At 37.7% G+C, this 72,089-nt stretch overlaps 1 protein-coding gene across 3 annotated transcripts; it reads right to left on the reverse strand.

Moving 5' to 3' along the window:
- Window positions 1-13,945: 13,945 nt before the first annotated feature.
- On the reverse strand, window positions 13,946-55,143 carry CEP78 (centrosomal protein 78). 3 transcript variants are annotated; one of them, XM_069105537.1, is made up of 17 exons: window positions 54,989-55,143; window positions 53,475-53,760; window positions 49,904-50,079; window positions 49,742-49,814; window positions 48,851-48,954; window positions 47,824-47,998; window positions 40,499-40,612; window positions 38,931-38,995; window positions 38,526-38,634; window positions 35,447-35,464; window positions 33,278-33,413; window positions 29,994-30,039; window positions 28,881-29,012; window positions 21,076-21,153; window positions 19,422-19,588; window positions 18,738-18,906; window positions 13,946-15,977 (listed from the first exon to the last, which is right to left on the reverse strand). In XM_069105537.1, exons 2-17 carry the CDS (start codon window positions 53,725-53,727, stop codon window positions 15,432-15,434), a joined length of 2,361 nt encoding a protein of 786 aa, XP_068961638.1. In that variant the 5' UTR covers window positions 53,728-53,760; window positions 54,989-55,143; the 3' UTR covers window positions 13,946-15,431. The 3 variants fall into 3 exon arrangements, with proteins under 3 accessions (XP_068961638.1, XP_068961647.1, XP_068961655.1); XM_069105546.1 differs by lacking the exon at window positions 54,989-55,143 and adding an exon at window positions 54,782-54,918; XM_069105554.1 differs by lacking the exon at window positions 35,447-35,464.
- Between the last annotated feature and the right edge of the window lie 16,946 nt (window positions 55,144-72,089).

Below are 72,089 nucleotides of genomic sequence, written 5' to 3' on the forward strand. Positions count from 1 at the left end.
TCCAACTAAGAGAAGTCATCCCACGGTCTATTTAACAATAAAAATTTGGGGGTGGGGGAGAACACAAAAGAAAAATGGAAGATTGCTAAAAATTATTATAATAAATTGTTTTCTCTGTCAAAAATGGTGGAACTATCACACTTGGCCCTTAAAATCATAGTACCAGATGTGCTTATAGAGAATGTGGGGAGCAGCCTGATTGCACCAATACAAAGGAAATTCATAACTGAAATGACACAATTGTGATGATGTTGAGGGACTAATAGAAGGTACCTAAAGGAGAGAAAGATTCCAAGGACATGGGAAAAATCTCAGACCCTATTAATACCAAAAATGGGTGACCAAAATAACATCAATTACTATATTACTATTATTGTTATATATTATCAACGATATTGTATTATTAGACTATTGTTTTATTAAATTAATTAAAACTAAATTTAAGTTATGGTATTAAATAAAATATACTATTATACATAATAATAAAATGTTATGTTATTAACTATGTAATTTAAAAGATGCCTAAAAGGACATCAGTGACTGCTGACTTATATGCCTACTCTCTCATCTGCACCAATACCTTATGAAAATAATCTATACATGGATTAAGGGCATTCTCATTAAGGGTTTTGGAAGGGAGCAAGCAGGCTTTCAAAAGTACCTTACCCAAGGTCACACAGGCATTTAATATAAAGGTAAGATTTGAATCCCAGAGCCAATCTACTTTCCATTCTACCACGCAATTAACTTGGATTTTAGGTACCTCTAAAAAAAAAAAAGAGGAAATACAATACCAATTTTGGTAGCTTCTTAGAATTTTAAAAGTAAACATCCATTCAAATCATGGTGATTCTACAAATGACAAGTAGGCAGCTCCAGTCCATTTATTCATATGGTACCTCTGAGTGACCTACAATAAACCTATGTATTTTTTAAGCCTCCCCTCCCCCAAACAGTGTTTATTATTTGGACTTATAAAAAAAAATGTTTACAGAAATGCACTTTTTACCACCTCTGCAATTGTATTATCTGGATCTTCATTCTTTAGTACAGGTTTCCCTGATCATACAAGCCTTTATTTGTCAGGCTGTACACTAGATTTTTTCCCTTTATGATATAAATATGTGGACATACTGAACTATTGGGCCTTGGGCAAGAGCCCCAGTGCCTCAAGTGACTCTAAATCTAAGTTGCAGAGTAGGTGTTAAAGTACATTTATAGAGGAAGTTCTTTACACTATAGTAAATTCTTTATGGTGTAGGAGCACCCCTACACTAATCATAAGACTGGTTTTAAAAAGAAGGGAAAAATAATAGGAATTCAGAAAAATATAATAAGTTTTATAATGTGTGTTTAGCACAGAGCCCGGAACACAGTAAGTATTTAATAAATGCTTACTGGCTGTCTGAAAGAATTGCTACATTGTTAAAGAAACAAACAAGAAAAAAGCAATATATACAAGTACAACTGCGTTTTCAATCTTTCTGCCTTCTAGCTCTCACTGAGAGATGGCTTTCTCCTGATGACAGTGCTTGCCTCTCCACTCTTTCTAGTAATTCCTACACTTTCTCTCATACTACTTGACTCCCTGGCCAAGGTGAGGGAGTCAGAATAATCTTTATTCCCCATTGCCACTTCCAGAAGAGTCCAGCACCTGTCCTTTTTTGAGATGCACTTCATCCCAATGTATCCCACTGGTGGCCATCATCTCTTAAGCCTCAGGGTATTTATCTTCCTCAGAGAGTTCAGGGCCAGGATCACTGTCTCTCTCTCCTCTTCACCTATTGCTCTCACTCTAGCAGCTTTAACATACATATTGCTACCCCCTTCAAATAGCCTAACTTTTCAGTTCTTCATTCAGTCCTCGTGGAGACTCCTCTGCTTCCCCTCAGCTATTCATGAAGATGGTCACATCCTTGATCTTGCCATCACCCATGTGTATGTTTCAATCACTTCCTTGCTCACATTCTGCAATCCCTTAATCTGATTATGAACTTTTGCCATTCCATTTTTCCTATGTCTTATGACTAAAGCCTATGTCCTCTCAGTGGGTCCCAATCCTTCCACTTCTTGGTTCTTTCCTAGGCTATCATCCCTGTACTAGCTACACACTCTTCCCTTCCCTATCTCAACCCCCTTCTCCTATGGCTAATCATGCCTTGCAGAATTCAATCCCTAAATTATTTTCACCATTTGCTTCCTTCATTCCTATTCATATGCTACTGAACAGAACTGTAGGAAATCATAAAACCCTGCTGTCTGTGAACCACTACAAATATGTTATCTAATCTCAACTAAGCTTTTACTGTAGCTAAGCAAACCTTCTCTTCCTCCCACTCTTCACAGCAGCTATTCCAAACATTTTTATCTCTCTTCACTCCTCCCATGGAACTCCCTCCTCCCACCCTCTCAGTTGACCTTGACCCAAATTTCATTGAAAAATTTGAAACAATTGATAACTACTCCCTGAGATCCCCTCCTGCTCATCTTAAATTATTCAGACATCTCTCCCCACTCTGTTCTCCTTTAGTCATCTCTCACAAAGAGGTGTCCCTTTCCTTTTCCAAGGCCCCTGCTCCTTGCCCCTCTACATTTACCCTTGTTCTCATCTGCTCTAGCAAACTGCGTCTACTGCCATTGTCCCTTTCCTATCTTCTATCTCTCTCTATTGACTGGCTCCTTTCCTGCTGCCTGCAGATATACCTATGTCTCCAGCATCCAAAATTAAAAAAAGCTTCTCGTTATCCTCTCATCCCTAATAGCTATTGACCTATATCTCTCATTATACTTGCTGCCTCCAATTCTTTAATTCTCTTTAAACTTTCTGCAATATGGTTACAACTGCATCATTCAACTGAGATTTCTGTCTCCAAGTCACCAAAACTAACTTTTACTTGTCAAGGTTTTTATGCCCCCATATATAGTAATTTTTTGTAAAGGTGCCATGTACAGCCCAAAATTATGTCAATTTTTGCTATTTCCATCAGTAATTGCCAGACATCTATCATCTTTATTCAGGTCCCTAACTTCTTTCTCATTTATCTTTTGGATATATTTATCTACATCTGAAAGGGGCACAGTGAGGTCTTCCAGTATTATAGTTTTACTATCAATTTTACCTTCAAATCCAATTAATTTTTTCCTTAATGTATTTGAATGCTGTTATTAGATGAGGTATAGTTCTAAACTTAATTTTTGCCAGACTTCTGTCCAAAAATTTCCAAATTTTTTTCATCAAATAGAGAATATTTTCCCCAGTATAGTATAATCTAAGATGTTGTTACACTCTGCTTGCTAATATTTTATTTAAAATATTTGCTTCAAAATTAATTAGGAATATTGGTCTGTACCACTTGAGGCACTGAGGCTCTTGCTCAAGGCCCAGTAGTCAATATGTGACTGAGACAGGACTTGAAGCCCAGTTTTCCTGGTATGTGGACTGAGGATAGGACAAAAATGGTTAATAGAAAATTGCAACCCACAAAAAATGAGGAGATAATGAGAGAGTAATCTAGCTGCTCTCTGAATACAATCACCAAGGTTAGATGGCCTATATTCTAGGATACAGAAAGAATTTCAGCAGTGTTGGTCTTTTTCTGCTTTATCTCTCCCTGTTTTGGATATCAAGACTATATTTGTATAACAGAGAATAGAAGGGTACCTTCTTTTATTTTTAAAGCAAAATGCTTATATAGTATTGAATTAATTTTTCTTTGAATGTCTACTATAATTCAATTATAAATATATCTGGTCCTGGAGTTTGAATTTTTCCCCCTTTGGGAGCTCAATTATGGATTGTTTTATTTCTTTCTTCTCATATTGGATTATTTAAATAGATTATTTTTTTTAATCTGGGTATTTTATATTTTTATAGGTATTTATCTATTTCCTCTAAGTTTGTTGTTTTGTTAACATATAGTAGATAAAATAGTTTCTATTACTTGCCTTTATCTCTTCAATTGTTGTTGGTTTCCCTTTTTCATTTTTTATCATTTTTTAAATTTTTTAATCATTTTTTACTGATACCCTTTTTCATTATTGACACCAAGCAGTTTTCTTCTCCTTTAAAAAAAAAACAAATCAGTTTAGCTATCCATTTTATTCTTTTTGTTGTTGTTGTTGTTGTTAACAAAAATCAGTGTCTAGTTTTTATCAATTCATTGGTCTTTTGTGTTTCTTTTGGATTTTTTAATCTCTTCATTAATTTTCAGAATTATTACTTTGTTGCTTAATTGAGGATTTTTTATTTTTTGCTCTTTTAAAATTTTAAATTATGTACATAGTTCATTGATTTGTTCTTTGTTTCATTTGTTAATGAGAATATTTAGAGATACAAAATTTTCCTTAAGATTTACGTTAGCTATGTCCCATAAGTTTTGATACATTTTTCTTTTATTTGATGAAATTTTGTATTGTTTCAACAATTTTTTTTCCTTTGACACATAGTTATGTTATTTGGTACCCAATAATTTTTAAGATTCTTTCTTTAAAGAACTATATTTGATCAATTATCACTTATTAAGTGCCTAGTATGTGCCAGGCACTGCGTAAAGTTCTGATAACAAAACAAGAGGCAAAAGACAGTTTCTGCTCTCAATGGGGAGACAATATGCAAGTAAATGTGTGTGTGCATTTTTTTTTGTGTGTGTATGTGTATATAATTAAAAGAGGGAGAGCACTAGAATTAAGAGGAAGTTGAGAAGACTTGCAATAGAAGATGGGATTTTAGATGGGACTCAGAGGAAGCCAGGGCAATCAGTAAGCAGAACTAAGGAGGGAGAGCATTCTAGCCATGGGTTATAACAAAAGAAAATGCCTGGACTCAAGAGATGGAGGGTCTGTGGAACAGCCATGAGGTCAGTGTCACTGGATCAAAGAGTATGTGCAGTGAGTAAAGTATAAGAAGACAAAAGAGTGGAGGGCATAGGTTATGAAAAGCTTTAAATTACAGAGGATTTTGTATTTGATCCTGGAGGCAATAGGGAATCACTGGAGTTTATTGAGTAGGAGGGTGACATGATCAGACCTGCACTTTAGGAAAATCACGTTAGTAGCTGAATTGAGGATGGATTGCAAGCAGACCCACCCGGGGCTATTACAATAGTCCAGGAATGAGGTGATGAAAGTCTGACTTGAATGGTGGCAATGTCAGAGGACCGAAGAGGGTCTATTTGCAAGATGTTGCAAAGGTGAAAATGATAGGCTTCAGAGATTGATGGGGGGAGGGTGTGTGAGAGATAGCGAGGAGCACAGGATGATCCCCAGGTTGTGAGACTGACAGACTGGGAGGATGGTGTTGCTCTTTACAACACTGTTTTCAGTAAAAGGTGTATTTTAGTATTTCTGCATTTCTATATTTTTTGAGCTTTGTGCCCTAATACATTGCAAATTTTTTTTAAAGTGCCACATATACCTGAAAGTATATTTCCATTTATATTTACTAAGAATCTATCATCTTTTTTTCTAAAGTTCCATTTAGGACTTTAATTTCTTTCTTAACTTTTGGCTAGTTTTGGTTAGGTCTGAAAGAGGTACATTAAGATGCCCCTCTATTATAATTTTACTATTGATTTTTCTTCCCAGTTTAACTTTTAAGTATTAAGGTACCATGCTATTAGGTATGTATATATTAAGAATTTATATTGATTCATTTTTATGGTGTCTTTAAGTATAATTTATATTGATATTTACTGTAGCCTTATTAAAATCATGATTACTACACTTACTTTTTTTAAGGATTATCTGAAGCATCAGATTTTTCTCTAGCCCTTTATTTGAACTCTCTGTGAATCTTTGTGTTTCAAGCCAGTTTCTTATAAGTAGTATATAGCTGGATTCTGTTTTCTAAGATATTATTATCCTATTCCATTTTATGGGTGAATACATCTCATTTATATTCATGATTATTTACTGTTTATTTCCTTCCATACTGTCCTCTTATACTTTTTTCTCTTTACTCTTACTCCTCATTTTTCAAATAAAATGATAGTAAAAGGAAGGGAATTTGCCTATCCCTAGTGATCTACTAAGGAAATAACCTGTTCTCTCTCCATTCCCACTTTTCTCTTCTCCCTTCCCCATCACTGTACTCAAGATTTTATTCATTTTCTTTTAATCCCTCCTTTATGTTCCTTCTCTAACATTTGTGTTTGTTTTGATTCGCTATTCCCTTACCTGTTCTGTAATTCCTCGTAGAACCCTCTATCCCTCATCTTGCCCCTCTCATATCCTATTTCCCTTTTGAATTTAAGGTATTTCTATACTGAGAGCTGTAACACCAATCACAGCAGCACACCTGAGGACTGCTGTTGTGAGTAATTTTAAGGGTTTAATCACATAGTATAATGAACTCTATTAAGCAATAAACTAAACATTGTTCAATAAAATATAACACTCATAGCAACATTATTAAGCAAAATATATGTATTAATACATACATATATGCATACATACACATATGTCTCATAACACTCAGTATATCATGTGCATAGCATGTATCGTTACATTCAGTAGCATTCCCCAAAATACTTGTTTACACAATCAGGGGGTCCCAGACTACGGTCTTCCCTAGCACAACACATCCTTAATGGGTAGCAGAAAATACCACACTGTCCACCCCTACATTACAGTAAGAACAATCTTAATACCAAGTGTCCAAGTCCTTTTTCATCTTAACTTGAGGTTGACTTCCAAGTCCCATGACTCTTCCTCTGTGGGTTGACCACTCCTGACTCTCACAGGCAACTCTCTGCTCCTGCTCCACATCTCAGCTCACAGGGACTGCTGCACTCCAAGCCCCTGCCCAACAGCAGGCTTCAGGGGCTCCTGCCCACAGCTTCTGCCTCTGGAAAACAAAGGTTAGCAGGGAAACAACACACACTAACAACACCACCATCTCAAGTCACCTCCAAAGTCCAGAGGTTCTGTGTTAACAGCTCAGTTCACTTTAACAGCTCTTAAAAGAGGCTTAAGCTAAGCCTCCTTCCCATTGGGCAGGTTTCTGCCCTGCAGGTCTATTAGTTTTTATAGCCCCAAAACTCCTTCAGCAAGTCTCCATCATCAAAGGTCTCCTCCCAGCTCTCAGAGGTCTCTTCTCTTAATTTTCTCCTCAGCGCTGACTCACCCTCTCAATGCTAACTCTCTTATATATACAGTCCTTTTTAGCATCTGATTGGTTAGAGCTCACATGTACATATCAAATTGACTAGAGCCCACTTGCACATGTCTCATTGGCTCAGCACAGAGGCATGTAAGACTGAGGCTGGGAAACTGAGTAACACAGAAAAACAGCAGAAAATTCCACTTTGCTGTTACAAGAGCTCTTTCTATACTGAGAGTATGTGTGAATGTATGTAATTGTGTTCAGTTTTCATTTAGAGCCTAACTCCCCCTATCCGTTCCTCCATAATTATATACTCTTCATCTTATGGACCTGGGTTATGTCATATTGATTTCTCTCCTTTCTTCCCCAGAAAGGTTCCCTTTCTCTCCTATTTTTTGTCTTCTTAGTCTTTAGTCATTTTTGACCTTTTTCTATGACTTTTAAAGCTATTAGGGTTCTAAGAAGACATTTGTTTCTTATCCTCTATTAATGTTAATAGTTCATTCCCAAATTTGTACCTTTACATATATACACATATGAATGTTTATACATATATATGTACATGCATGTTACATAAACATAAATATGGCATATATTATATGTAGATTTCCCTCTCTTCACCCCCACAGCCACAACTTTGGCTCAGGCCCTCATAACTTCTTTTCTGGACTACTGAATTAGCTAATTGGTCCCCCTGCCTTCTTTTCGCACTCCAATTCATTATTCAATTTGTTGCCAAGATGATTTTTGTTAAAGCCATCTACACACTCCCTACCCCAGCACAAGCTCCAGTGGCTCCCAATTATAAGTCAATTATAAATTTCTCTGTGATTTGACACTCATTACCTGGCCCCTTCCTCATTTCCCAGGTGTCTTACTCTATACTCCCATATACTCTACAATCTAGCTACACTCATCTACTCATTTCCTCAATAGGACACACTATTTCCTGGGTCTGTCTTTGCACTAGCTATCTCCCATACCTGCAATGCTCAGTCCCTTCACCTCCACCTATTAGTGCCCCTGGCTTTCAAGACTCAGCTTGAAGCCTTTCCTGTTTCCTTCCCTTACCCCCAACTGCTAGTGCTTTCTTCTAGCAGATTACTTCCTATATACATGCTTCTGTATGTACCTAAGTCATGTATATACCTATCTGCATATTGTTCCCCTACATAGGGCATGGATCAAAAAAGATAGGACTAGTCACATGGGTGAGAACAAAGGACAACTGATGAAGAACCCACGAATTCTGTTGATATCCTTGTGATGTCAAGAGAAAGCAAGAAAGAACCCTGGCAAAGAACTTACAGAAACACATGAGCAGAAGTTATACAGCATGGCAAGCCTGAAGAGCTGTGACCTTAGAAATTATGTTGTCCAACCTGCTCTTTTTAGAGATGAGGACACTAAGGCCAAGAGAAGTGACTGCTCTAAACAACACAGGAAGTAGCAGAGATAAAATTATGCTTTCTTGAAATATTTAGGTAGGAAGACATTTACAGAAAATTACATAAACCAAAGGCAAGAATGATGGGACAAAGCAATAAAACCTAATTATTTTTCAATTGGGTTATTAACTTTCCTCTGCTAGCCTGTGCTATTCTGACATAAGCTCCACTGATACGTGCTTCATTTTTGATACAACAAACACTACACTAACTATACAGTTGGTGGTTAGGAAATATTACAATTTAAGAACATCTCTCCACAAAGATCCTTCTAGGGTACCTTAATATGATGTAGAGGTAACTTGGAGTACTAAAAGGCTGTGTATATTGACATAGAATTTCTGAAAGGTCCTACCACCTTGTAAAAAAAAAATTCAAGTATGGTATTAATGACAAATCGAATGTTTAATTTTTAAGTGCCAGCTAGTTTCTTTAAATTTAGCATGGCTTATCACCAGGTTGACTGCATGCTGACGAATGTTTTTAGCTATTCCAATTCTTACCTTCCGGTAAGTCTTGAAGAAGTTATGATCTATGTCAGTGAAGGATATAACTACACCAAGGAAAATATATAAGTATGTTTTTATTTGGTTATAGAAAAGTGAAATTAATAATTTTACTCTAGTAGTCAAGAAAAGTGGAATTTTACTTAAAAATTTTCAGAAGCACTGACTGTACCTGGTAAAAGAGTACAATAATGTCAATGTGCTGCAGTTTTAAAATTCCGAAATGGGAGAAAAACTGTATTTTTCATTTTTTTAAGACATTTTAAAAACAGCACAATCTCCTCCACATTCAAGAATTTTAATGGCAACCTGGGAACATTAAACAATGCAACTTATCCTTGTAAGAATTAAGAAAATTGAGTTATCTATTTTAAGTGATAACCTTGTGTTAAAACCATCTATGTTGTTTTCCTTAATTCATGATAAAATGTACAAACTGGCATAAGAAAATAGAGGTTAAGACTGACATTTCCAACCTTTTCAGTACATCACGCAGTTTTGCAAGAAATCAAGAATACCATGTGTTTTGGGTGAAAAACTTTAGCAAAAATGCTGAGTCCCTTTACCATTTTAATTTATTTAGCCCTTGGCCAAATGACGTTTTAACATTTCAGGCTATACTAATTTGAAGACTCAAGTGGATTGTGTCATAAAGCTGAGCAAAACTTGGGTTTTATAATGAAAAAAAAAACTAGGTGGGAACATTAAAGTATTTAAGATTGTCACGATAAATTCTAAATTAATACATGACCTTAATATTAAAGATCATTCTATTAAAAAATTAGAAGAGGGCAGCTAGGTGGCACAGTGAATAGAGCACCAGCCCTGGAGTCAGGAAGACCTGAGTTCAAATGCGTGACCTTGCGCAAGTCATTTAACCCCAATTGCCCCTCCAAAAAGAAAAAAAAAATTAGAAGAGAAGGAGATGATACACCACTCATAGCTACCAGTAGAAAATGTATTTTTAACCAAACAAGAGAGAGAGAGGTAATTACATAAAATAGATAACTTTGATCACATAAAACTGAAAAGCTTCTGCATAGACAAAAGTAATACATTGAGGATAAGAAGGGTAAAAGTAGAATAGGGGTGGGGGCAAAACTTTGTATCATATTTCTCTGGAAAGATTTTGGTATCCAAGATATTATAAAAACAATTAACAGATCTATCTACCTATGTCTCTTAGATTTAGTTGTATAAAAAACCAAAAGCCATTCCTCAATAAAAAAGTAGCCAAAGCATAGTAACAATTCTCAAAAAGAAAAGCTACAAAATATTAACAACCATATGAATAAATGCCTCAAATAAATAATAAAAGAAATGCAAACCAAAACAACACCAAGGATTCACCTCATATCCTGCAAGTTGGCAAAGATGACAAAAGATGGGAGTGGTCAGTATTATGTAGGAAGATACTGATACATTGCTGACAAAACTATGAAACTGTAGAAATATTTTGAAAAGCAATTTGGAATTATGCAAAAGAAGAATCTAAAATGTCCATATCCTTTAACTCAGAAATTTTATTACTAGGCTTATCCCCCAAGAAAGCCACTGATAAGAAAGATTCCCCTATATATATATAAACATATTCATAGTAGCACTTTTTGTTGACAGCAAAGGACTGGAAAGAAACATGCTCATTGAGGAATGACTAAACAAATTGTTATATGAATACAATGGAATGTTACTATGTTAAATGTGCTAAATAAAAATGTAGTAAATAAAAAAATAATAAATATGATGAATACAAAGAACCATGAAAATCTCTATATGAACTGATGCAGTGAAATAAAACCAAGAAAATAATATGCAGATGACAATGTAAATGCTAAGAACCATCCTACATACAGTAAGAGTTACCTAAGTGATCATCTAGACTACTTTAAGACCTCCAAAGAGGGGGAACCCATCAGTTCTGAATGCAGCCCATTCTATTTTTAGACTTTTAATTATCTCTCCCCACTCCCCCCCCCCCCCACTTATATCAAGCCTAAATTGTCCTTTTGGCATCTCCACCCATTGCTTTTGGTTTTATCCTCTGGAGCCAAACAAAATAAGTTTAATTATCCTTTCCTTCCAATACTTGAGGGCAATGATAATATTCCCCCTGAATGTTTTCTTCTATAGGCTAAACATCTCTGGTGATTTCAATTAATCCACACATGACATAGGACTCAAGACTCTTTTACAATTCTATCAGTCTTTCTCTTCTTCCTCTATTCCATTCTACACATTGCTTCAAAAATAATCTTCCCCAAATACCATTTTAATGTCATTCCTCTGTTTAAAAGCTGTCAGTGATACTTGATTACCTACAAGTTAAAGCCCTCTACACCCTAACCTCACATCGTATGTACCCAAACTGGACCACCATTATTCTGACTTCTTTCGAGTTCCACTAGTTCTTATGTAGCATGATATAATGAAAAAAAAGCGAGCTAGGATAAAAAACCGTTAAGACTAGGAAAACAAGATTAGTGTGTTACCAGGAACGAGTCACTTAACCTCTTGTTATTTTAAGCAACCAAGACAATATATTTCAGAGAAAGCACCAGAAGTAGAGAATGTTATCTCACCTGAAAGTTCCCTATAACAAGTCAGAGACTGAAACCTTATCCCTTTCCCTATCTAATAGTTCTGGCTACTAATAGTATTCCTAATGTGGTATATATTCATAGGAATATGCCCTCTACAATTTGCTTTGACACCAGAATGCAAATGTCAGCTCAGTATTTTCTAAGAATTAAGAAAAAAGTATAAATCCAACATAGTAGTCTGTTAATCTGTGTAAAGCAGAAAGGCTTTCAACGTACTTGAAGCTCATTAATACTTTCAATTGTTTTACAAACAAAAGTGGGGTGAGAGCAGAGAGCAGTCTAGCAGAAACCCTGTTAATGCAGGCTGTGCCCAACCAAGCCAGCAGCATGCCTTGGGGGCAACTGAAGCAATGGCAGTCACTTTCAGGAGATCTTAGTTCACTGACAGTAAGGGGGTAGGACAACAGGTCAGAAGGAAATTACAGCGGATCCTTTGCTGGCACTGGGAGCAGGACTCTGTTGTATTGCCCATTAGCAGTTCAAGGTCGTAGTCCCAGAATGAGAAGCATTAGCAGAAGCAGGGACCCTGGTCATAGTTCTAGGGCAGAAGAGAGCGCTTGCGATCTCTCACAAACCAGAGCACAGGCTAGGAGAGCAGTGAGCACACCTCTCTTTAGATCATGCCACTTTTGAAGAACTAAAAAATTAGCACACCCTCAGAACTAGCTCTGAAAACAGCAGCATGAAAAACCTGAAGTTTGAGACAGCAAACCCTCCACCTGAGAGCAGAGCCCAACTTGAACATAAGTTAAAAATCAAGAAATGGGTAGGAAAAATGAGCAAACAACAAAAAGAGAACTTGACAACAGAAAGTTACTATGGTGACAGGGAAGATCAAAACAAACTCTGGGGTGTCTAGGTGGTTCAGTAAATAGAGCACTGACCCTGGAGTCAGGAGGACTTGAGTTCAAATCTGGCCTTAGACACTTAACACTTACTAGCCATGTGCCCTTGGGCAAGTCATATAACCCCAATTGCCCTACCTTCCCACTGCCAAAAAGCAAATAAATAAACAAAACAAAAAACCCCCCAACAAAAAAACAAACTCAGAAAACAAAACCAAAGCAGCTACATGCAAAGCCTCAAAGAAAAATGTGAATTGGTCTAAGGCCCTGGAAGAATTTTAAAAATCAAATAGGAGAGGTACAAGGAAAAGTGGGAAAAGTGAGTGACAAGAAAATCATGAAAGAAGAGTAACATCTTAAAAATCAAATAGGCCAAATGATAAAAGTGACACAAAAACCAGCTGAAAAGAACTGAAAAGTAGAACTGGACAAATGGAAAAAAAGAGGTACAAATGCTCAATGAAGAGAATAATTGCTTGAAAACTAGAACTGAACAAATGAAACCTAATGACTCCATAAGATATCAAGAAACAATAAATAAAATCAAAAGAATGAAAAAATAGATGAAAATGTGAAATATTTCATTGGAAAAACAATCAACCTGGAAAACAGATTGAGGAGAGATAACTTAGATATTATTAGACTACTTAAAAACAATGATCAGAGAGTCTAGACATCATATTTCAAGAAATTATCAAGGAAAACCTGCCCTGCTATCCTAGAACAAGAAGGTGAAATATTGAGACTTTTGAAACATTCCTGGTGTAAAGTTCAGAGCTGAATGGAAAATTTTAATTTCAAATATAAGATTCAAAAGAAGCATAAAAAGGTGAACAGGAAAGAGAAATAATAAGGGATTCAATAAATCAAATTGCTTACATTTCTACATAGGAAGAGGATACTTTTAATTCCTAACAATTTTATCATTATTAGGGCAGTCTCAAGTACAGAGGGCATGGGTGTGAGTTTACCATGACAGAATATTTTCCAGAAAAAAAAAAATTAAGGTATTCAGTGGGAGAAGGGGGAGGTAGGAGAGGGTAAATTATCTTACAGAAAAAAAAAAGCATGAAAGAGTTTTTATAGTAGAAGTAAAAATAGGCCAAGTGGTTGGAGGACAGATGAATTGGAAGTGGAAGGCCAGCAAAGCTTCAAACATACTTCCATCTGAATTGGCTCAAACAGGGACAAATACACACTCTCAGTTGGGTATAGACATCTATCTTGCCCTACAAGTAGGGAGGGTGATAAAAGTGGAGGGGGCAGGTTGATAGATGGGAGGGAACACTGGGGGAGGCAGTGGTCAAAAGCAAAGCACTTGAGGAGGGACAGAATGAAAGGAAAGAGACATGGGGAAATTACATTAAATTAAAATGGGTTTGCACAAACAAAACCAATGTAGCCAAGATTAGAAATGAAAGCAGGGGAAAGTGTTTACAGCAAGTTTCTCTGATAAAAGCCTTTTTACTCAAAAATACAGATACAATAAATACAGTCAAATTTATAAGAATACAAGTCATTCCCCAACTGATAAATGGTCAAAGGATTTGAACAGTTTTCAAAGAAATCAAAGCTAAATATATGAAAAAATGTTCCCAATAACTATTGATTAGAGAAATGCAAATTAATATAACTCTGAGGAACTACCTCACACCTAATATTGGTTAATATGACAGAAAAGGAAAATGACAAATGTTGGAGGGGATTTGAGAAAAATGGAACGCTGATTGTCATGACACTGTTGTGAACAGATTCAACCATTCTGCAAAGTAATTTGGAACTATGCCCAAAAAGCTACAAAACCATGTGTATATACCCTTTAACTCGGCAGTGGCACTGCTAGGTCTGTAACCTAAGAAGAACCCCCTAAAAAGGGGAAAAGGACCTATTATTTTGTCGTGTTGTTTTAGTCACGTTAGACTTTTTGCGGCCCCATTTGGGGTTTTCTCGGCAAAGATACTGGAATGTTTGCCATTTCCTTCTCACCTCATTTTACAGATGAGGAAACTTAGGCAAACAGGATTAAATGACTTGCTGAGCTATACATCCAGTAAGTATTTGAGGCCAGATTTGAACTACAGTCTTCATGATTCAAGGTCCAGAGCTCTATCTACTGCACCACCTAGCTGCCCACAAAAATATTTATAGCAGCTCTTTAAGAGGTAGCAAAGAATTGGAAACTGAGGGGGTGCCCAGAAACTGTGCAATGGCTGAACAAGTTTCAGCCATTATGACTTATGATTGTGATGAAATACCATTATGCCATAAGAAATTACAGACAGGATACTTTCAGAAAAACCTGGAAAGACTTATATGAACTCATGCAAAGTGAAGTGAGTAGAACTCAGAGAACATTATAGACAGTAACAGTGATATTGTATGATGATCAACTGTGAATGATTTAGCTATTCTCAGGAATACGATGATCCAAGATAATTCTGAAGGACTCATGATGAAAAATGCTATGTACTTCCAGAGAAAGAACTGATGAGTCTTAATGCAGATCAAAGCATAATTTTTTTTTTGTTTGTTTTGTGGGGGTGGTGTCTGTGCTTTCAACATTACTAATAATGGAAATATGTTTTACATGACTGAACATGCATAATCTGTATCAAATTGCTTGTCTTCTGAGGGCAGGGTCAGAGAATTTGAAACTCAAAATTTTTAAAAGCAAATGTTAAACATTTTTACATGTAAGTGGAAAAAAGATATAAAAAAAAGATTCATGAAAGCGAGGAAATCAAAGATCCTTTAGGAATTTGAGTATCTACAACAAAACCCTGTTCAAACATTTATACCATGAGAATATACACACCAAACATTTCATCATTATAAAATATTAAAAGTTTTTCAAATGGTTTCCAAGTCCATGCTTCTAAGTTTATTGAAATTTTTAAGGCAAGACATAATTTCAAATATTGAGACCTGAGTTATGTGCTTGATAGAGAATGGATACTTTCTGGAATTTCAAGATCAGACACTACTGTTTCACTCTTAGAATGTTCTGATGTTTTGTGTTTACTTTTATCTGTCTTGGATATTACTGTCACATCCCCTAACTCTTTCCTGTATCTTTTTGAAGTCAGATGTTTTAATTTTTCATGAGCCAAAGGGGTATGCTCCCCATGTCCTTTGCTTTTCTGACTTATTAAGCTCTCAGAGAAGGAATGAGAAACACTTTCAGACTGTTTCTTTGAAGAGTATTTTGAAGTATGTTCACTCATTCTGGCACTTTTCTCTGAGGAACTCCTAGTATTTCTGGCAGACTCCTCTTCTTTTCTTTGATCTTGAGCTTCAACAATTACATTTGCTAAAAATGGTAATGACGGCGTGGGGACTAATTCTTTTGCTGGAACCTGTTGATCAGCGCTCTTGATTCCGTGAACTTCTTTGGAAGAAGATAAGGCCTCCTGAGCAGAGACTGGAAACTGAAAGGTGTCAAGGGGCAAGGAAGTTCTAACATCACCACCAACTTTCTGAAATTGAAAAGTACAATTCATATTAATCAAAATCACTTAGTAACAACAGCCTGAAATTTCTACTGGCTACTGTGACTTTTTAATCAACATAAAAGACATTTAACATTCAGCGGCTGATTACCCACAAAGTTCTGTGGGTCATTTCTCCTATGGGGGCCTGTCTTGCTCCTGAGAAGCTTCAAAAATTACTCAGCTATGTCTAAGAGCATATTTTTTATTGCCTATCAAGTTTCAAGAATGTGGAGAGCAGATGAAAACTTAAAAGTTATCATTTTACAAACTAATAAACTGGGTATGCTTCAAAAGTGGTCTACAATAGGGAGGGAAGAGAAAGCAGGAGGCTGGGAAAAGGAAGCTCCTGTGGGTCACCTCCATGTAGACTGACATTTTTATACATCAAACACAACTCAGTTAGTGAGTGCTCATTTTAAAAAACTGCTTAGGTCCTCTTATTAATCTGCATAACTAAAAACTGACTCTCAATCTTTTTACCCTAGAAACACATATCTATGCATACATCTACTTATAAAAACCCTTAAAAAACAAATTACTTTTTGACCTATGATCATTCATTCCTAGTACTTAATTTGTATTACTGTCCTTTTTATTCTGATTTCTTATTTTTTGCCATCCTGAAAAAGTTTGTTTATACCAGTATATGACAAATTTTCAAAAAGCTCTCAAGGTTTTTCATCTTTAAAATCTCACTTTCTTATCTTGTCAAATCTATAAGGCACCTATATACTAATCATTGATCTGGAAAGAATCTTAAGAAGTCAAGTGGCCTAGTTCTTAGTATATGAAAGTCTCAATCACCCTAGATAAAGTCCATGTATATTCCATTTTCAAAAATTTCTGTAGACATAGAATCCACTGGTGACCTAATCCAATGCTTAATTAATCTTTTGGTTTAGATCAAACTAAACTATTACCACTATATATGTCCATTTCTATTTTTTGTCTCTTTATAAAGAACTGAATTATTTAGCATTTTCCTTACAATAAAACTTTTCTTAAACCAGTAGCCCAGTAGAAATAGCACTGGCCTAGGAGTTATTTGGATTCTAGTTCAGGTTATACTAGCTGCTATGTAATTTTGGAGGCACAGCTAGGTAGCGCAGTAGAGAGAGTGCTAGGCCTGGAGTCAGGAAGACTCAGCTTCCTGAGTTCAAATCTGGCTTTTAACCCTGCCACCACCCTGGTCCTCACCCTCATGACCTTGCACCTGGACTAGTGCAATAGTTTGCTGGCTGATCTCCCCACCTCAAGACTCCTCTCAGCCATGCTTATCCTCCACATTGGTTATAAAAATGATCTCACTAAACTGCAACTCTGCTAATGTCACCCCCTACTTAATCAACCTCAGCGGCTCTCTATTGCCTCCAGGATCAAATATAAAATCCTCTGTTTGGCATTTAAAGCCATTCATAACCTGGTTCCTTTTCGCTATTCTAGTCTTCTCACATTTAACAACACCTCCCTTCTCTTTTCTCTGCCCCTCATGAGACTCAGTGACCCTGGCTTCCTTACTATTCCTTACATATGACTCCATCTCTCAACTCTGGGTATTTTCACTGGGTGTGCCCTGCTCCTGAAACTGTCTCTCTTCTCAGCTTTCCTGACTTCATTCAATTCTCAGCTAAACTCCAATCTCATGTAAGAAACCTTCCCTAGCTCTCTTTATATTAATACCAGTGCCTTTCCTTGGACAGCTCCCATTTTTCTGTATCTTATTTGCACATAGTTGTTTGTATACTCTCTCCTTCATTAGGTAAACTCCCTGAGAGCAAGTACTATTTTTTGTCTTTTTTTGCATCCCCAGAGCTTAGTACTGTGTTTGGCATACAGTAGGCACCTAAAAATGTTCACTTGACCTGTTGAATGGGCATGCTAGTAGATACTAACATATTAATTTACAGTCTGAATTATATAAATAATCATACTATTGTTGTTGTTTTCTTTTCTTTTTTTTTTTAAAGCAATCGGGGTTAAGTAACTTGCTCAAGGTTACACGGCCAGTTATTTCTGGGTGTGGTGCTGAGTGTCTGAGCCCGGATTCAATCCAGGTCATCCTGACACTGGAGCCGGTGCTCTTACTCCCTGAGCCACCTGGCCGCCCCTAAGCAAATGGGATTAAGTAACTTGCTCAAGGTTACACGGCCAGGTGTTTCTGGGTGGGTGCTAAGTGTCTGAGCCTGGGATTCGATCTCCAGGTCGTTCTGACACTGGAGCCGGTGCTCTTACTCGCTGTGCTACCTGGCTGCCCCTGTTGTTTTCTTGACAAAGATACTGCAATGGTTTACCATTTCTTTCTCATTTTACAGACAGGGAAATGGAGGCAAACTGGGTCAAGTGACTTGCCTAAGGTCACAACAGCTAGTAAGTGTCTGAAGCCAGATTTGAGCCAAGAAGCTAAGGCTTCCTGACTCCTAACCCAGCACTTGATCCACTGCGCCACCTAGCTTTCCAATTATATTATAGTTTAAGACATATTAAATAAAAACAACATGAAGAAATTAATAACGGATAATAATGTAATTTTAATAATATTTCACTACTTATAATGTACTAAAATAAAGTGAACACTAAGGCTGCATTTGCAAGGTTAAATCATGAACCTGTTATTGAACAGATCTCAGTAATATCTTCAATGATGAAAGCATTCTTTATTACATTAGGGTGGATGACACCAAAATGAAACAGAGAAAAGGCATGGTGTGAAGTGGGTGCACCTGCTCCTCGTACACTTTCACTTACCGGGATGCTCTGCATTTGTCCTGGGGTATTCTGATTAGGCTCTGGCTTTTCTTCAAGTGCCTTCTTTTCTTCTATCAGTATAGCATTAACTGTAGAATTCATCTGGGGATGATCTAGGAAATCAAAATCTGACTGATTTATACCAGCTACTGTGGCGAGCTGCCCAAGTCTAGAAGAAAGATTGGGTGAGGGTAAGAATCAATGGTTATTATAAATGCACATAAATGTCTGAGATCAGAGCAAAGAAAATTACTAAAATGGAGTCTCATATTTGGCCTCGAAATGGGGTCCTTTTCCTACCTAATTCACCACAAATTATCTTATACTCTCTTGGGTTTGCTGTCCAAATTTTGAGAACAATTTTCTAATAAACTATGGTGAATAGCTATCACTTCCATTTACCATAGTTTGATCTCACACCTGTCAGTTACTGCTTTCATAGGGTTATTCTTGAATGAATATGCTTTCTCTCTAACCCTTTAGAAATGTAAATTTGACACACTGTGTATTAATTTTTTAGTGTAATCCAATATGATTTTCAATTTGATGGAGCTTTACCCATATCAGTGGGGAAGACAATTTGTTTTATTTGCAATTTAGTTGAATACTGAACCTTCCTTAGGCAAGTGATAAAAATTTCAAAAGCTAAACTTAAACCAAGGGAAGAAACAGCATGTAACCTACCCAGCATCTTTAAGGAGATCTAAAAAAGCGTGGAACTTTTGGAAAGATGTCTCAATACTACCCAAAACACCGTCATCTTCCAAAATCATGGTTGCCAGTGACTGTGCATGAAGAGCTTCAGATAGAGAGAAATTTATATTTCGCAACTGGGAATTTTCAAGTTCCAGCTAGGAAAGAATATAATTGTCATTCATTGTAAACAAAAAACAAAGTTTAAATGAAGAAACTTGTTGTACTCCATCAAGTCCCACAGTGAAAACAGATACCATTCTCCAAAATATTGGGGTAATAGCATAAAAACTCAAATTCGTTTTTTATTTATTAAATTTTTCTTTTTAATGCAGAGAAGGGCACATCTCTTCTACCAACAGCTATTAGAAACTACTTTGCAACTTATGTATTTCTAGAGAGCTGTCTGGGCACCCAGAGGTCTAGTGACTTGCCTGTGGCCAGGAAAGCAGTATATGTCAGAAGTGGGATTTGAACTCATCTTCCTGAGGCCTGTCTCTGAGGCCAACTTCCATGATACCTCATCTAAGTGATTATACAGAAAACTTGTGATTCTATAAGCCTAAATGATTACACAACCAAAAAAAATTACAGCGACTGGTTCAATTCATACCAGGTCTCCAGAAAATGCGTTAGAAAAATAGCTAAAGGGGCGGCTAGGTGGCACAGTGAATAGAGCACCAGCCCTGGAGTCAGGAGGACCTGAGTTTAAATCCGGCCTCAGACACTTAACACTTACTAGCCGTGTGACCTTGGGCAAGTCACTTAACCCCAATTGTCCTGCCTTCACCCTCCAAAAACCAAACAAAAAAAAGCAAATAGCTAAAACATTCTGTAAATTGGGAAATGAAATTAAAAGTCTGATTTTGGGAAAATATACAGAAGTTCAAACGAACCCAAAAAGTTTAAGGAGAAACAAGTGATGTGCTACTTTTGTGTCTCTAAAACATTCTTGCATCTAACTAAAGCTTCTCTCTGTTGCTCATTGAATTCAGTGTCACCTTTTTAAAGGCCCTGTGTTCCAAGGTTCTCCATCAGCCCGCCAATCCTGTCACTGGTACACCACACTGCTCCTACTTCTGCTACGTTCTTTCATCAGATTGCTGTGTTCATCCCTTCGTCTATGCTCTTGCTCATGCTACCATTTCTGCTGTGCTTCTGTAGGTACTTTATAAACTACATCTGCAAAATGAATGCCCTTCAATGGCTTCCCACAAGGCCAGGATTCCTAATCCTGAGCTACACTCTATTGGTTTGTGCTTCCTTTGGCAAATTAATACTATCTCTTCTTTATTATTTTATAGTTGCTTTAATATCTAAGAGGTCCCACATCTTCCTATGCAAATTATAAACACCCCAAGATTGCTTGTCTTAAATTTCATTTGCATTCTCTATGTTTCTCTACATATTGCTGTACACCAAACTGGTGCTTAATGAGTAAATAAAGGCAAATAAATTACCGAAATAACCAAGTTGTTTGGTCTTATATTTTAGATTAACTAAAGGAATACATACATGAATTCCACACTAGTGTTAACAGTGACCAATTTTCAAATGTACTTTCTAATTTAAACTTCATTCTAACAGGCCTAAATATCTCGGCTCAAATACAAATCCCAACACCACAAATGCATCTTAATCTTACCTCAGTTACTCGTTTGTCAGCCTTGACTCTCATAATCCTTTCTGCTTTTAATTGTTCTATGCACTCTTCCAACTTCTCCTGTGGAAAACCAGCAAAGTTATTATACTTTAGAAAGACCTAAAAAGGGGAAGATCTTAGTCATAGACTCTTTGGGCCTCAAGGGTTTGATAGAGTGTCTTTAAGGCTTCAATCAGCTCTAAAAATTGACATTTGAAGTAAAAGGTAACATAGGCCATCAAGTCCAATCTGCTAATTTAAAGACAAACTCATGTTCAAAGAAATTCAACTTTTTTTTCAGGCAGATTACACAAGTCAATCAAAAAGCACTTACAAAAAGCACTACTATTTTTTAGGCACTGGGGATATAAAAAGGAGGCAAAAATCAGTAGCAGCCCTCAAAGAACTTTCATTACCTAACAGGACAGAAAACATGTGAACACATATATACAAAGCAAACTATGCACAGGATAAACAGGAAACAACTGAGAAAAGATCTTGGAATTAAGAGGGGTTAGGAACAACTTCCTATAGAAGGTGTGGTTTTAGTTGAGCCTTCCAAGATGTCAGGGAGGCCAGCTGGTGGAGCAGAGGAGGGAGAGCCTTCCAAGAATGGTGGGCAGGAGATAATCCTGTAGCTAAGAAGAGATGGAAGGAGGGTGTCAGAGCAAGTATGTGTGTGTGTGTGTGTGTGTGTGTGTGTGTCTTTGTGACATGACTGGCCCTACATTTTAGGCAAATCCCTCTACTGGCTGAGTGGGGAGAGACTTGAAGCAGACAGACCCACTAGCAGATATAATCCAGGTGTGAGGTGAGGAGAGCCTGCATGGAGTAGTGTCAGCATCCGAGGACAGGAGGCCTATTCAAGGAATGTTGCAATCAACAAGTCTTAGCAACAGACTGAATATGGAGGGTATGGGGAGAGAGAGAGATGGTAAGGAGTCCAGGACGATTTCTAAGTTGTAAGTCTGAGGAGTGAGGAGGATGGTGTTGTCCTCATGATAATAGGGAAGGTACGTCTGGGTTTACAGGGAAAGATGAGTTGTTTTGGATGTAATGAGTTTAAGGTTGAGTTTACTGGACATCCAGCTCGAGGTCTAAAAGGCAGTCTGAGATATTAGATTGGAAGTCAACAGAGAAATCAGGGCAGGATAAATAGATTAAAGAATCATTAGCACAGAGATGATAATTAAATCCATGGAAGCTTATGAGATCACCAAGTGATGCAGTATAAAGAGAGGAGAGAAAAGGGCCCAGGACAGACTCTGAGGGACACCTATGGTGAGAGAGCTTGTTCTGGAGGAAGACTCAATAAAGGAGGCAGGGAAGGGGTGGTCTGTTAAGAGGAAAACCAGGAGAAAGTATGTCCTGAAAACCTAGAGAAAAGGGAGTATCAAGGAGTGGTCAATAGTGTCCAAGGCTGCAGAAAGGTCAAGGAGAAGACCATGAAAAGACTGCTGGACTTGGCAACTAAAAGATCACTTTGGAAGGAGCAGTTTTGGTGTAATGATAAAGTCAGAGGCAGATTCTAAGGGGTGAAGAAGCAAGAGGAGGGAAAGCAGAGGCATCTACTGTAGACAGCTTTTTTTGAGGAGTTTAGCTCCAAAAGGCAGAAGAAATATAGCACCATAGCTAGCAGGGATGGAAGGATCAAATTAGGCTTGGTTTTTTTTCCTAAGACAGGGGAGTCATGGGCATGTTTGTAGGCAACAGGAAATAGGCCTAGTAGGGAAAGAGGGGAACTGAAAATAGGTGAAAGAGTGAGGATGACAGAGGGGGCAATATGCTGGAGAAGGGATGAAATGGGATCACTAGTACAGGTACAAGGGTAGTTGGGGTTAAGTGATTTACCCAAAGTCACAGGACTAGTTTCTTGTGCTAAGAGAGGACAGATTTGAACTCAGCTCCTCCTGATTTCAGGGCCAGTGCTCTATTCACTGCACCACCTAGCTGCCCCGGAAATCCATATTTCTATAAATCAAGTAACATTTTTCCGTTATAATTTCAGATATCTTTCATAGTATTTTCTTGTTGATAGCCAATTATCAGTGGCTCTTACTACAAAGTTTTTTCACCCTATCTTTTTAAGTTATTCATCTATGAAATACTTAACTGCCACCCTAGTAGTTTATGGAAGTGAATCCTTTTGTAAAATAAAAAGTCCACATGATGCAAATAACCTTGGCCTCCGGTATCTATTAGTTAAATTTAAATTGCTATATACCATGTATTCTTAAGGCAGGCACACTATAGAATGTAATCTGATTCTCCAGCCAACACTGATACAAACCAGGAAAATAATCAAAGAAAATCATGCATCTTTCACTCTCAATTACGAAAAGCACTTAAATCTATAAAGTCTTATAAACAAAAGAACACTAAAATGATGTCTTTAACGCTTTCACTCTTGCACTTAAATATCATCTCTAATACAAACAACTGAGAAATTTGTAACCAGAAAACCCCCCACAATGGTTTGGAGACTGGTTTTCAAATCTTACCTCACAAAACCTTAGAATGAATGTACTCTTTTGGTGAAAACTACCTTTGTCAGTTCAGAAATATCACACCTGTTAAACATCTAAAATAAACTTCAATCCATTTAAGTTTTCATTCAGCACAAATTTTAGACGTAATGAGCTCCTGAATTCACGATCCCACTAGGTAACATGGCACTTCATCTTATTTATCCTCCCACTTTTTCATTTACTACATTATCTTTTTCACTGTGGGTTCAATTGGTCCACTTGCATAGCTATAAAAGACACTCACAACATAGATCAATGGAGATCTACAAGCTAATCATTCAAATGCATAGCATAGTTTGGAGAATAGGTTTTCTTCTTCTAATGGGCCAAATAAATCCTTGAGGAATTATGGATCATCCATCAAAACATTATCAGCAAATACTAGCAACTTTGTACCTCTCCTTCTATAGGGGCTCCCTTTAACTTCAAACATTTCTTGCTTTTGCTTGATATCAACAATCAAAACATTGCCAAACAAGGTTATTTCTCTTACAGCTTTTAAGTAATCTGATGTAAGTCTGATATAAGCAGGGGAGAAATTTTAGAGAAGCCATTAACATCATAGGTTCACAGGAACTTCAGAGGCCATCCTGACTAACTTTCATATTTTAAAAATAAGGAAATAGGTCTAGGAAGGTTAAGTGATTTGGGCTGGTTTTACTGAATTATTTGGTTTTTTTTTTTTGTTGATAACAAACAAGTACAATGGGATCTTGGATTCTTTACATTCTTCAATCAAGTGTGTGATAATAAAGATATAGTCCTCAGTGAAATATCACTTGCAAAAACCAGCCTGTTCCCTTATGAATAATCCCAGCAAGGAGTATTGATATATAAATACATTAGTCTCCTATAAATTTTATATAGATATCAAAGTGGGAATATAGCTTGGTAGTTATGGGTGATCTCCTGGTTACCTTTTTTGGTCAAAAGAATCTGAGATGGTTTTTTTCCCCCCACACCTTTGGTAAATTCCCTTTTTCAAAGACTGCAAGCAGCAATTCCTCTGCTATGATATTTGGTCTACTTTTCTTCAGTGACATTTCCAGTGCATGTCTAGGACTGTTAACTCATTTTAAAAGTTTAAATATGGTAGTTCCACATGGTAAAAAGACTATAAAAATCTTTGTAGATCTTTTCCTAAGGTAATGTGTTTGTTTTCCTACTCAAAGTTTAACCTTTATATCTTTATATTGGGATGACTGCTTATCTGGGTCATTCATTAAGGATTCAACAAACTGGTTTTTTTCCTTCCACTGTTTCATGAAGCATAAACACTCTTGAATCCTCCACTGTCCACAGGAAAACTAGTTTATACTCTAAAATGTTTTCCTTGGCAGTCAAATCTTTCTATTTGGCAAGTCAGACAAGTGTTTGTTGACAAAGGTGGTTTTTGGATTCTTCATACCTCATAATTAAGGCAGTTCAGTTTCGTTTCTTTTTTTTTTGGGGGGGGGGAGTTCCAATTAAGAAACTTATTTAAACAGATCAAACAGAACAGGTGCCTCCTTGTCTCCACACTTAGAAGGTGTTGGGTCTCTTGGTAGTAAAGCATGGATTGTGCTGGTGATGCAAAACTCTGCGGGGCAGAGGGAACTTGATTTTGGAGTCATGAAACTGCCTGACTGCAGGCCAGAGGCATTTGCTGGCAGGAATTTCTTCCGCTTTCATGATCTGGATGGAGTGGGCATGGCACGGTGACAGGCTCCCGTATCTTGGTAACAATGAACGATGGCACCAGCAGTGGTCAGGTCCCTATGCTCCCTGTACATATTGTGGGTCCCACTCCTGGAATCCATAGCACAGCCAGATGCCAAAGTTTTTCACTCTAAGAGGGAACTTTTCAAAGACCTTTCCATAGTATATGATTTCTCCAGAAGACTTCATCTTTTTCAGCTGGTAAACAAAATACCAAAATTGGGACTTTGCTACAACATGATAGGAGCAAAGATTGGCATCTGATAAAGAGGCGGCACTGGGCTCTTGGAGGTAGGCAGGCAGTGTCCAACTACCTTATACTCTTTCGGGGTGCCCGAGGTTTTCATGGTGCTGCCGCCTCACTCCTCGCCAACCCACAAAAAGAAGGCACAGTTTCATTTCTTAATTTGCAACTTCAATAACTTGTTTAAATAGATCAGGTTGAAATTATTTTAACTGGATTCCATGTTTTTCCACATTCCTATTCTTTCTGTTAACTTTATACTAATTTTGATCTTTTCTCTAACCAGTTAGTAAAGAAAGGTGATTCAGGTACAACTTTTGCATTAGTAAAGAGTAATTTTCTGTCAAAATATATTCAATTTCATTTTTTGTTATTTGGTGTTTATTATTTTTTTTCTTTTTTAAAAGAAATCTTTAGCTCTTCTGGCAAGTCTTGTTGGGCTTGCGTACAATCTGCTTGTAGATGTTTTCTCGTCACTATCTTCTTGCGAGGTGAGCTTTCCTGTTACCATAGTAGCTTTTTATTGGCAAGTTCTTTTTGTTACTGTTTGTTTGCTCATTTTCTCAGCCTAGTTCCTGACTTTCCACTTTATGATAGGGTTCAGCTCTGCTCACCTGGGCTGGGGGAAGGGAAACTGGAAGGGGGAGGAGTGCACTGTCCCCAGCTTCAGACTTTTTCACACTGCTTTTTTCACAACCACTTCTAGGGTGAGGGTGTGGGGATAGATTCTAAGGTAGTATGATGTAAAGGAGAGATGTGGTCACTGCTCTCCTGGTCTGCATTCTGGTACTTACCAGGAAGGTCCCCTGCTCCCTTTCAACCACAAGTGCCAGTGCTCCTTTCTGCCCTGGAAATGTGACTGAAGCCCCTGTTCTCTCTTTGCCCTGAAATTGCAAAGAGGGCTCCTGCTTATGACCACAAGCTCTCCTCTCTGCCCTGGAACTGAAGTCCAGACCTGGGTAATGGGCAAGGGAGATGGCAAGCATGGCAGAGTCTTGTACCCAGTGCCACCAGGGGAGAACCCTATAATTTCTTTCTGACCAAATGTCCAAACTCTTCACTGTCTCTGGGGAGGGAGAATTCCAACTGTTGCTACTGCTTCTGGTATTCTCCCCACCTCTGGGGGCCACACCTGGTGTTGCTGCCACTGGGCTCTGAGCTAGCCCCTACCCCCATTTCACAGACCTCTACCTCCAACCTCTTAAGTTGTCTTGGGCTGGAAAATGTCTTATCCTGACCTTTTGTTGGCTGTACCACTCCACAATTTGATTTATTTTAAAGCTGTTTGGAGGGGAATGCTGAAAAGTTCAGCTTGAATGCTCCCTCTTCTCAGACATCTATCTGGTATTTATCATATTCAGAACTCAGAAGCCTTCTGAATTCATGATATATCCCTGCGAATCATGAGGCTTCTATGCAATTTACAAGTCCTTGGCTCTCTTATTTTTAAAGTATTTTCTTCTTTATTCACCCATGTCTACTTTTGCACTGAAAACACCAAGTATGAAATCATATTTCTTTAATTTGGAATATCTCATCCAACTATATGTAGAATTTTTCTCTGCCTTCAGCTTCTGCAATATATGTTGGCATATTTCCTCTAATTATTTTGATGGTGGTTTTTCTCTAAATAGTTATCATGAGCACTGCTAAATGAGATAACTATGTAAGTCCCATGAAATGATATTTCCTGTTGCTTTTTAATGTCAGATGAAACTACTACAAAAAAACTATTTCCTTCTCAAAGAAACTTGTAATCCTTTGGTTTTCTGCTTTTGTTTATAGGGAGAATATCAAGAACAAAACAACAACATCAAAACAAATATCAAGAACAAAACAAAAAATGCAGTTCCTCCAGTAAGTTCCACTTACAAGTCAGTGAACAAGGTTCTCGCATTCAGAGTACTACTACCATTACTAATAGCTAACATCTCTATAGAATGCACTATGTGTCAGACATTGCTCTATGTGCTTTACAAATTATCTCATTTTATCTTCACAACCACCTTGGGAGACAGGTGCTACTACCATCCACTTTTTACAACTGAGGATACTGTGACTTGCCCAGGGTTACATAGAAGGAAGCATCTGAGGCTAGATTTAAACCCAAGTCTTCCTAACCTCAGATCGAGTGCTCTAGTTAATGTTTATAGTCAGCCTAAAATCTGTATGGTTTTTGGCAACCTCTGTTCCCCGTTCTGTACAACTTTGTCACCTAATTTCTAGGAACAGAGGGTGACACAGGAAAAACTACTATTTTATATTTCTTTACTTCATGGGTTGCTATGGACAAAGAATTCATCATCAAGTGGCCAGTCAACTGGTTACTAGCCTCTACTGTAGCTGCCTGGCCCCCTTGGGAAAAATCTTCACCCTGAGGCTGGCTTAGCCCTGTCTCCATCACTCTCTCCATCAGGCTCAGTCTCAAGTTCACTCCACTCCACCTGCATCAAGAAGGTACTCTCTTTCCTCCGCACCACCTTAATACTTAGTAGAGTACTCACAACATAAGTGCTTAATAAATGCTCATTCCTTCCAGCCACCCATCCTTTGCCAGGCTAGTCATTAGAAATTCTAGACTTTTCAGCATGGCAGAATATGTCAGAGTTTGTACTCCAACTTGCGCAGTCTCTGAGAAACCTTAGTCATTCAGCTCCACAAATCACAGACTTTGAAAATAATAAGGGATTTCAACAGCTATCCAGGTCCAACCCATACACAAAAGAAATTCCCATTATAACAAACCCAACAATGAGGCATTTCTAGTTTTTGACCAGCTCCTAAATGATAAATGATTACTAGGTAACATAATGAAGAGTTCACTGCTCCTACAAAATTAGTAACTGCAAGGCTAAAATCTAAATTACATTATTCTTGATTGGTCCTAATTCTTTACTGCCAAGATAACCAATTCAAAACTCATGATTCCTTTTGGTAGAGATAAAGGGATAATTTTTTCTTTTAAAAATAAATATTCTCTGGGGCGGCCAGGGAGCACAGCGAGTAAGAGCACCGGCTCCAGTGTCAGGATGACCTGGATCGAATCCCGGGCTCAGACACTTTGCACCCACCCAGAAACACCTGGCCGTGTAACCTTGAGCAAGTTACTTAACCCTGATTGCTTAAAAAAAAAATTCTCAATAATCATATAGCTGGATGATCAAATTAATTTTCAGAGAAGAGCCAAGGAATTAAATTTACATGATGATCCTAACTTTACTATAAAAATGTATAGACTCTGGAAGTCCTCATGAAAGGACCTAGCATATTACTGTGGAAATTTTGTAAAATATAAGCTTACAAAGTGAAATAAAACTATCCAAATCTTAAAGACATACCTGTATTTCATTTATTTTGTATGGTGTTAGGCTAGTTTTTTCAGGAAGAGATTCTAACATAGTATCTTCTGACTCTTCTGTTTCTGAGCATGATGGGGTTTCCACAGTTACTTTCACAGGAAAATCCATTTGCTTAAAGAAAATAATAGGACACTGTTTAAGCAAGGTTAAAATGATCAAATATTAAGGTACATTTCAGAATTATTTCCAAACTCTGCGTAAAATTTCCTTATCTGACATCTTCATTATGTAATACTTGACAGTACATTATTTGGGTAATATGACAAGCAGATGAATGTGTAAATCCATCTACAAGTACTTTTCTTCCATTTCATCTTAGAGATACAAGATACAATTATTAATAACCATACTGAATGTAATGATAGTAGTATAATATACTTTTTGCAGCTGGTTACACTGTGATTAGCTAATTTCAACATTTTGAATCATACTTTTCTTTTAACTTCACATAAGTAGTGGAAGTTGGGTTTAGGATCACAGAGCTGAAAGAGGCTTCATGGATGAGTTAATTCAAATCTCATCACTGGAGAAACCTAGGGTCTGGAGATTAAGTGAACTGGCCAAGGTATATCCCGGATTTATTAAGAGGAAAGCCTGTAAAAAGACAGTTAATTTAAGTTGCAAAGCAGCGGGTAGGAAGCAGACATTGTTGTCTGGATGGAGAAAGAGTGCAACAGAGTTCCAAACATCTGCAATAGCCACCCAGGAATTTTTAAAGATACACATTGCAGATAATAAAAACAGCTCACTGGGAGGTAAGTCTTCTTTTTCCCCAAAAGATTTATTTACAGGTTGGAATCTGGAAATTAAGGTTAAATGCATAAATACTGATAATTTCAACTCAATTCAAAATGGTTTCAGAAAGATATGATACAACATATTTAGAATAAAAACAAAGCAAAAGAGCATCATATTTTAGTTTGCTTGAGATATACATAAGATGCAACATTTTTTTTTTCTCAAGGAGGCTTGTGGGACAGTGTTTGCTAAGAGGTAAGTCTTCTAAGGAACAATCAACCGGAACAGAAAAATTAGGACAAAAATTCCCTCTCAATCCCCGAAAATGAAGTATGATAAGTATTAGCATATTACCTGAACTGGCCAAGGTAAATCTTGTGTTTTAATCAGTGGAAATCCCCTAAAGAGACAGTTAATTTTGGTCACATTTTAATATAAAAACACTGGAATTTATAATAACATATCATAGCACATTAAACTTACATCTCTGGAGAAGTATCTATTTTATATAACTGAATTTTCCAGATAAATGAACCTTAACCCTTAAAGTGTCAAAAAAAAGTTTAAAGGTCTAAGTATTTTTAAGTTTAATATTTCACACACCCTTTTCTTTTCTGAAAGAATACAGTCAACATAATTTAACATTTTCTTGACTATCATTATAAACATCAAGATAAGGCCTACATTGAATAACCTTAAACTACAATATTTTAAAGTCTTCCCCCCGACCCCTGCTTTTTTCCTTTAAAAAACAACAGGGGTGGCTAGGTGGCACAGTGAATACAGCACCAGCCCTGGAGTCAGGAAGACATGAGTTCAAATCTGGCCTCAGACACTTTAACATTTACTAGCCATGTGACCTCGGGCAAGTCACTTAACCCCAAGTACCCTGCCTTACCCCTCCAAAAAGCAAAACAAACAAAAAACAACCAAAAAGCCTGATGTGTCCAAACTTTAATGCTGGAAAAGGTCAGAGAGATTATTTAGTCAAGGAGTTTTAAATCTGAGGTGCATTAAAACTTGTCTTTTAGGATATTTTAATAACTCCATCTCAATATAATTCATTTCCTTTGTAATAAAAAATATTTTATTTTGTGCATTAAAAAACAATGTGAGAAAGGATCTACCCACAAGTTGTACCAGACTGCCAAAAAGGTCCACATACACAAAAAAGATTAAGAACCCCTGTTCCAGTCCAACTCTGGTTACATAAGTGAAGAAAGGGAGGCCTACAGAGGAGATGGTGCCCCAAGGATACACATAACCAAGCTTTTTTTGTCTCTTTACCGTCAGCTGTCATTCTATATTACTGTCAGTATAACTACCCACAATACCACAAATATACTGTTTTTAATCTGTTCCCATTTAGCTTATTGCTTCTCATCTTCTCTGGATTGGAATCTAGACAATTAAAGTTGTTACAACTATATATAACGAGAGAGTTCGGACGCTGAAAGAAAGCATGACAAGTTCTTATTAAGTCAAGTGAATATGCTCCAATGCACTAATATTGTCAAGCCATTTTAATATGTCACAATTTATAATACAGCATTTATTATATGTAAAATACACTTAGACATATACTAAAATGTATGTACCTGAAAATATTTTCATATGAGCAGCTAAAAAGACCTACAGTGTCATTGAAATCTATTAGAAGGTAAGCTCGTTGAGGAAATTCTATTTATTTTTTGTCTCTTTATCCCCCAGTGCTTCAAAAATTTTTGTGCTATAGAATTAAAATTTTTTTCTTATGAAACAAAAACAACTTCACTTCAAGTTCAAAATTATGTCATTAAGCCTTTTTAAAATAACTTTTGAGGAACTTGCCTGAGTTTGTCCCCCAATCACTTCCAATACCTATGAAAAAAAGACTCTAAACAAATTTTAGAGCCATAGAACCCACAAAATGACAGATTGAAATACATATCCAGCTGAAGACAGCCTGGCAGGCCAACAGGAAGGGTCTATTGCACTGGGCTAGCAGCGAAGCACAGTCCCAGTGAACCGCGCCAGCACAGATGAGGCCAGAGAGGAACTCAGAGGACTGAATCTCCGGCAACTGTGGTGGCTTCCAGATTTCTCAACCCACAAACACCAAAGACAAAGTAAAAGGTCACTGGGGAAACTCTGATGGACCTGGGTGAGAGAAGAGAATGGTCTGGCCCCAAGCCCCAGTGGCTGTGGATGTAGGAGTGGCAGCAGTTGCTGCTTCCCAAGTTCCAGGCCCACAGATGGTAGAGGGATCAAGCTGCTGATCAGAGGGCAATTGTAGGAATCTCTTTGCTGGCACTGAGGCAGGATTATCTTGCTTTGCCCTGCTTGGATCTGGGCCACAGTCTTGGGTGGCAATCCTGGGGTAAGAAGGGGTGCTGGCGTGACAGCTGTGCAAAACCCCAGAAATTTGGGATACAGCACTCTCCACTCTGGAAGCAGTGTCCTACCTGGACAAAGAGCTCAAAAGTCAAGTAACTGGCTGGGAAAATGAGAAACACAGGAAAAAAAATCAGACTATGGAGTCTTTCTTTGGTGACAAAGAAGATCAAAACACAGAACCAGAAGAAGACAACAAAGTCAGAACTCCTGCATCCAAAGCCTCCAAGAAACATATGAATTGGTCACAGGCCATGGAGGAGCTCAAGAAGGAGTCTGAAAATCAAGTAAGAGAAGTAGAGGAAAAATTAGGAAAAGAAATGAGAATGACACAAAAAAATTATGAAAAACAAGTCAATAGCTTGCTAAAGGAGACCTCAAGAAATATTGAAGAAAATAACTCCTTAAAAAAATAGACCAACTCAAATGGCAAAAAGGTCCAAAAAAGCCAATGAGAAGAAGAATGCCTTAAAAAGCAGAACCGGACAAATGAAAAAGGAGGTCCAAAAGCTCACTGAAGAAAATAATTCCTTCAAAATTAGAATGGAGAAAATGGAAGTTAATGACTTTATGAGAAATTAAGATATTATAAAGCAGATCCAAAGGAAAGAAAAAACAGAAGATACATGAAATATCTTATCAGAAAAAACAAATGATCTGGAAAACAGATCCAGGAGAAATAATTTAAAAGTTATTGGACTACCTGAAAGCCATGCTAAAAAAAAAAAAAGAGCCTAGACATCACCTTTCAAGAAATTATCAAGGAAAACTACCCTGATATTCTAGAACTAGAGAGTAAAACAGAAATTGAAAGAACCCACCAACTGCCTCTTGCAAAAGATCCCCAAAAGAAAATTCCTAGGAATATTATAGCCAAATTCCAGACTTCCCACATCAAGGAGAAAATATTATAAGCAGTCAGGAATAAACAATTCGAGTATTGTGGAAAGACAATCAGAATAACACAAGATCTAACAGCTTCTACATTAAGGGACAGAGGGCTAGGAATATGATCTGACTTCTGAATAAAAATAATTTTTACAAACTGATCCTTTTATCAGAATTGAAATCTGATGATTTAATTTTCTTCCCCCAAGGCTAAAATTCTCTGCCCCCCCCCCAATTTCATTATAAAAATTGCTAAGTAAGAATACCAATATGGCTTCCACTTGGGTTCAAAAGATATGCAATCTGACAAGTTGTCTGGCTCATATTTCCTATGATCAATATTTTTCTTACATTATAAGGACAGAAGCTAAAAATACCTGCTCCGGCTGGCACGTTCCGCAGTACGCCAGGGCAGGAAACCATACATACCAGGTGGTAATGACTCTGGAGGATAACAATCTTTACTACACAAGTGCTTTCTTCCTGTACTTAGAGGCTTCACTGTTGTTACTCCTAAATGGTTTGAAGAGGCATTAAAGGAAAAGAATTAAAAGCAACATGAAACATGTAAGTACATGTAATTAGATTAGCGCATATGTATACACCCTGTTAAAAGAAAATACACATGTAGCATTTAAGCTAATACAATACAGAATAAGTCCATTTACTCAGATGTCCTTTTATAAAGAACAGTCACCTCATTTTCATGTTCTTGCTGCACTGTGCCAAGTATAGTTTTAGTATGATGTCTAAGTCACATACGATACACTGAGGTTAGCAACTCATGGACTGGCTTGAAAAGATTGAGTGTATTAGCCCAAGTGTGGAAGATACATGCCACTAACCTTTCCAAAATACTCTAACAGGAGAAATTATGAGATTACTTTAGTATTTTTCTCTTTAGCCTTTGCATGGCCACATTAAAACTTCTACTTTGAAGAGAAGGATGTAGGAATGGTGGTTGTCTGTCACTTTGGCAATATGCTATAACCTTATACATTGCCATGTATATTTCATATCAGGATGATATCTCAGTGTGGAGGAAACTATCTCATGGGAATGGCTATGGTGAATGGCAGGTTGTTGGAAACATACCACTTCACTGGTGATTTCCACTTGCTCCAACCTATGAATCTTTCAATTAATCTCTAGCCTTGTAAATTACCTTATAATCCAAATCGGAGCATGATAGTACATGATACTTAAGTATGTGTTAGATGCTAAAAAAAAAAAGTTAAATATCTATCATGGAATGTAAAGGATGATGCTACCAATTTATTGGCTAAGAATTAATTTCTAACACATTTTTTCTACCAAATTCATCAACATCGGATAGTCACACTAACATCTTTGGCACTCCTTTACTTGAGGGAAATGGGAAAACACAGCTATGTACTTTCTCTTGGACAGGCTGCACTTTACAGTTACTCTGAGACCACTCTCTCACCCTAACATTATCACATGGAGTTGCTGGCATGAAACTTAGGAATCTGTTTCCTTTCACTGAACAGATGAAATAATCTCTCAATAATGCAAACTTACTTTCATAACAAAGACAAAATACAAATGTAAGCATAACAGCAGAGGGGGCGGCCAGGTAGCATAGCGAGTAAGAGCACTGGCCCCAGTGTTGGGATGACCTGGGGATCAAATCCAGCCTCAGATACTTAGCATCACACCCAGAAATAACTGGCCATGTAACCTTGAGCAAGCTACTTAAGCTGCTTTAAAAAAATAAATAAATAACAGCAGAAAATAGATGAAAGGAAATATTTTTGAGATTATAAGAAGCTAATAATTCAGTTTTAAAAAGTCTCAATAAAGGGGTGGCTAGGTGGCACAGTGAATAAAGCACTGGCCCTTGAGTCAGGAGGACCTGACTTCAAATCTGGCCTCAGACACTTAACACTTACTAGCCATGTGACCTTGGGCAAGTCACTTAGCCCCAATTGCCCTGCTTTCCCCCCTCCAAAAAAAAGCAAAAAAAAAAGTCTAAGTAATTTATCCAGTTGCTGCCTCTCAAAACAAGTTTACTATTTACTATGTATAATTAGATTATATAATTGCATTAATGTATTATCATTATATAATTATTAAGGCATTTGTGAACAATTAGGAAGGACAGCAAAAGATAAGTTGAAATTTACACTAAAAAATTAAATTTCCTGTCTTGCAACATTAAGAACACCTTTTAGTTAAGTTTTCATATACTTGTAAGAATTTATCAGTCAAGTTCAATTCTCTCACTATTCTAAATAGCATGTAAAATCAGTACAAAGGATATAGATGTCCTAATCCCTATAAGTCAGTAATCTTTATAAGACTTTTACTGTATCATGCCCATGGGATGAATTTACACCTCATAAATTACATTAAAATTTAGTTTATCTTGTGCTATTTAACATAATTTTTTTCTTTCTTAATATGTCTAAATGTGATACTGAATTTTATCTTTAAAGCATATAGTAAATACTTTTAACACAATTTTAATCTCCTATGCTCTCTGAAACTGATTACTAACCCATACACTGATTTGAAGTGCTTACCTTTGTGTCTCCAAATTACTGAAGCAAATATAAAAAAAAAAAACCAAGAAACAAAATTACTTTTTCAGTAGCTCAAAAAAACTTGCAAACGTCTCACATTTTCACTTTGCTCAATCATGTTAACTGAGAATTAATAAAAAAAAATTGTTCTCATTCTCAGGCTGGACCTGGGATTTCCTTGGTATAGGAAGCTCCCACTAAGGAACTTCATCCACCACTGTAGGTGGCCACCTTCATCCAATTTCATCTTAAGAGAGTTGCTTGGGGAACTAAGAGATTAAGTACCTTGCCCAGGGTCACACAACCAGTATGTGGGAGAGGTAGCATTTGAACCCAAATCTTCCTTACTACAAATCTACACATGATGCCAAAATACTTTTTACCCTAAGATACCTTATCAGATACCACTATTAAGTTATTGAAATTTAGCTCTAATAATTCTATATGTAAACAATAATTTGCAATTTCAAGAATGTTGTAAGCATAAAATTAATTCTTAAGGTAATAAAGGATAACTGACAATACAGAAAGCATTTTTTATATACTAATTACTTTTTTCATTATCTGATGTGATCCAAATGTTAAAAAAAAAATTATCGGTGGGCAAATTGTAGTCCACCTCTTTCCATTTAGCAATCCACACTCTTTTAAAAACCACTGTTGCATGTATCTTCCAAAAAAGGAACCAGTGTGAAATCAAAGATGTACATTTAAAGCATGATGTAAGGATATTTAAATTAATAAAGGGAGAGTGGCTACACCTATAATATTACTAGTGTAGATCTCACAGGGAGAAACTTCCTCTATCACTGTATGTTGGCACCAGATGTGTGACTTCCTTGGACTTATGGTATCAATATATATCAAAAGGTGAGACTTTTAACACTGTTCTTCTGCCTCTAAAGTCAGTTCTCTACTATGCACAACTTAAAGAGCTTAAAAATATGATGTCCTCACTGAACACGTTCTTCTTATTCTCATATACCCATAGAGCTGGGGTTGGAAAAGAACCCACACTTGATTTCCACATCAAATCCCTAACAGGATTTCTATGACAGTACTATTTGAGAGCAAAGGTAGTACATGATGGTTGTGTGGATCAGAGCAAGCTACTTAATTTGTCAGGACCCAAGGTCACTTTCTAAAACTAAGAAGTTTTAGATAATCTGCATTGAAGAGGCTAATTTCCTTGATGAAATCACAGGTTCAGAAAAAAAAAATCTCTACAACGTATGAAGTACCAAATAATGGGTTATTTTATGGGCTGACAAGTTGAATGGGAATGGTGGGACAACTTGGACAAGAACTGAACATGATAAGAAGACATAAATGGATCTGCCATCTGCACTGATGAAAGGAATGCTCTGAAGATCCACTAAACTACACACCACATCATGGGTGACAAAATGATGATTAACAATTAAACCAACAATAAAATTTTTACAAAGTCATTCTTTCAGTAACTGCTCTAAATGTACCAGTATTCAAAGATCCACTTATTCATATAAATATAAGGTGTATTTTCATTCTAGAACATCTGGATTGCTATTTATTCCTAAAAAAAGCTCAATGAAGAATCAGACTCCTTCCAGAGTTCCCTCTTTCAGGAAGTAACATTTAGGGGTTTGGAACAAGGTGAAAATTCACAGCTGACCAAGGAAAACCACGTTTCACTTTGGGAGCAAAATATATTTAATTTTACTACACATTTACTAACATTTAAGTTTATGCTGTCCACTATGCCTCTCATGTAGACTTTTTAAAGGGTAACTTTAGATCTAAGAATTTATTTTTCATAATTTTACATAACCTGTTAAATCTCTTTATCTATAACGGGGAAAAAATAGTTGCTCTTTTTTCTATTGACAGGTACAAACTGTTGTCCCAAAATAGTGCACAATCAAGAAAGTAAATACACAATCTCCCAAACAAGAAGCCTTTTTTTTAAGGCTTATGAGTGGGATGTACTTTTTCATGTTTTTTTTCCCCCTTTTCTTATAAAACTACAGTGAAGGCCATCTCGTGTACTCTTTGTTTTCTTAATTAAAGGGCCAACAATCTAGAGTGAAGGCAATCTTGATATTTTCCCACACAGATATCCTTCCAATATACTACCATTCTCATTAGCCACAAGATGGCATATAAAAGATTGATTACCAAGAGCAAATGAGAGGACATGAAAAAGAGACTTTACTGGAAGTTCTTACTCAGCCTTTGGCTGACAGTAGTTTTAAAATTCTTATACAATAAAAGCTCTATAAATACATAAATTTTAACTACACTTGATCATGGAATTGTAGCTCTAATTCCAGAAGTCTAGATAACCTGTATTTTGGAAGTTCTTTTGAACACAAATACCTAATCTTCCAATGCATTACTCAAAGAGAGTTTCTCTTTAAATCTATTTCTTTTTTTTTTTTTTAATGAGCAATTGGGGTTAAGTAACTTGCTCAAGGTTACTCTTCAAATCTATTTCATCTGAATTAGCGAACCATTTTATAAATATTTCAAAGGATAAATATAGATATGCCTTCCTCTGAAAATATCAGATGCATTTTTACATTTACTTCCTGGTTTAGTACTTCATTCATTCACTTTAGGTAAATGTATATTAAGGGAGGAAGACAGAAGAAAACAGACATCTTCAGAAATATCACTGATTTTAATAAGCATTATCTTTAGGTTGATTCTTCATTAAAATCCTTCCCCAAAATTTACTTTCAAAATGTTAGAAGGAAACAAACAGATATTCTACTCCTAAAAACCAATATAAAAAGTCCCCAAAAAAGCAAATAAGTTCAGCCTGGGGTGTTGGACAGGAGTTTATTTAGTAGCACTTTTTTCCTAAGTCATTTTTCTCTAAAACGCAAAAGCTGAGAATATTATGCCTATGCCAAATTATCTTAATTAAAATGCTCACAATCTGAACAAAGCCATCATTTAAATCTTCAATACAGTATAGTAATTAGAGCACATTTTAACTCTGAAGCTCTGTTGTGGAACATTTTGAGCACCCAAAAAAAAGGTAAGTAAATATTACAGGGGGAACTTCCAAGCGGCGTTAAAAAAGCAGGGTTACCAATACGAATAGTAGCTTTTCCTTTTCGACCACTTCCCAGAATTATAGTTCTTTTTTTCTGTTTAGTTTTGAAAAGGTCCTTTAAAGTTGGAGAACTTAACCACTTGTACTAGAAAAGAGAAGTAAAATACTACATTTCAGTGACAGGCAACTTATGAGGTTTTGGCTTCAGCCAGCAATTATAATTTTAAATAAATAAAAAATCTGTTTTGTCCTTTTGGTGACATAATTAGCAATATTATCTTTGGCAATAAGAATGAAAGGAAAAGTATAAGATTGCCTTTATTTTATTTAGCCAAAACATGACTGACTTGTAACTGAAAAATGAATTTCATCTGTGCCTTTGCTATTAAAGAATAAATATATCAACATATCCTTCTGGATGAAATAAAAAGTACACCATACCTCTGATTTAGCACTCTTTCCATTCTGGACAGCTCTGTCAATAACTGCTTTCATCAAAGAACGATCTAAAGTGAAATTAAAATTAAATTACAAGTTTTCCAGTGATTTTGTAAATGTTTTTGTTGAAAAACAGAAAACTAGCCAAATACCACTGCTGTCCCTTTTCCAGAAACAGAAAATCCTTAGCACTGTAATTATATACATATGACCTCTTTGTATGTTATTTCCCTTGCCCTTAAGCAATATGTGAGGGTATTTCTCCACAAAAATTCCCTCCAGGGGCGGCTAGGTGGCGCAGTGAGTAAGAGCGCTGGCCCTGGAGTCGGGAGAACCCGGGATCAGTTCGGCTTCAGATACTTAACACCCCCACAAAAAAAAAAACTGGCTGTGTAATCATGGGCAAGTTACTTAACCCCAATTGCTTAAAAAAAAAAATTCCTTCCAAAAAGGCTTCTTGACTTGTCAATAACAAGTGATGTAGATGAAAGAACAGATGAAGAGGCCTGAAAAATATTCTCTGCTTGAAGTTTAATACTAAATCACTGCTCAAATCACCTGACATACTCTTATTAATTCTTCAGTAGCACCTCCAGAGGATCTCAGACTCAAGGGCAGTGAGAGGTGTCCAATGGTAAATGTATCAAACAAGATAAGACATACGAATTATATTCTAAATACTCTAAGCATAATCTCAAAGATCATATAAACTTTATGAATTTACTGGCTAAAAAATGCAACTTTGGGGGCAGCTAGGTGGCACAGTAAATAGAGTACCCACCCAGAAGTCAGGAGGACCTGATTTCAAATTCGGCCTCAGACACTTGACACTTCACTAGCTGTGTGATCTTGGACAAGTCACTGAACCCCAACTGCGTTGCCTTCCCCCCTCAAAAAAATGCAGCTGGGGTGGCTAGGTGGTGCAGTGAATAGAGCACCGGCCCTGGAATCAAGAGGACCAGAGTTCAAATCCAGCCTCAGACACTTGACACAATTACTTTGACACTGTGTTTTTAGGCAAGTCAATTAACCCCAATTGCCTTCCAAAATAAAAAAAAAAAGGCAAAAAAAAAATACGCACCTTTGTAAGGGAAATTTAATCTTAAGATTTCCTGTGAGGAAATAGGCTCTAGCGAGGGTCTAACAGACAAAGGCGACAGAGAAAAATACAGGTCCTGGGGATACTTATGTGTATTCACTACCAAAAGTCAAAACATTTAATATATACAGTTCCCTGGCAAGGATGAAAAGTTCAAGGGAGTTGGAACAAGGGTCACCACCCCACCCCAAGGGGCCATACACCAAGTGGCAAGCAAAACTGTGGCAAAAAAATTACATAATAAAATGCTAAAGTTATTCTGCAGTGCCAGGCCTACAACTACAAGAGCCAAAACCCACACTGCCTTAGAAACAACCAGGAACCATTATAATGCATTTAATATTACAACCTCCATTTAAAAATAGTAAAAGAAATTGAGATTATGAGAGTCGACTTGGTAATATTTATAATTTAAACACTCAAGCTTTGTCACTAGCAAGTTTAATTAAGCAAAACAAATTTATTAACATACCAACTAGCGGGTTTTTTCTTATATCCAGAACCACCAAGGTTGTATTTCCTTCCAGGGCAGTTAGGAGAGTTTTAGCTCCCTTATCACTAATTCCACAGTGCTGCAGATCAAGTGCTTGAAATAAGAAAAAAACATTTCTACTTACTAAATTTATGTATTTAATGCATAGTCATCACTATTCACATATGGAGTATCCTTTTTTACATTATTATACTGAAATGAATCTGTAATCTCATTGACATGAGCATTGCCTCTGATAATGCATATGACAACCCTTCCATGTCTACCTATCCAGTGTGACTCTTGTCAAAGACCACTCTTACATTTCTCATCAGGGACCTAGCTAACACGTGATGTGCCTTCTTCACTTTCTTTTTATTATCAACAACAGCACATCTACACAGTACTAAAAGGTTTACAAAGCAAAATATTAGACCATAAAATTTACCTATATTTAATGTAGAGTCACAACTCACTCATCCATGAACTTGGAAATAACGTTAAACAATTGAAAAACACTTTTTAAGTAACTACTATGTGTCTGGTTCTGCATAGCCACTGAATATACAAAGATAAAAATAAAAAGTCCCTTCCCAATGCATATATAATTACCTCACAACCCTATCCAGGAGGAGGGTAGGTAATGCAAGTATTATTATCTCTACATTACAGATGAGGAAATGGAGGTCCACAGAGGTCAAGTGACTTGTCCAAGGTCATAAAGGAAGCATCAGATAAGGGACTTGAACTTCCCTACTCTAAGATTAAATCATGCTTTTTAAGATTATCAACATCAATATTTTAATTCTAGTTTGACCTCCCTATTACTGAGAACATTTCTGGGTTATCATTACATATATGCACAAAAAAATGTAAACTAATTTTAAAACAAGCAAAATTAAAACTATCAATGAGTTCTAAAATCTGACTTTCATTTTCGGTGGGGTGGGGAGGAAGAACAGAATGGATAATCTGTGCCTTGGTTACTTTCTATTAGTGTACAGGACCAAAACTGTGTTGTGTTAAGGCAAAAGAGCCATAACTAATCTGACTTCTTTGGCTTCCACTGGTTTATTAGCAATAGTTAGAATTAAAAATTTTGTGCTACATCCCTTGGTCATCTACCTGGTCTCAAGGGCGAGTCAAACAAAACTCTCAAGAGATTTGATATTATCAAGTATTTATTAAGCACCTACTATGAGCTAAGGGCTCGGGATACAAAGAATGATACAATCTCTATTCTCAAAGAGTTTATATTTTAATGGGAGAGACAACAAGCACACATATAAGTACATACAGAATAAATACAAAAAAAACTAAGTACAAAATAGTTAATACAAGAGAGTTTGTGAGAGAAAGCACTAATACTCAATGGGGACCAGAAAAGTACTGACATAAGCTAAGGCTTTTGAGGTATACATCTTGAAGGAGGAGATGGATTCTATGAGGTAGACATGAGGAAAAAAGACATTCTAGGAATTTGGAATGGTTAATATGAAGGCACAGAGATGGGAGATGGAATATCATCTGTGAAGAGCAGAGGGGAAGACAAGTTTGGCAGTATCACAAGAGTGCAGAAGGTGGAGTAATGTACAATGAGGCAAGCAAGATAGTTTGGGGCAAGCTTGTTAAGGATGTTTTAAAGTTACAGAGGAATTTATAGTGGATCCTAGAGTCTATAGAGATTGTGGATTATGGAGTGGAGGAGTCATGTGGTTAGAACACTTAAGGAAAATCACTAGCAGCTGTGGACAGGATGAACTGGATTGGAGAAATAAATCTAGGCAAGGGGTGATAAGGCCTGAAATAAGGTGGTGGCTGTGTAACAGAAGGGGTTGGACATGAGAGCCAACACAGGCAGAAAAAGCAAGATTGACAACTGGGTATGAGATATGAATAGAGAGAAAGTAAGGAGAGGAGAATGAGGCTACAAACTTGAGAAATCAGAAGAGTGATGAAGCCTTGGACAGAAATGGTGAGATTAGGAAGAAGAGAGGGATTGGAGGAAAAATATGAGAAGTCACCTGAGGAGAGGTGAGAGAGAACGTAGAGGGAGAAGAGAAGAGAAACTACAACAGTAAAGAAGGAAAGAAGTGCAAAAGACAAGAATTAAAAGGGAAGAGGAAGAATGCTAAGAGGGAAAAATGATGTACAGAGTGTCCCAAAAATCTTAGTGCTATTTTATGCCATTAAATCTTAAAACAGCACTAATACTTTTGGGGCATCTAAAAACATTTTTAACATAATTTATTAAAAACATAAAAATGATGTTTCAGAATCAGAGGGTAAAATAGAGGTTGAAAGAATCCACCGATAGGAGGCAAAGTCAAGATGGCAGAGTAGAAGCAGGACCTCTGAGTGGCTCCAGCTTCCACCTTCCCCAATCAATGTAAAAAGGGGACTCTGAACAAACTTTGGAGTTGCAGAACCCACAAAATGACACAGAGAAGCTAACCTCCCACTGAGGACAGCCCAGCAGGAATGGGCCAGCACAGCGTTCTGGGAGCCCCAGAGCCGAGCCCAGTCCCATGCTCAAGGCTTTAGCCCCAGAGCAGGCCTGACCAGCCGCCAGCGTGAGGGACTCCAGATCAGCAGCAGCTGTGGCTGTTTCCAGATTTATCAACATACAGATGCAAAGGACAAAGTGAGAGGTTAGTGCAGTCTGCACTTTGGGACCCAGTAAGTGGGAGTGCATGGCTTTTGCCCCCAGGGTGAGAAGCCCTTGAGACTCCGGCACAGCCAGCCAGCATCACGTGGCAGCTTCAGCTCCTGGCCTGCAGAGTATAGGGGGACCAAGCACCAGTCTGAGGGGGAATCACTGTTGCTTTAACCTTCTCGAATCTGGATTGCAGTCTAGGGTGGAGGTGTGTGTCCAGCTTGCCAGAGTGTGTGGAAGCCTCAGAGAGGGCACCCATCTAATACCTCCAGCAGCTGAGAAAACCCCAGCATTTGGGACAAAAGCTCCCCTGTCTGGTGGCAGAGTCCTACTGTGGCAAAAAGCCCAGGGGTCAAGTGACTGAGGGGCGACATGAACAGGCAAAGGAAACAAAGCAGACAGAAGATTCCAACATTAGACTCCTATTTTGGGGACAAAAAGGAGCAAAGCATGGAACAGGAGGAAGACAGTGAAGTCAGCACTCCTGCACCAAAAGCTTCAAAGGAAAATATGAGCTGGTTACAGGCCATAGTAGACCTTAAGAAGCAGATAAGAGAAGTGGAGAAAAAATTGGGAAGAGAAATGAGAATGATGCAAGAAAGTTACGAAATGAGAGTCAATAGCCTGACTGAGGAAAATAACACCTTAAAAAACAGACTAACTCAAATGGCAAAAGAGGCTCAAAAAAGGCAATGAGGAGAAGAATGCCTTAAAAAGCCAATTTTGCCAGATGGAAAAAGAATCTCAAAAGCTCAATGAAGAGAATCATTGCTTCAGAATTGGACTGGAGCAAATGGAAGTTAGTGACTTTATGAGAAATCAAGATACTGTTAAACAGATCCAAACAAATGAAAGAATAGAAGGCAATGTGAAATATCTCATGGGAAAAACCACTGGCCTGGAAAATAGATCCAGGAGAGATAATTTAAAAATTATTGGACTACCTGAAAGCCATGATCCAAGTAGGAACCTAGAAATCATCCTCCAAGAAATTCTCAAGGAAAACTGCCCTGATGTTTTAGAACCAGAAGGCAAAATAGAGGTTGAAAGAATCCACCAATCACCTACTGAAAAAGATCCCAAAAAGAAAACTCTTAGGAATATTATAGCCAGCTTCCGGAATTCCCAGATTAAGAAGAGAATATTACAAGCAGCCAGGAAGAAACAATTTGAATATTGTGGAAACACAATCAGGATAACCCAGGATCTGGCAGCTTCTACACAGAGGGATCCAAGGGCTTGGAATATGATATTCCAGAGGGCAAAGGAGCTGGGATTAAAACCAAGAATCACCTACCCAGCAAAACTGAGTATCATGTCTCAGAGGAAAATATGGTCATTCAGTGGGATAGAGGACTTTCAAGCATTCTTGATGAAAAAACCAGAGTTGAATAGAAAAACTGACATTCAGATACAAGAAGCAAGAGAAGCATGAGAAGGTAAACAGGGAAAAGAAATCATAAGGAACTTATCAAAGTTGAACTATTTACATTCCTACATGGGAAAACAATAATTGTAACTTATGAAACTTTTCTCAGTAGTTGAAGGGGTTAGAAATATATATATATATATGTCTATATATGAAGGTATATGGGCATATGAATACATATGTGAATGCGTGTATATATGTTTACAGGTATACATAGATAGAGGGCAAAGGACCAATTTAACAGGAAGGGATGATACTTAAAAGGTGAAATTAAGAGGTGAGACAGGAATATAATGAGAGGAGATGGGGAGAGTCAGAATGGGGTAAACTATCTCATATAGAAGAGGCAAAGGAAAATGGTTACAATGGAGGAGAAGAATAGCAAGGCAAAAGGGAATGGGTAAACCTTACTCCCATTGAATTTGGCTTGGGAAGGGAATGACATACACACTAAATAGGGTATCTCACCCTACAGGAGAGAAGGGGATGAGAGGGGGGATGATGGAAGGGAGGGCAGGCTGGGGGGGAGGGAAGCTGGAAGCACACACTTCTGAAAAGAGACGGAATCAAAATAGAGAACAGAACAAGTGGGAGGTAGGATAGGATGGAGGGAAATATAGTCAGTCTTTTACAATATATCTACTATGTTATTATTTTGCATTATCTACACATGTACAACCTATACTGAGCTGCTTATCTTCCCAGTAAGGGTGGGTGACAAGGGAGGAAGGGAATGAATCTGGAATTCAAAGTTTTCAAATCAAATGTTTAAATATATATATATATATATATATATATATACATATACTATTATTAATACCACTTTACATATAATTGGGAAATAAGATATACAGGCACTGGGGCATAGAGATCCACCATGCCCTACTGGAAAAGTGGAAAGGGGTATGGGAGAAAATATGGGAGAGACGGGGCGGCCAGGTAGCACAGCAAGTAACAGCACTGGCCCCAGAGTCGGGATGACCTGGGATCGAATCCAGGCTCGGACACTTAGCACCCACCAAGAAACACCTGGCTGTGTAACCTTGAGCAAGTTACTTAACCCCAATTGCTTAGGAGCGGCCAGGTGGCACAGTGAGTAAGAGCATTGGCCCCAGAGTTGGGATGACCTGGGATCAAATCTGGGCTCTGATACTTAGCACCACACCCAGAAATAACTGGCCGTGTAACCTTGAGCAAGTTATTTAACCCCAATTGCTTTAAAAAAAAAAAAAAAGAAAATATGGGAGAGAGCAGATGGGAGGAGGGGATATCCTGTGGGACTGCTATTTGGGGCGGTGAGTAGGGGAAAAATGGACAGAATTTGTAACTCAAAATCTGGCAGAAATGAATGATGTAAATGAGAAGTTAATAAAGCATTTGAAAAACTGAAAAAAAAAGTATCCATCAATCACCTCCTGAAAAAGATCCCAAAAAGAAAACCCCTAGGAATATTATAGCCAGGTTCTAGAGTTCCCAGATAAAGGATAAAATATTACAAGTGGCCAGGAAGAAACAATTTGAATAGTGTGGAAACACAATCAGGCTAGCACAGGATCTGCCAGCTTCTACACTGAGGGATCGAAGAGCTTAGAATATGATATTCCAGAGGTCAAAGGAGCTGGGATTAAAACCAAGAATCACCTACCCAGCAAAACTGAGTATAATGCTTCAGGGGAAAATATGGTCATTCAATGAAATAGAGGACTTTCAAGCATTTTTGACGAAAAAACCAGAGTTGAACAGAAAAATTGACATTCAGATACAAGAAGCTAAGATAAGCATGGGAAGGTAAACAGGGAAGAGAAATCATAAGGAACTTATCAAAGTTGAGCTATTTATATGCTTACATGGAAAAATGATAATTGTAACTGATGAAACTTTTCTCAGTATGAGAATAGTTGAAGGGAATAGAAATGTGTATGTGTGTGTGTATATACATACACATGTCTATATAGGAGAGTGTATAGGTATATGAATACATATGTGAGTGTGTGTGTATATATATATATATGTTTACAGGTATACATAGAGGGCACAGGACCAACTGAATAGGAAGAGATGATACTTAAAAGGTGAAATTAAGAGATGAGAGAGGAATATAATGAGAGGAGATGGGGAGAGACAGAATGGGGTAAACTATCTCATATAGAAGAGGCAAAGGAAAATGGTTACTATGGAGGGGAAGAACAGGAAGGCAAAAGGGAATGAATCAACCTTACTCTTATTGAATTGGGCTTACGGAGGGAATGACATACACACTAAATAGGGTATCCCACCCTACAGGAGAGTAGGGGGGAAAGGGACAAAAGGGGGAATGGTGGAAGGGAGGGCAGGCTGGGGGGGGAGGGAAGTTGGAAGGACCCACTTTTGAAAAGGGACAGGATCAAAGTAGAGAATAGAACAAGTGGGGGTAGGATAGGAGGGAGGGAGATATAGTCAGTCTTTCCCAATATATCCACTATGGAAATGTTTTGCATAGCTACACATGTACAACCTATACTGAATTGCTTATCTGCCCAGTAAGGATGGATGACGACACAGGAAAGGAAAGAATCTGGAATTCAAAGGTTTAAAATCAAATGTTCAAGATATATTATTATTTTACATGTAACTGGGAAATAAGATATACAGGTCCTGAGGCACAGAGATCCACTGTGCCCTACTGGAAAGTTGGAGGGGTTATGGGGGAAGATATGCAAGAGAGCAGATTGGGGGAGGGGATATTCAGTGGGATCGCTGTTTTGGGGTGGTGGGTAGGGGAAAAATGGGGAGAAAATTTGTAACTCAAAATCTTGTGGAAATGAATGATGTAAACTAAAAAATAATTTAAAAAATTAAAAACATAAAAATTATATCAAAATATTATATTTTTATACATTAAGACTTTTATACACATACATTAAACAAAAGCAAAAACAATGAAGAAAACAGCCACAAAGAATTTTCTAACCAGTCAATGTTTCCCAGAAGCAAGGAGTTAATAAAGGCATTTCTCTAAAGCATATTAACCTATAATATAGAGAAAACACAAACTAAAGATCTTGTATGTAATGTCCCTTACTTCAACATTATTATTTAAATAATATTGTGAAAGCCAGGGTATGAATATCAAACTAAAATACTTTATTTCACAACAGAGCAAAGCAAAGAATCTTGCAGTAAATCATTTTTGTACTTGTCCTGATGGACTAGGTCAGAGACCACTTCCGCTATCCCCCAGAAACAATTATTTTTACCAACCTCTCAGCCACAAACTGTCACGAAGACATTCTGCAAAAGCACTGACACCCTGATCGCCAATCAGGGTGTTGTAATTGAGTGAGATGCGCTTCAAGCCCGCCATGCCATCCAGATCAGGGTTCCGATAGCGAAGACTCTCTGCCCACACATCTTCATGCCTCCTTATTGCCTGGTACTTGAAATATTTATATAAATGAAATAAGTCTCTGGGAATAATCAATACTTATGTAAACATAGTCGTTTATAAAATGATCTATTAAATTGTAAATTCACATATACTACCCATAAGTCATGAAAACAAACTTGAAAAATGTGGTTGAGTAAAAAGGACTATAAATAATCAGAGGTCCTCATGTCTAGCTCTCCCACCCACTGAAATGTACAAACTGGGGCAAGTCATTCAACCCTTCTGGGTTTTGTTTTTTGTCTATAAAAATGGGGAGATTCAAAGAAATGATTGATAAGATCCTAAAATTCCAGGATTCAGCATATCAAGAAGTAAAACATAACAGATAAAGATTATTCAGAAAATTCATATTGTGATGCCATGGCAAGCTTCTTATTAACTCCATGCTTTTAAAATGAGGCAGTGGCAAGTTAAAATGACTTGAACAAGGTCATGGAAGGACTCACTGAGACAGAATCAGGACCAGAGGCCATGTCACTAAATACTAGGTCCAATGAACTTTCCATCCCCCCATACTGCCTGCTTCCTACAATTGTTAAATCAGAAATATGCATCATCATATATTAAAATAATAAAAAGGAAAATTTAAAAAAACATAAAGCAAGTTTCTCAAAAGAAATTCTTTACATAAATGGAAAAGCTTGGGAAGTTATTTGTATTAGAACAACTAAAATTATAGGTGCCCCCAAAGCACCAAAACTTGTCAGCTCTCTTTAGCAACAGCTGCATTCACTTTCTGTTTGGTCATCTAAGAAAGTAAATTTTTTGATCAATTTGTGTCAAATTTTTTTTGTGCTAGATGTATTAAATTATTAAGATTAAGGTTCAAATATTAATTACCTTTAAGATATTGGCCAGATGTTCTGCTCCACGCCAAGTCAAATTACATCCTGAGAAGTTTATAGTCTTGAGTGTTACTGAGGTCTTAACACTTTGACAGATAGCTAAAAATAACAGAGCAACCAAAGACAAAGAACAGATCAAACACAAATATTCATTATTCACTTTTCTGAGTCTATTCTTATTCAGTATCTGTTTTGCATTACTAAATAGTTTTTGGTCTTTTTTTTTTTTTGCTAATACCTGTATATACACTAAGCCTACTGAACAGAAAAGATATGACAACTATTACTATTACAATGTTATTCCAATTTACAAAAATCACAAGCTAGCTAGCTAAAAATGACACAGTTAAGTGCATGGAATTTGCTTTTGATATGCTAAGAATTTTCTTGTATTTTTAAAGGATAAATTAAAAACATTTTCTTCTGTCTATGTCTTAATTTCTATATAATCACTGAGAAAAAAGATTTTCTCCAAAATCATATGCTCTACAATCTATTTTCATTTGTGTCTGTATTTATTAAATAATATTAAGTATTTATTAAATAACAATTACATGTCTATCACTGCACTGCATTCCAAGGAGGTCTACAAGGAAGGCATAGTCACTGACCTTAAAAACTTTATAATCTATTTGCGAATACAATTCAATACTCATTTTTTTTAAAAAAATGACAGAATACAAATCAAGATATAATCAAGTGCTAACTAATATGGTGCAAAATTAATAAAACGGGATAAGAGATTGGGGAGGACAGGTTAGTGGTTAGTAGTAGTAGGAAAAGTTAGCAGTTGATAGCTTCACATTAGTAGACTTGGTCTGGATTCTAAAGAATAAATAAAATTTAAGATAGATGGAAGGAAAAATAAATTAATATAAAAACTCACTTTCTAAACCTCCATCTCCAATTGGGCAATATGCTAGTGATAGATGTACCAAAGATGCTGATTTATTCAATCCCTTCAATGAAAAAAAATCATATTGTTAGAACACAAGAAGAGGGTTTAAAAACAGAACTACCACCAAATGATGAATTTTAAAAACCTTACCCTTGTTAACAGTATTAAATCTCGTTCTCTTAAATATATTCCCTGAAGCTCGAGGTTCTTCAGAGCAGTAGACACACTTAAACAGCCTTTAATAGCTTTACATAATTGGATAGTCACTTCTTTGGATCTAATTGTAGGAATTCGCCTTTTAGAATAGGCTTTATACCTATCAGAAGCTAGAAAAAAAGGTTTTCCAAAATTTATTATCCAAAGAAAACTTGTACCAATGACAACAACAAAGAGATTATATAGAACATTCTTTTTTCCTATATTAAGAACTGGATTCTGTGTGAATAAGCTATTTCCCCTCTTCCAACTGTTCACATAAATACAAACATTAAACAACTGCATGAGGAAAGATACAAAGTTTAAGTAACTTTATCTCTAGGAGCTGAAAGTTTTAGCAAGGGGTCAAGAGCTATAATATACATGATTAACTACATTAATCACGTTACAAATAAAAAGTTATAAAACAAAGTGTGAAATCTGACGGAAAAGTTCATTGTCATTTAGGGAGATCAGAGAAGGTTTTCTTAGAATAAGTAGTATCTCAGATATTAATGGATGGGTTTGACAAGAGGGAAAGTAAAGGATAATAAAAGGGTCAGGAAAAAAGAATGTAATTCTAAGGGTACAGTGAGTGTTTAGGAGAGCAGAGTCTAGTTTGGCTAGAGTGTCGACAAATATGACAAGTGTTTCAAGTAGCATGCTGCAGACTACTTGTTTAATGAAGCTTCCTTACCTCATGTACCACAATAAGCACAAATGGATGTGAACTAATATAAAAAGGTCACATGATAAAAATCCCTGGAAGAAAATAGGCTGAAAGACTTTTCACAACTATACCAACAGGTGCTTTAAAAAAACACCATAGATCTCCCCTATGCTGTCCAGGCTGGAAAAAATCAGGGACAACTCAAGGGCCCAATCTCACTGACATCAGAACTTTACCCTGCTCCATGTCTGTCCTGGGTTGGCTGGCCCTCCTTATAAGGGCAACCCTTGGCTCCCCAACTCCCATGGGTACACACTCAGATTCCCTAGTAGCTGGGATTTCAACTATACACTATATTATCCAGCTGTGAGGTAAATTTTTAAAAGCTAAAACAGACAATTTTTACTATACAAAATTAAAAAGCTTCATTCACTAATGAAAACAAAATAGAGAAACTGCACACTGGGAAAATATTTGCATAAATATCATTAATAAAAGTATGATATTAAAAAATACATGGAATTGAAAAGAATATAACACCAATAATCATAATAGTTTTCAAACTGCAAACTATAAATGGTTTCAAAACATGTTTCAAATTACTTATGAAACTAAAATAACTCTTGAGGTTTCACCTCACCTAATACAAATGAGCAAAAATGATAAAAAATGAATAGTGTTTGAAGCCTGTAGGAAGACACACATTAATAAATACAATTGGTAAAGCTGTGAAGGGTCCAAATATTCTAGATTTCAATTTGAGACTATTTAAAACCATCCACATCTGCCATTCTAGCCATCATACTACTGGGTATATAATCCAAAGACAAAAACAAAGATTCAATATATACCAAAATATTAATGACAGTGCTCTTTGTAGTAGGAAAGAGCTAGAAACAAAGTGGGGGTTCATGACTGGAGAATGGCCAAAAAACCAGGGTATATGAATTTTATGGAGTATCACTGGGCAGTAAGAAATGATGAATATCATTTCCCTTGGAGCAATGAGGGAAGATTTGTATGAGTAGAAGCAGAGGGAAGCAAATTAGAAAGAAAGAGAATAATATACACAAGGAATACAACAATCTGAATGAAAAGCAGACTACAAAGTTGCCTGGCTCCCAGCACACCCTTAGTCTTTACTGGGAGAAGAGAAGAGCTAGCAGGACAGAAGACTGTCTGCATTGTTATCAGTAGTCACTGAACTGCAAAGTTCAACTTAGTGGTTTTTCTTTGTCTCCAGGGAGAGCTCAATCTGGAGAACTGTGTTGAAATCACAATGGCAAAATACATCAATGAAACTGATTTTTCAAAAGTAAAAATAAAATTAAGGGGCTGGACTAGAAAACGACTCAGGTCCATTCTAGCTATCTATCTATCTAGGAGCCTATGAACTTCCTCCTTAATGATAGTAATAATAACAGGTAACATTTATTAAGTGCCTAATTTATGTTGGGCACCGTGTTAAACACTTTACAATTATCTCATTTAATCCTCACAACCTTGTGAAGTGGGTGCTATTATTATCGTCCATTTAAAGATGAGGAAACCGAGGCTGACAAAAGTTAAGTGACTTGCCCAGGGTCACACTGCTGGATCTGAACTCAAACTCCTCTTCCTGATTTCAGGTTTTTGGAACTCTATCCCACAGTACCACCTAACTCCCTTTGATACCTTAGTACTAAGTACTTGGTACTAGGTCATATTCAAATAAAATACCAGGGACCATTATATATTACTACTATTCCATTTACTAAATTATTATTTTGAATCTCTGTAATGGGAATTTGAAGATCTTTCCTGCCCCTTAATAGACCTGGGGGGGAGTTTGAAGACCTCCCCTGCTGTGAGTATAAACTGCCCCCCCTAGAGCCTACAGGGAGCTTCCCTGCTGAGAGGTGGGCTCTGCCCCTGATAGGCTGAATGTAGTCACATGGAAGCTGTGGTAGGAGGAGCTTGCTGAGGAGAAGCAGAGCCCACAGAGGAGCTGGTAGACAGGAGAGCTAACCTGACAGTTGCAGACAGTTGGGGACAGAGGAAGAGCTTAGGCAAAGAGACAGGGAATTTTGTGAGTAAATACTGATCACCTATTGGTTTGTGGGAAGGCTAAAGGATGCTATGGCTCTCAGCATTATTATGGCTTTTGAATACCTTTGATACTTCAGCTTACTGGTTTTGGGATTCGGTTTTCTGAGGTTTAAATAAATCCTTCAACTTTATCCTTTATCTGGAGAGTCTGACATATTTCGCAATTGAACATCATGTGATAGTTATAGTCACGGTCTCTATTGTGATCGTGGACACTGTAAATATTGCATTGGCACTAAAATCCCTAAGTAGCGAGCAAGAGGTGTTAGAAAATCAGAAAACAGTTTTGTGGAGAGCTATTTTGTGGTACCATGTAGCAAAGTGAGCACATGATAAATGCCACAAAGAAAATGATGAATTAGAGGCTAACATAGAAAAGTAGACAGTGTTAATGCAGTTCTGTGTAATGAAAAGAACACTGGCCTTGAAGTCAAATGATCTAGGTCAGAAAGAACCTAGCACGGGGCCTGGGACCTGACTAAATGCCTGCTTTGCTGCCACAATTATTTTCCTAGTAAGCTCTTGCCACAACAAATAAACCCTACTTGAAATTTACTTCAAGAAAACCATACTAATGTGTAATGTTCTACTTTCCCCACCTCTTAAATCTACCCTATGAGATGTCGTTATTACAGGCAAGGCCTGGGGGTACCCACCTATGTACTAGTGAAAGTATAATTTCCCAGTTGTCCAAAACTTTACATGTTCTCTCCCTGGGAACTTAACAGCTTAAAGGTTTAAGTAGCATTTCAAATATGAAACACAAACCTGAATCTCCAAACCCTGGTTGATATGAGCTCCTGATGGCAATAGAGGGCAAATTTTTGTTTATTCTAAGGGCACTTAGCAAAGGTGCCCAGTCCAGGAGCTTGAGGCGGTCTGCATTGAAATCGAGCACCCCGAGCCTCAGACTGGCTCTCACAACAGGTAGAGGGATAGAGTCTTGAAGTGCACAAAGATATTCATAGTGAGAAAAGAAATCTGCAGCACTCTCTCTCCGGAGCTTCACTGAGTCAATCATTTTCTGGTCACCAGCTGAAACCCACCCTGACACCTGGGAAAGGAAAAAAAGAGCAGAGATTTATTCTCAGCAGCAAATTTTGGTAGGGCATCTGGATTTGGTTTTTTTTTTCTTTTCCTTTTTGGATGATAAGGGGAAAAGTGGGAAGAATGGCTTTATTAAACTTTTCCTGAAACTACTGTATCCACCTTCTACACCTCCTAAGAACAGAGAAACTGTGGAGAGGGGTGGGAGTTGGGAGGGGCTGTTTGCAGGATGCTAGGAAAGCGTTGAAATTAACCTCCACGTCTCCCTTTGCACTTAAATTGTTGTTCAGTCCTTTCCAGTTGTGTCTGACTTCATGGACACTTGGGGTTTTCTCGGCAAAGATACCAAAGTGGTTTACCATTTCCTTCTCCAGCTCATTCTACAGATGAGGAACCTGAGTCAGAGAGGGTTAAGTGCCTTGCCCCTGGTCACAGAGTTAGTAAATGTCCAAGGTCAGATCTGAACCTAGGAAAATGAGTTTTCCTGACTCCAGGCCTGGCACTCTATCCACTGTGCCAGCTAGCTGCCCTTTTACAATAAAAAGCAGGTTAAAAAAATTTTGACTCGCTGTATGACTTTAGGCAAGTCACTTAATCCCAATTGCCTTGCCTTCCCCCCTCCAAAAAAATAAATGCTTGTTAAGGACTGTTTGTAGGATATTAGGGCAGCAGTTGGAATCCTTCCCCCAAACTCCCTTTACAATGAAAAGACGATTAAAAAAAAAAAAAGGGTGATCTGGGAGGTGGATGCCAGGACAGCAACTGGAATTAGCTCTCCTCCCTCCTCCCAGGCCTCTGGCTGGTATGCTGTTTATGAACTTCCTCTGCACTGAAAAACAGATATGCACACATATATGAATGAGTGTGTGAGTGTGTGTGTGAGGGCGCGCGTGCATGGGGGGGTGCTGTTTGCAGGACGCTTAAGGCAACAGGTAGAATCTGGTCCACTCCCCTCCCCCCAGGTCTCTGTGTGGAGTACTGTTTACAACGAACCCCTTTACACCGAAAAGCAGATCAAAGCTACTCACACCTTAGGACAAGCAGCGCAGGAGTAAGGGCGGGAGCAGCAGCAGCCAGGGGGGCCGGAAGCCGCAGGAGGCCGAGGGCCAGGAGGCGGTATGGGGGCTGCTGCGCTGCCCGCCGCCGCCGCTGCTGTTGCGGCAGCCCTTTGACTCCCGAGACTCAATCCATTCCCTCACCCCATCCCCCCGTGCTCCGAGCTCCGCGCCGTTCACCTTTTCGGCTAAAGAAAGTTGACCCCCGGCTACATCTCTTTCAATCCGGTGCTCGCCCGCGGTCCGGCCGTTAGCTGCCGCTTCATTGTCCTCCGCAGGTCGGCACCTCCCACCGCATTGGTTCTGTTTGGTGTAACCCGGGAAGGTAGCGCCGACGCCGACGAGCGAGCGAGCGTCCCCACGCAGGCCGCTAACGTCAGCACGTCGCCTCCGCCCCCGGGGAGGGCGGGGCCAGGCCGCTCGCGTGCTGGAGATTGGCTGCGGGAGCTTGGCGGGTTTTCAGGAGCATCAGTCATGGACTGTGAGCTCTGAGAAGTACTTCAGGTTGGGGAGTCCCAGATTTGGGGTTCTGAGGGACCTTGTATCTAATCCAAACTCTTCCCTTTTTCACATAAGGAAACTGAGGCTCAGAGGGTATGACGTAAGGCATGCAGGCAGAAAATGGCAGAGGCGCCGAGGAGCCTCATTGCAAGGAAGGATGTAGGAAACCAGCTCCTCCTGCCTCAACTCCACCTTTTCCCCGTGGACTGCACCCCCTCTCTGGTCATCTAGAGGAGATCCCTAAACTGTCACAGAGATTTTCCTAAAGCTCGAGGGCAGGTCTGACCATGCCACACACGCGTACCCCAAGCTCCAGTGACCCCTGACCTCCTGGATCAAATATGAAATTCTCTGCCATTTAAAGCCCGTCACAAGCTGGCCGCTTCCGATTCCTCCAGTTTTCTTACACTTTCCACACTATGGTCCAGAGAGACTGACCTTGCAGTGCCTTGTACAGGACGCTTCATGTCCCGACGGTGCCTTTTCCCAGGCTGACCCTCATACCTGGAACACCCAGCCCTCTCCTGTCCCCTCCCCCTCCGGTTTTCCAGATTTCCGTCGGGATTCAGGATACATCTCACCTCCTGCAGGTGGCCTTTTCTGGTCTCCCCACACTCCAGAGCTATATATAGATACGGGCTCTCTCCTCGTCCGTGAAGGTCAATGACCAAGCCCTGCATGAGGGGTTGAGCGGAATTGGTGAGGCTGGGAGAGAAGGCAGATCCCAGCTCTTCACTACCTTCTGTGTTTCTGGCTTCCTGCTCTAAGAGAGACGATGGCCACGCCAACCCCCGTTCACTATGCTGAAAAAAGAAAAGGACGCGGGGAAGAAGCCAGCTTCGAGCCTGCCCTTATCTTCAGCTGGCTGTGCTAGAGATTTTGGAGAATTTCCCCTTGGGTGAGATCTGCGACTTTCTCTTGGTTGATTGAGTTGTCTCGCTCCCAACGGGAGAGCTCCTTCAGTTTGTATTGTCTGGGAGACCCACAGACATAAATTTTAGATAGATACATAGGCAGACAGACACAGACAGATAGATAGACAGGTAGATAGAGATAAAGAGATAGAGAGACAGAGATAGAGATAGTGTATGTATATATATGTATGTATTTACATACACACATGCATATACATATATTCTCATAATATACTTTCTCTGATCTCTATTTTTCTGTGGTATTTGACGGGAAAGAAGTTGACTTGGATATATTGCTTGGTGGCCTCCCTTCTCCATTAAGAAGCAGTGATGAAGAGTTTAGCTTGAATATGAATATTACACCATCCTTTAGACTAATATTATTTAAGGGAGCTGACAGATTTATTTCTAGCCTGGTACTCCAGATCGCTGAGGAGACCAGAGTACTAGCCACTAGTCTTCTTTGGAGAACTTGGGGGATAATATAGTATGTCTATTCCCTTATAACCACACACAGTAATCCTTGCTTTATGTATCTTATATGTACAATATTTTGCATATTTATCCCCCATTAAATTGTGAGTTCTTTGATGTCAGGGACCATGTTTTTGCTTTTAACAGGTCTTACTTAGCACAGTGCCTGTCATATAGTAAGCACTTAATAAATAACTGTTGATTGGTTTTGGATTCTGTGGATCTGTATTAAAAACCTCTCACTTATACTTGCTAGCTCTGTGACATTGGACACATCATTTCATCTTAAATTTTAGCCCTTATTTTCATCACCTATAAAATGAGGAGGTTGTACTGTTATCAATGCATTGACTAACTATGGTTCGAGAAAACCTATGATAATGCATGCTATGTTTTGGCAGAGAGAGAGTAGACTCAGGATGCTGAATGAGACATACATTTTTGGACATGGTAAATGCAGGAATTTGTTTTGTGGAAATTTGACTATATATACATATATATTTGTTATAGGATTTTGCTTTTGTTTTTCTTTTTTCATGGAAGTGTAAAGGAGAGAAAAATAACTGCTTTATTGGGAAAATAAAATTAATTAGTTAAGAAAACTTTTTAAATGAAGGGGTTAAACTGAGGGTTTCTGAGATCCCTTAGAGCTCTACATTACATAGCGATCTAGTAATTCAATCCTATGCAAGAAAAAAAAACACATTATACAATTAAACTTGTTTGCTTTTATGGAGAGTTGACTCCATACACCAAGGTCACATGACTAGGGCTCAGAAAACCATACATAAATTCAGGGAATAGGAAGGGCTTGCCAGAGGTAAGGACTTAAGGTCTAACTTCTGTTTTGGTAATTTTACAGTTTTTCTAAATCACCTCGGTAAGTGCCCTATAGAAAGGGGGTAGAGTCAGGCAGAAGTGGTAAATGTTTAACAACCAGCTCTCTCCCTCAAAAAAAGTACTCAAATACATTTTAAAGTTTAATCTGCAATATTAATATGTTCTCCATCACTTTCTTAAGTTGGAAATCAACAAAATGGTAAGTCCTAATTTGTAGCATTTGCAGGTTTCTGATGTATAAATTAAAAATTGGCACTCAGGTTAGCACACCCCTTGGCAAGAACATAGAATATATGCAAGAAAATAGTATGTGATAAGACTGGAAAAGCCTTTTCCCATACTGTCGACTATGACAGTATAATACTGAGACTTAGAAAGTCATCAGAAACTGTGAACTTGGTTTTTACTCAGCACTTCCATCCAGTGGAAATAGATGGGTATAACAGCAAAGTTATATGTGGGAAATGTCTAGTTCTGGTTCCTTCTTGTTGAATAGGATGATTATAATAGCTAGCTTCATGGTTCTTAAATGTTCAAGGCTCTGTCCTTGACTTTCTTTTCTTTCTTTAGTCTTTGTTCCTTGTCAAATACATCTACTCTCATGACTTAATCAGCTCCATGCAGATGCTTCCCAAATCTCTATATTCAGCCTCTCATCTCTCCCCTAAGCCTCTGTGCCATATGGAACCTTTTGACCTGTATGCCCCACTAACCCCTCAAATTCAATATGTTCGATATTAATTTCATCAAATTCTACCCCCTAAAACCTACACCTCCCCCTAAATTTCTCTGCTTTTGTTGATATCACAAACCTTTGTTTTAAAACTTCATGATCATCTTTGATTCTTCCCTTTGACTTCCCTCTCATATCTGATCAGTTTCAAAGCCTTTTAATATCTCTTGCCTCTATCTCCTCCTTTCTACTTCCACTGTGAACACCCTAATTCAAGTCCTTTTGCTTAACTATTTTCCTAACCTCCTAAACTGGTCATCCTGCCTATACTATCTCCAGATTAATCTATTCTTTATTTTTTCTAAATTTTCTAATCTACTGTTCTTTCCAGTACTTTTCTAGTTTAAAATGTTCCTGGCTCTTCTTTCTCTATAAAGTATCAATGTCTTATTCTGGCATCTAAGACTGTTCACAATATCTCTCCAACTTGCCTTTCCAGCCTTATTCCATACTATTTTCTTGCATATATTCTATATTTTAGACAAACTTTACTAATCTTCATCCCTTGTTCTTATCTTCCCCTTTCCTTACTCTATGTTCTTGCTCCTGGCATCATCCTTAATTGGAAAAGGCTCCTCTTCCCTTCACCCCATTATATTTTCCTTTTAATTTATTTTTGAATTTTAATATTTTATCTTTTCCCAATTACATGTAAAAACAATTTTTAACATTTGGGTTTTTAAAAATTTTTACAATTTTAAGTTCCAAACTCTCTCCTACCCTCCCTTCCTTTCCCCATCACTGAGAGGGTGAGTAAGTTGATAAAGGTTATACATATGCAGTAATGTAAAACATTTCCATATTAGTCATGTTGTGAAAGAAAATACAGACAATAAAAAAGAGAAAAAGCAAGCAAGCAAAATAACAGTACTCTGGGGGAAGCTAGGTGGCGCAGTGGATAGAACACTGGCCCTGGAGTGAGGAGAACCTGAGTTCAAATGTGACCTCAGACACTTGACACACTAGCTGTGTGACCTTGGGCAAGTCACTTAACCCCAATTGCCTTGCCTTCTCCCCCCTCCCTCCCAAAAAATAACAGTATGCTTCTATCAGCATTCAGATTCCATCAATTCTTTCTCCGGAGGTGGGTAGCATTTTTTTTGTCAAGAGTCCTTCAGAATTTCTCAGATGTTTATATTGCTGGGAACAGCTAAATCTTTCACAGTTAATCATTGTATAGTATCACTGTTACTTTGTACAATGTTCTCCTGGTTCTGCTCACTTCAGTCAGCATCAGTTCATATAAGTGTTTCCAGGGTTTTCTGAAAGCATCCTGCTCATAATTTCTAATTGCACAATAGTATTCTATCATAATCACATACCACATCTTGTTCAGCCATTCCCTATTGATGGGTATCCCCTCAATTTCCAATTCTTTACCAACACAGAAACAGCAACTAAATATTTTTGTGCATATAGGTCCATTTCCCTTTTAAAAAAAAAATCACTTAATAGTTCTCTGCCTTAATTTCCTCATTTGTTAAATGGGGGAGGGTTGACTAGATGATTTCTTTTGTCCCTCCTATTCCAATTCTAAATATAAAGTCATATGATTCATATCTGTAGCCTTACATGAAAATGTGTTTTGCATAACTACATATGTATAATCTATATCAAAATGTTTACCTTCTCAGTGTGGGTAGGTGAGGGAGGGAGAGAATTTGGAATTCAAAATAAAAAGTAAAGAATGTTAACATTATTTTTTACCTGTAAATGGGATAAATAAAATATTAAATAAGAATTATATAATTCTTATTAGTTTATATTTACTTATCATAAGGTTTGAATAGTAATCATAATCACAGACTTCTTTATAATTTATATAGCTTTTTCATAGGAGTTAATCCTCAGCTGATTCTTACAACAACATTGAGAGATAGAAAGGAGAGGAGTTGTTATCCCTATTTTGCTAATGAAGAAACTGAAACTCACAGCAGGTAAATGACTTTGCCCAAGACCACATAGCTAGTTGTAGAACCAGAGCTTGAAACCAGGTTTCCTTGTGCCTAGACCAGTTCTCCAATACCCTTTTGACAGCATCACACTTATTAGAAGATAAAATGAGTGTAAAAGATGCCTGGAAATCTACAAAGTAGGATACAAATGCAGATCATTATTGTTGTCTTAGTGATTGCTTTATTTTGTAAACTTTTCCAGGGGCCACACCTTGAATACTATAAATCATGTAATTATTTCTTCATTTTGCATTAGTTCCACAACTCTTATTATAAATCTCGTGCAATTTCACATTAAATGGACAAACATAAGTAATCATTTAAACTCTTATATTTTGTCTAAATGGTGAAAAAATAATTTAACTAGCACTTAGTAAGCATCATGTGCTAGGCACAGTTTTAGGCTCTTAGATAAATAGACAAAAATGAATCAATATCCACTCTCAAAGAACTTACAATCTAGAGGGAGGGTATACATGACAGTATGGATACAGACACATAAAAACATAGATACATAAGTAAAAACACATGCAAAGCAAATTCAGAGCAGAGGAAGAGCAGTAACTATGGGAGAGAGGGGTCAGAAAATGCTTCAGGTAGGATGTGGCATGTAAGATAAGCTTTGAAGGGAGGTAAGGCTTCCAAGAGATAAGATGCAGGAGAACATTCCAGGCATAGGGAACAGTGTGTACAAAAGAAATAAGAGAGAGAATATTGTCTGCAGAGAATGGCATGCAAGCCAGGTTGTCTGGTATGTAAAGTATATAAAGGGAACATTAAGTATGTGATATCAGATTAGTGTAATAAAGACAAATTGAAGCCAGATTGTGAAGGGCTCTAAATGCTAAACAGAAAATTATGTGTCTTCTCCTAGAGCAGGTTTCTTAACTTGGGGCCTGTGAACTGGGATGGTAAGTTATTATTAATTTTTCTACCGTGCATTTCTTTAATATTTCAGTAGAATCATTATCTCATTTTTGTGGCTACTTCTTCCAACAGTGACCATCACAGTCAATCTTATCTTTTAGTCACATAGGACAAGAAGGGGACATGTACAAGGGATGTGCCAGTACCATGTTGCAATGTAGATGTACATATTCTCCAATAAACTCCAAATAGAGACTCCATAAGGAGAACAATATAGCTTTGAAGTTTCTACCCCAGTGTCCATTTGTGAAGAAGATGCAGAGATAATTTTATTCAACAATATTATGCTTATCAATCTCAAAGTAAGGCATAAACAGTCAGATGAGTGCACACGATACCGTCATGGTGACATTGTGGATTGAATTGAATCACACTTTGAATGTGTAGACATCATGGATGATATCCTGTGTAATATCCTAATGGAAGAGAGATTGTGAGGTTTTTAAATATACCTGTTTGGAAACACATTGATTGTGTCAAGACTTAGACTTCTTAGAAGGCCTCAAAAATATGCTTCTTGAGGGAAGAGAACTTTGTTTTTGTGTTGAAGTTGTATCTCTAATACCTAGAATGATGCCTTGAATGTAGAAGGTGCTTAATTAAGGCTTGTTGAATTGCATTGATTACTTCAGTGACTCTGTAGCCACTCAAAAGAGTCAAGACTAATGGTCCACGCAGGAAAATCAAGTGGATGATGAATGTATATTGCACAGATTATGATATGTAATTGCATAGGAAGCCCATTGAATTAGTTTCTCAACATGTATATATGTTGGATATGTACAATAGACAGATGACCACTAAGAACAGAATAGGATAAGGAAAATTGTTTGTATTACATTTGGGAAATTGTAGAGCATTTTTGATGATTCCAAGCTGTACCCTGATAGAAAAAAAAATCTTTTCAGCACCGGTATTCTTGCAGTGATTCCATATGCTTGCTGATCATGGAATACAACTCTGGGCCTCAGGAAGACCTGAATTCATTTTTTACCTCAGTGACATTTGCTAGCTATGTAACCCTGGGCAAGTCCCTTAACCTCAGTTTCCTCAGCTGTAAAATGGGAATAATAATAGAACCTACCAACATAACAAATCTGTTGTAAAGATCAAATGAGCTAATATTCGTATTTTTAAAATGTGCTTAGCACAGAGTCTGGCACATAGTTGGCACTCTATAAATATTTATTCCCTGCTAATTCTCTGGTTTTTCAGAAGTCAATGAATGAATCTCAACAATTAAATCTGAGTGTGCTTTCAGTATCCAGGATGTAGTTAGTTCAATCCCAGAGACTAGAATTCATGGAGAGCAATAATATGCTGTCTTACTTTTCTTGGATTTAAACTCCCTGTTAACATATTTTGTTCTGTCATTCTTTTTGGCACAAAAAAGCAGAAACAAATTAAGAATTGAGTAGTTCTGCTTTGTCTTGGTTTTCCTGTAACATTGCTATCTTTGCTAATCTGTCCATCCTGTCCAGGGTCCATGGTTTTCAGGGAAAGCAAGAATCGAACTCTTTTATGAGTACAAGTCATGAACAAGAAGATAAGGAAAGAATGAACAAGAATAAAAAACATCCTATTCCAAGTCATTAGCAGGTAATAAAAATTTTAATCTGGGATTGAACTCAATAAAATGGTTAAGTCTGACACTCAAAGGAAATCTATGAAGATCAAGGCAAGATTTGATAGGGCTTATACACAAAAGCCATGTAAGTGATTGTTTGGTCAGGAGTTTCTGGCCTTATAAAATATGCATTTTATTTATTTACTTATTTATTCATTTATCTATCTATCTATCTATCTATTCATTCATTCATTCATCATCCATTTATTTATTCATTCATTCATTCATTCATTCATTCATTTATTTATTTATTTTGAAGTGATTGGGGTTAAGTAACTTGCTCAAGGTTACACGGCCAGGTGTTTCTGGTTGGATGCTAAGTGTTTGAGCCTGGATTCGATCGCCAGGTCATCCCGACACTGGATCCGGTGCTGTTATTCACTGTGCTACTTGGCCACCCCTGCATTTTATTTTTAAAAGCTTTTATTAATGCCTTCCATTTTTTACACCAGTTTTTAAAAATATGTCTCCTTTGTTGAGACTTCCCTTACATTAACAAAAAAGACCAGCTAAGTGAAAACAACCAACAAAACACTTCAACTGAGAACAAATGCATCTTTTTGCACCTGTAGTTTCCCTGAGACTAGCGAACATGTTTTTCATCTCTTCTTGGGGACCAAGATTGTTCATTGTGGGGGTGGCCAGGTGGCTCAGCGAATAAGAGCACCGGCTCCAGTGTCGGGATGACCTGGGGATCAAATCCGGGCTCAGATACTCAGCACCACACCCAGAAATAACTGGCCATGTAACCTTGAGCAAGTTACTTAATCCCAATTGCTTAAAAAAAAAAGATTGTTCATTGTGGTTAATCTAAGTTGAACCCATTATAGTGTTCTTTTCCCTTATATTCTTGTAGGCTTTGGGTATGTTGTTCTCTTGGTTCTGCTTGCATTGCTGTGCATCAGTTCAAACAAATTTTCCCATGTTTCTCTTAATGCTTCATATTTACCCATTTCTTATGGTTTAATATTATTTCATTACACCCTAGTACCACAATTTGTTCAACTGTTCCCTAAGCTATTGTTATTCACTTTTTATCTAGGTTTTTTCTGCCACCAAAAGTGATACTATGAATATTTTGGCATATAATATGTAGGACCTTTCTTTCTGTCTTTGAAATATATGCTTAGGAGTCAAGATGGCAGAGTAGAAGCAGGACCTCCCCACTGCTAAGGCTTCCACATCCCCAATCCATGTAAAAGGGGACTCTTTTGGAGCTTTGGAGCTGCAGAACCCACAAAATGACACAGAGAAGCTAACCTGCTGCTGAGGACAGCCCAGCAGGCCAGTAGCAAGTGGCCAGCGCAGTGCTCTGGGAGCTGAGCCCAGGCCCAAGTGAGGCTTTAGCCCCAGGGCGGGCCTGACCAGCTGCCAGCCAGAGGGACTCCAAATCAGCAGCAGCTATGGCCATTTCCAGATTTTTTCAACACATGGATGCGAAGGACAAAGTGAGAGGTCAGTGCAGTCTGGACTTTGGGACCCAGTAAGTGGGAGTGCATGGCTTTTGCCCCCAGGGTGAGAAGCCACTGAGATGCCAGCACCACATGGCAGCTTCAGCTCCTGGCCTGCAGAATGTAGGGGGACCAAGTACCAGTCTGAGGGGTAATTGCTCTTGCTTTAACCTGCTTGGATCTGGATTGCAGTCTTGGGTGGAGGTGTGTGTCCAGCTTGCCAGAGCGTGTGGAGACCTCAGAGAGGGCACCCATCTAATACCTCTGGCAGCTGAGAAAACCCCAGCATTTGGGACAAAAGCTCCCCTGTCTGGTGGCAGAGTCCTACTGTGGCAAAAAGCCCAGGGGTCAAATGACTGAGGGGTGACATGACCAGGCAAAGGAAACAAAGCAGACAGAAGATTCCAACATTAGACTCCTATTTTGGGGACAAAAAGGAGCAAAGCATGGAACAGGAGGAAGACAGTGAAGTCAGAACTCCTGCACCAAAAGCTTCAAAGGAATATATGAGCTGGTTACAGGTCATAGAGCACCTTAAGAAGCAGATAAGAGAAGTGGAGGAAAAATTGGGAAGAAAAATGAGAACTATGCAAGAAAATTATGAAATGAGAGTCAACAGCCTGACTGAGGAAAATAACACCTTAAAAAACAGACTAACTCAAATGGCAAAAGAGGCTCAAAAAGGCAATGAGGAGAAGAATGCCTTAAAAAGCCGAATTTGCCAGATGGAAAAAGAATCTCAAAAGCTCAATGAGGAGAATCATTCCCTCAGAATTAGATTGGAGCAAATGGAAGTTAGTGACTTTATGAGAAATCAAGATGCTGTTAAACAGATCCAAACAAATGAAAGAATAGAAGGCAATGTGAAATATCTCATGGGAAAGACCACTGACCTGGAAAATAGATCCAGGAGAGATAATTTAAAAATTATTGGACTACCTGAAAGCCAGGATCAAAGTAAGAACCTAGAAATCATCCTCCAGGAAGTTCTCAAAGAAAACTGCCCTGATATTTTAGTACCAGAGGGCAAAATAGAGGTTGAAAGAATCCACTAATCACCTCCTGAAAAAGATCCCAAAAAGAAAACTCTTAGGAATATTATAGCCAGCTTCCGGAATTCCCAGATTAAGGAGAGAATATTACAAGCAGCCAGGAAGAAACAATTTGAATATTGTGGAAACACAATCAGGATAACCCAGGATCTGTCAGCTTCTACACTGAGGGATCCAAGGGCTTGGAATATGATATTCCGGAAGGCAAAGGAGCTTAGATTAAAACCAAGAATCACCTACCCAGCAAAACTGAGTATCATGTTTCAGAGGAAAATATGGTCATTCAGTGGAATAGAGGACTTTCAAGCATTCTTGCTCAAAAAACCAGAGTTGAACAGAAAATTTGACATTCAGATACAAGAAGCAAGAGAAGCATGAGAAGGTAAACAGGGAAAAGAAATCATAAGGAACTTATCAAAGTTGAACTATTTACATTCCTACATGGGAAAACAATAATTGTAACTTAAGGAACTTTTCTCAGTAGTTGAAGGGAATATATATATATATATATATATGTATATATATATATATATATATATGTCTATATATGAGGGTATATGGGCATATGAATACATATGTGAATGTGTGTATATATGTTTACAGGTATACATAGATAGAGGGCACAGGACCAATTTAACAGGAAGGGATGATACTTAAAAGGTGAAATTAAGAGGTGAGACAGGAATATAATGATAGGAGATTGGGAGAGACAGAATGGGGTAAACTATCTCATATAGAAGAGGCAAGGGAAAATGGTTACTATGGAGGGAAAGAATAAGAAGGCAAAAGGGAATGGGTCAACCTTATTCCCATTGAATTTGGCTTGAGAAGGGAATGAAATACACACTAAATAGGGTATCTCACCCTCCAGGAGAGTAAGGGGAAGGGGACAAGAAGGGGGATGATGGAAGGGAGGGTAGGCTGGGGGGAGGGAAGTTGGAAGCACCCACTTCTGAAAAAAGACGGGATCAAAGTAGAGAATAGAACAAGTGGGAGGTGGGATAGGAGGGAGGGAAATCTAGTCAGTCTTTTACAATATATCCACTATGTTATTGTTTTGCATTAGCCACACATGTACAATCTATATACTGATCTGCTTATCTTGCCAGTAAGTGTAGGTGACAAGGGAGGAAGGGAATGATTCTGGAATTGAAAGTTTTAAAATCAAATATTCAACTATATATGCTATTATTGAAACTATTTTACATGTAATTGTGAAATAAGATATACAGGCACTGGGGCATGGAGATCCACTGGAAAAGTCAAAAGGGGTATGGGAGAAAATATGGAACAGAGCAGATTGGAGGAAGGGATATCCTGTGGGACTGCTATTTTGGGGCGATGGGTAGGGGAAAAACGGGGAGGAAATTTGCAACTCAAAATCTGGCAGAAATGAATGATGTAAATCAGAAGCTAATAAAGCATTTTAAAAATAAAAAAAAAGAAATACATGCTTAGTAGAAAGACAACTGGACCAAGAAGTATAAACATTTTAGTTATTTTTCATATAATTCTAAATAATTTTTCAGAATGATTTGACCAATCCATAGCTCCACTAATAGTATATTAGTGTCCCTGCCTTCCCACAACTTCTCCACTAATAACTATTTCTTTCAACTCTGCCAATTCTTTGGGTATAAAATAAAACTTGAAAATTGCTTTCATTTGCATGTCTTATTATTCATGTGAAACATTTTTGTAGTTGTTGACAACTTGTGTTTCTTATTTTGAAAATTATTCACATCCTTTAATCACATTTTTTATATCATTCCTTTGAAACTTCTGCAGTCTGGTTTCCAACCCCAGTAAACTGAAGCTACTCTGTCCAGTTTCCAAAATTACCAGTGATCCCTGACTTGCCAAATCTAATAACCTCTTCTAAGTCCTTTTCCTTCTTGACTTTTCTGCATCTTCTGATGGTTCTGATCACCCTCTCCTGCTGAATATTCTTTTCTCTCTGGGTTTTAGTGGACACTGCTCTTTCTTGGTTCTCTTCCCACCTGTTTGCCCATTCTTAAGTCTCCTTTGCTAGATCACTATCCATCACATTGTCCCTAAATGCCTTTGCTCTAGCTGTCCTCTCTTTTCCCTGCCACATCTTGGAATCCCTAGTTTCCTTCAAGACTTTCCTCAACCACCACCTACTCCATGAGGCCTTTCCTCCTTCTCCTAATTGCTAATGTCTCTTCCCCTTCAAGATTATCTTTTATTTGTTTAACATATACCTATACATTGTATATTGTCTCCTCTGTTGGAATATAGGGTTCCTTAAATCAGAAATTATTTAAACTTTTGTTTTTGTATCCCCAGAATCTAGCACAATGCTTGGCACATATTGGACTCTTAATAAATGCTTTTTGATTGATTAGTTGACATCTTGAATCTCAAACTTTTATCGGAAATATTTGATATTTTGATGCAACTTACTATATAAAGGTTCCCCCCACCATTCAATAGTATCTCCTCTTATTATGTCTATATTAATTTTATTCATTAGAATGCCTTGTAATCTCATATAATCAAAAGTACATATTTTATCTTTCACAATCACTTATATTCCTTGTTTTCCCAAGAAATCTCAAATACTTTCCAGTGCCAGCAAATTTGTCTACCATATTCAAACAGCTATTCCTTCTTCCTATTATGACAGAGTAAGGCCAGTTCATAGGCTCCCTCCTGTTCACAAGATAACGAATGGGTCCCCTAGCAGGAACTCTTCCTGTCTAGAAAAACATACAGATAAAACAGAAATGAATCAGTGCCAAGGGAGACAGGAGTAATAGAGGGGGGACTCTCCTCTTTGAAGAAAATTAGCTTCCTGGTTTTATTAAACCTGTGATAGGGAGCCCACAAATGTTTCTCAACAATCCCTTTGTTGTATTATGCAGGTAGGTCAAATCTCCATTGTCAAGCTATGCCTGCCTTTTATTTTTATAGTCACAATGAGGTGATAGCATCAGCTGATAAAACTTGTCAGTCACATAACCTCTTTGTATTAATTTCACCATCTGCTGCTGAATAATTGTGCTTTCTCTGTCCTTCCATATTCTGACAGCCTCTTTTATGCATGCCTGCATAGGTGGATGTGGAATACAAAAGCACATATTTGTATTTACTACATGATAACTACCTAGGCCTGTGTGTCGTGGGGGCATCTCATTGCTACAGCACTGAAACTAATGTCCAGGTCATGAGTAACATGATCAGTTTATTACCATCATCATTATTATTACTACTACCAGTTATAACAATAATAGAATATAGAGAGAACTTTAAGGATTGCGAAGGTACTTCACATATGTGACATTATTTGTTCCTCACAACAACCCTGGGAAATAGGTGCTATTATTATCCCCATCTTACAGATCAGGAAATTGAGATAGAAAGAGGTAAAGTGACTTGCCCGGGATCATATAGGTAGTAAGTGTCTCAAATCTTCCTGATTCCAAGTCTAGCAGTCTATCACACCAAGCCAGATCCAAATCTAGATCTTCTGATGTCATCCAGGATTCTTGGTACTATACCACACTATCTTACCTACCGACTGCTTCTTGGATTCCCCTCCCCCCCTCCAATTCACCCTATATCCATCACCAAATAATCTCTTAAATTAGCACCTTGATATATTGTTCTTCTTCAAAAATCTTCAAGGGATTCTAGTTCTTCACAAAATAAAGTTCAAATTCCTTAGCTTGGCTCTGAATGCTCTCCACAATCTGGTACTGACCTGATTTTTTCCCTTTAGGTGATTCAGTGGATAGAATGTTGTATTTGGAGTTAGGAAAAAGTGAGTTCAAATTCCCCCTGAGACATAGACTGACTGTATGACACTAGGCAAGTTACTTAATCTCTGTCTGCCTTAATTTCTTCACCTGTAAAACAGGGATGATACAACAGCACTTACCTCAGAGGGTTGTTAGGATGATAAAATTAGATAGTATTTGTAAAGTGCTTGGTACAGTGCCTGGCACATAGTAGGTGCTTAACAAATGCTTGTTCCCTTCTCCCTTCCCAGTTTATTTTATATAATCTTGTACTGTAGTTATTTGTGAACATGTCTTATCTCCCTCACTGGATTATAGCTCCTTATGGAGAGTAACCATTTCTTGTTCAGTTTATATTCTGTGCAGCACCTAAAACAGTGTTTGAGCTGTAGTAGGCCCTCTATAAACATTTGTTGATTGAACTTATCAATCATTGAACCAATCTTCATATACACATGGTCTTTGACTACTTCCTGGTCATTTTTCACTTTCAAGGCGATATGATTGTATTTAGACAATATGCTGTTTCATAGCAACACAAAGCACACAATTAAATTTCCAGAGAAATACTAAGAGTATTTGTCTGTAGTTTCACAACAGCCTATTCCCCCTTCTCAAACAGGAGAACTAAGCCTCGGTATTTATTAAGTGCCTTTGTTCAGGCATTCACAGGTGATCGCTACATCGTCACAAGGAAATGTAAATTTTCCCCATAAATAACAGCTATCCAACAACACAACCATTATAAAACTAATTCTCATCTTTTTAGCATCATAAAAATAATTTCTAACTAAATACACATGTCGATTCTTGAGGTCAGGGACTGCATTTTGCCTTTCTTAACATCGCCCAAATACTTGTTGATTCATTGATTAAAGAATGCACGAGTTTGTTAGTGTGGGTCACTTACCCACGAAATCTAGATTATACTCACAATGGGCCATCTTGGTGAGTTGTTGTGGACCAAATATTCATCACTTGATTGTCATCCTTCTGATAATAGACTTTTACAAGCTTGGCCAATCTGATCCTCTAATAACAGAAATACTTTCTGTTGCTTAATCTTGAAGCCTTTCCAGTTCAATAGAGCCTAGGAGATCTTGAACTTCACTGGGGCAGCCTTGAAGAACTCAAGGTCATCTCCATGCTATGATAAGGCAACAAAGTAAGATTTTCATGGGGGTTGTCTAAATATATACCCCCAATTGAATAACAATTGCTTTCTATATTTATGATAATGTTGAATACAAATTTAAATGAAGTGTTCTTATATCATTTGGCACTAACATATTTTAATCCAAGTTGAGCTCTCTATCCACCAATCCATGCTGCCTCTATCATTGCAAACAGTATCATTTCATTATTATTATTAGAGAAATTAGAGTTGACACATATGTCTAGTTGCAATATACCCATAGAGCCCAACATCTCCATTACTTTAGCAAACCCTGGCTGTTGACTCTCCCCACCATGGAGAAATCATTTCCTATGTAATTCATTAGAAAGCACTGTACCTAAGAGGGGGACTTCATTCTCCTTCAAGTTTCAAGTTGATCAGATACTCAGTTGATCTCATTCTGTGTCTTCTTTTTATTATTTCAAAATGCTTAAAATTTGCGTTCATCACTGAGATATCACTGGAATGTAGAAACAGAAAATTACAGTTATTTCATTAAGTACTAGGAAATAGTGATGTCTTTAGGAGAAAGAGATATAGGGACTGAACCTATGATTTCATTGGTGTAGGGCAGGGGATGGGGAACCTGCACCCTTAGAGCCACATGTGGCCCTTTGGGTCATCAAATGAGGTCCTTTGACAGATTCAAACTTCAGAGAACAAATCCCCTTATTAAAGGATTTGTTCTAAAATTTGGACTCAGTCAAAAGGCCACACCCAAGGACCTAGAAAGCTATATATGACCTCAAGGCCTGGTATTTACATTCCTTGATCAGGAAATTCCCTCTGCTGAGTTGCTTGGGATACCGGAAAGTTAAGTGACTTGCCCATGGTCACACAACCAACATGGGTCAGATACAGGACTCAAATCCATGTTCTCTTGGCTTTGAGGCAAGCTCTCTTATCTGCTATGCCACGCAGCTTCTGTCTGAGGGAATGTTAACTTTAACATTTCAAATATCTATGATTTTGTTAATGAGAGTATTCCACCAATTCTGATTTTCTCAAATCTATGTTTCACTAGATGGGTTTTTTAAAGTGTTATTGTGGTTAAAAAAATTCATCATTCTGTGCCCAAACTGGTGATGAGTCTCTCCAAAATTAGCTAGGCTAAGCACTATAAAAATGCTAGCTATTGTTGTTTTCTTTATTATTAGACACCAAGCTAGGATTGTGTCAAGTAGGGGTTTAGTGACTATTAGAATGAATGACTGATTAAAAGTGCTAAAATCCCTCAGATGGGCCTTTAAAATTCATTAAGTCTATCCTGCCTCAAAGCAGGACTCAATTTAAATGATCTCATTCAGTTAGTTATTGCTTTTACCTTTAAAGATCTCTAGGGGGAAAAAAAACCTATTCTTTCCCTTAGCAACCTATTCCCATTGCTACACAATCAACTACAATTCAGGATGATATGTGATACCTTCCTAGGGTTGGAAAAAAAGGGAGGGGACAATTCTAAGTCTGTTGAAATAGGAGATTAAATATCAAAGCCCCATTTGACAACCAAGGCAACTTTGTGTCTTGGGTTAGCCCTGTCTATCAAACTGAATTGCTGAGAAGAACTGAGGAGATAGAAAGGGAAGGGATATAGTCTTCAGTCAGGCAGAACTCAAAATACAAGGAGAGTAAAGGAGGTTGAAGAACACAAGGCAACAAGGAAGGCAAGGTGGAGATAATCTAGCAATGCATATGGGCTGCCCTTGACTTCACTCTTCCACTAGTGATGAATGAACTGGTAGGAGTGTTCAGAGGCCTCTCAAATTTAGTTGATCAATAACCTGCAAGGAAGCAGTAAGAGGTAGGGTTGAAGGCTGCTGCTAGCAATGAAATTCTGAACAGAAAAGCAGTGGAATTTGACCCTCC

The sequence above is a fragment of the Petaurus breviceps genome, unplaced genomic scaffold (genome assembly GCF_028583685.1).
Source record: "Petaurus breviceps papuanus isolate PSGF00001 unplaced genomic scaffold, PetGlider_PUasm1.0 138, whole genome shotgun sequence".
Lineage (NCBI taxonomy): Eukaryota > Metazoa > Chordata > Mammalia > Diprotodontia > Petauridae > Petaurus > Petaurus breviceps.

Excerpts from the sequence above, each read along its gene's own strand:
- CEP78 (XM_069105537.1), bottom strand. The coding sequence starts at position 53,727 with ATGATTGACTCAGTGAAGCTCCGGAGAGAGAGTGCTGCAGATTTCTTT. Across the intron at positions 48,955-49,741 it reads TGGAGATGGAGGTTTAGAAA|CTATCTGTCAAAGTGTTAAG; the intron begins GTGAGTTTTTAT and ends TGTTATTTTTAG. Across the intron at positions 29,013-29,993 it reads ATTTACCTTGGCCAGTTCAG|CAAATGGATTTTCCTGTGAA; the intron begins GTAATATGCTAA and ends ATTTTCTTTAAG.